The 72,089-nt window shown below is 41.1% G+C and overlaps 3 protein-coding genes and 1 non-coding gene across 5 annotated transcripts; 2 read left to right on the plus strand and 2 right to left on the minus strand.

Moving 5' to 3' along the window:
• Window positions 1-2,405: 2,405 nt before the first annotated feature.
• On the plus strand, window positions 2,406-6,825 carry prl2 (prolactin 2). Its single transcript, XM_022219275.2, has 4 exons — window positions 2,406-3,359; window positions 3,949-4,056; window positions 4,386-4,565; window positions 6,348-6,825. Exons 1-4 carry the CDS (start codon window positions 3,189-3,191, stop codon window positions 6,540-6,542), a joined length of 654 nt encoding a protein of 217 aa, XP_022074967.2. The 5' UTR covers window positions 2,406-3,188; the 3' UTR covers window positions 6,543-6,825.
• A 5,925-nt stretch (window positions 6,826-12,750) lies between these two features.
• On the minus strand, window positions 12,751-37,265 carry hspa14 (heat shock protein 14). Of its 2 annotated transcripts, none has more exons than XM_051954208.1 (14): window positions 37,131-37,265; window positions 33,735-33,815; window positions 32,843-32,925; window positions 31,962-32,010; window positions 30,778-30,883; window positions 30,553-30,643; window positions 30,341-30,442; window positions 28,276-28,437; window positions 25,806-25,961; window positions 21,161-21,263; window positions 20,740-20,955; window positions 16,559-16,723; window positions 13,013-13,080; window positions 12,751-12,908 (listed from the first exon to the last, which is right to left on the minus strand). In XM_051954208.1, exons 1-14 carry the CDS (start codon window positions 37,185-37,187, stop codon window positions 12,752-12,754), a joined length of 1,596 nt encoding a protein of 531 aa, XP_051810168.1. In that variant the 5' UTR covers window positions 37,188-37,265; the 3' UTR covers window position 12,751. The 2 variants fall into 2 exon arrangements, with proteins under 2 accessions (XP_051810168.1, XP_022074963.1); XM_022219271.2 differs by having other exon boundaries at window positions 12,751-12,937.
• An 11,286-nt stretch (window positions 37,266-48,551) lies between these two features.
• si:dkey-9i23.8 (galanin receptor type 1) lies at window positions 48,552-58,480 on the minus strand. The gene is made up of 7 exons (XM_051954219.1): window positions 58,254-58,480; window positions 56,625-56,688; window positions 56,307-56,474; window positions 55,346-55,484; window positions 55,111-55,275; window positions 52,533-52,617; window positions 48,552-51,815 (listed from the first exon to the last, which is right to left on the minus strand). The coding sequence occupies exons 1-7, from the start codon at window positions 58,368-58,370 to the stop codon at window positions 51,612-51,614; spliced, it is 942 nt and encodes a 313-aa protein (XP_051810179.1). The 5' UTR covers window positions 58,371-58,480; the 3' UTR covers window positions 48,552-51,611.
• Window positions 58,481-70,786: 12,306 nt separating this feature from the next.
• Window positions 70,787-70,868, plus strand: trnas-uga (transfer RNA serine (anticodon UGA)). Its single transcript has one exon. It is a non-coding gene; the product is annotated as a tRNA-Ser (tRNA).
• Window positions 70,869-72,089: the final 1,221 nt, after the last annotated feature.

A 72,089-nucleotide genomic window follows, 5' to 3' on the forward strand; every position in this document is an offset into this window, starting at 1 on the left:
TATAAATTCATTCTGGAGTGAAAAAGAGCAGCATAGTTATAAATAGTGGTATAGTGGTTAGCACTTTCGCCTTGCAGCAAGAAGATCCCTGGTTCGCGGCCCGGCTTTCCTGGGATCTTTCTGCATGGAGTTTGCATGTTCTCCCTGTGCATGCGTGGGTTTTCTCCGGGTACTCCGGCTTCCTCCCACAGTCCAAAAATATGCTGAGGTTAACTGATGACTCTAAATTGTCTGTAGGTGTGAATATGAGAGTGATTGTTTGTCTGTATATGTAGCCCTGTGACAGACTGGTGACCTGTCCAGGGTGTCCCCTGCCTTCGCCCAAGTCAGCTGGGATAGACTCCAGCACCCCCCGCGACCCTAGTGAGGATAAAGCGGTGTATAGAGGACGGATGGATGGAGATTAAAACTGAAGATGAACACGTTTTTGTTTACAACATAATTCCGTATATATTATGTTATGGTTTTGATCTCTTCTGTATTAATCAACAGTGTATAAAATAATTAAATAAAAACTGCTGAATAAGAAGGTGTGTCCAAACTTCTGACTGGTAGTGTACATTTTTAGGGTCACAAATAAATCATGCATACACCATGTCAAATGTATTTTGACAGTTAAATAAATCCCAACTTTGCCGATGCTTCAGGTGACCGTGCAGATTTTACCATGAAAGTTATCACTTGAATATATAGCTCTAAAAAGGTAAAACGAAACCCCGTAATACCACATAGAAGTTCAGTCTGGTAGCTTGTTGCTGCTCTGTTTTCGTGATGAAACTGATTGTGCTGTAAATATGGAGTAAAAGGCCAGAGTCTGTGAGGGTGCTGCCCTGTGACCATGCATGAATCTGATAGTCACCCTGTTACTCTGCAGGTCAGTCGTAATATGACAGCATGAGAGCATCTGCCCAACAACACTATCTCTCCATGTGTATGCAAGTGTGCTTGTAAACGTGCAGCTGTGTCACGTGGAGCTCCAGTGTCTGATCTGAAACCTGCATTGAGTGAAACGTACGCACATCCATTCCATCACAGATAACAGTGACACACCAAGGGAAATTAATTAGAGAGACAAGGCCTAAAAAAGATTTTTTGAGGCAAAGGAAAGCATAATAGACACAGAACACATGCTGTGGGAGCTGCTAAAGCTACAGATCAATCTGGAAGCAAGGCTAATGGACCAGAAGGGTGGATGTAGACGTTAGATTCACTGTATCTGTAAAGGTGCCAAAGATACTTATCTTTGATGATTTCCATTGTTTAGGCATCACTGAAAGACAGCCTGGTCCTCCTGTCCTCTTTAGCCCTGAAGATAGAATCGGAACGCTGGGTCCTGGGTGTCTCAGAAGAGGTCCCAAATGTGAATGCAAAAGCAGATTTGAAACAAAAAGTGAGCTTTATTAAAAGCCAATTCAAAAATAACTTAAGTACCAAAGACAGATTAAAAAAAAAAACAGGGTGCAGATAACAGCACCAGAAAGTTCCAAAACAGCATGGGAAAAAATTTAATTCAAGAAAAAACTAAATGCAAAATTCTGAGGAAGACTAATAGAACTCAAGCAGGGGCAAAGGTGTTAATTTAGGGCAGAGGAGGCAAACATCTTGCACTGGGTGTCAAGGTATTCAAATTATACTACTACAAAAATCCAACAGTTTCAATGGATATATTTAGTCACGGTACTATTATGCCGATGTCATTGTAATGACTGAATGTAGTGATAACTTCCTAAGACATTTTACAAAATTGCATGAAATTGCTCTGCTTCCATACATAGGAAAAATCAGCATTTTATGTCGGACAACCGTTTTTATTTATATAATGTGCTCTATATGATTACCACTGTTTCAAAAGCACACATATTAACACATGTTTTCCACTGTTGATGAACTTGCATTAGCACAGCTGAAGTTCTGCTTGTAATGGCATTGGTGATACATTCCTTGAGGTGATTTATGTCTCGTATCTTCACCTGATACACCATGGCAAGTGCCCCCAAAGATAGCGTGAAACGCATCTTCTAGGGTATCTGAAACATAATATATATATATATTATATATTTTCCTATGTATGGAAACTTATGGTCCACCCTGTAGTATTGTTAACAGTATGGCTGTTACTACTGCTGCTACCAGTGATAGGCTGCTGTTCCCAATAATAAAGCACCAACTTCTTCCATGAACAAACATTGTCATTGGAATTCATAACCTTTTACATTTTCTGCTGTACTTCTATTAGTCAACTGATTACAGCTGAGTAACAGGTGACACGTAAATTGCCTATAATGGAGAGAAACTGATTGCATCTATGAGTATCTGATGTTATTCTACTAACTTGTTGAATGTAATATAATTTATTAACTGCTGCTGTACGGTGTGACTCAGAGCTACTATTAAGCTCCTATCTTACTATGACCTTTTACTGTCTAAAATGTCTTGTCTGTATTATATACAGATAGTAATACAAGGTACTGGAGCAACTCACCTACTGTCAACTAGAGTAGCGTCATCTGCTGCCCAGACAGAAGCTCTGTGGGAATGACGTCGTAGTTTGATGATGTCATCACTCTTGCAGGACACTTAAGGTTACTTTATCATGATATTCTCTTTGACTCACCCGTGCGTGCGCGCACACACACACACACACACACACACACGGAGCAGCAGGGTAGCTAGAAGTGGCCACTTTTACTTTTTGCCCCACCCTCTCTCTCTCCCTCCTTCTCCTTGGTATCGAAGTGTAAAAGGAAAATTTTCGCTCAGCGACCCTCATTCGAAACTTCTGGGGTCTTTGAATAGAAACTCTTCTACGGTCTCTACTGTACGACAGGAAGCCCACTGCATCTTGAAGGATGCCAGGAAACATCCGATCAGGCAGGTATCTAAGAGCTTTGCATGAAGGAAGCAGCAGGAAGGACTGTCATTCTGGACATATCTTGCTGTTGTCTTCCTACTAACCCATCCATTTTCTCCAAACAGCGACTCCATGTTAACTTTTCGTCTTCACTTAATTTAATTCTTGGTTTTTCATGCTGTATATTTAAAAGTCCAGACTTACAATGGGATTTTTTCGAAGACTCAGATATAATTCAGGCTGCAGACGTTCATCCGTTCATCAGTGTTTTGTTTTCATGTTTGTTTCTTGATCTTCCGCTGGTCTTTGCTTCCTCCTAGTGTGTGCTGTGTGGGCGATGCTGGTCTGTCTGGTGCTCTGTGGGAAGCTGACCGCTGTGGATGCAGCACCCCTCTGCACCAACGCCCAGGCTGGGTGCCACGTTCTGTCCCTGGCCAACCTGTTTGACCGGGTCATCCAACACTCAGCCAGGATGCATGGCATTTCCAATGACCTGCACTCCGAGTTTGTAAGTCTCCTCGTGCAAACAGCCTGAGAATGCTTTTCTAATAAATGAATCATCAGTGAATAAGTCTAACTGTTTGTTCAACCTGAAAGTGTTATTCTGACATTTTGTAGATGCTCCTTTAACACGATGTAACATTTTCATACATAGTGCTCAACCAGGAAACTGCATAAATACATTTAATTACCAGTTAATAGGTACACAAAGCAAAAACTAGTCAGTCTGTTATAATAGTAAAATGCAATGCTCCTGCTGTCCTGCTTTACCTTAATGTTCAGTTAGTGATCACATTTATGAACTGCTAGGATTATTTGGGAGGATGTAGTCTGTTTTCCTGTTAAATTTTACTGGATATTTACATTATTTTACCTCCTATGTATGAACATGGTTTGGACAAAATAATAGAATGAATCAACACCTCACTAAATTCTCTTCTTCTTCTTAATGTTCTTAATAAACAGACAGAGAGGCACAACACACACACAGATAGCAGGCCATTCTACTATTTCATTCACCACTTCTGTACTCTTGCTACAGCTGACATTTAGATGACACCTGACCTCCGATATTTCATTCATGTTTCTCCTGTCAGGAGCTTTACTTCCTGCCCAGTAAGAATCAGATTGGCCGGGTCAGTCGGAACTGTCATACGTCATCCATCCTCACCCCAAATGGCAAAGAGAATGCTCAGAGAATGGCGGTGAATTAACCTTTCTAATAGTCATCTCCTTTTATTGGCATCAACAATTCTGTCATCCTTGACATTTTCCTTTCTTTGTTCTCATGTACAAGTCACCATATGGATGCTGAAAACATTTTTAATTTCCCAAAGTTTCTATGTATCATCTACATTACTCAAATCTTTTCCTATTGTGTCCTTTTACTTTTATTTTTGCATCTTTCCACTATTCCAACAAACTATCAGTGGTTTGAATGTATGAATGTAGACTCTCAACTGTCATGGCTGAAGGACAGTCTGAACTGTCTTTTAAGTGTGTCATTTGTTCACCTGTCCTGTTATCACTGCAGAGAGAAGAACTGACGGAGGTGATTTTAAAGCTCCTGGTGGCATGGAGAGACCCTTTGTGGCATTTCCACCAGAGCATGGCTCACCACCATGACTTCAATAACTTCAGCTCCAACAAATCTCTTGAAATGAGTGACATGGTGCATGAGCTACGCAAAGGTGTCCAGAAAGTGGTTGAGAAGGTACCGTATGTCTACATTTCTCAGGTGGTAGAGTGTGCTGTCCGCTGATGTTAAGTTTGGCGGTTTGAAGTGTCCTTGGCTAAGACACTGAACCTCAATGTGCTCACGGTGGCAGGCAGACATCTTGCACGGCAGCTCAACTTTTTTAAACACCACATTCCAGTTGAGATAGAAGTAAGCTTAGTACAAATTAAAACATTAATTTCAACAGGAAAACTAGACTAGTTTTTAAAAGAACATTTCATATTTTTTTAAAGTGAAGCCTAAATGTATATTTGAAGAGTTCATTTGCAAAAACAGGTAACTCTGTTTTCAGAAAACTCATTTTTTTATTGTTTACTTGAGATAGTAATAATAATAATAATAACACTAATAATTTTTTTTCTCTATTTTGTCATGTATTTTACTACTGAGTCAAATCCACTCAACTTCAGTTTCATTGATATTATCTCAAGGAAACAATAAAAAAGAATCTTTTCTGAAAATTTATCAAAATGGAGTTATCTGTTTTTGCAAATGAACTCTTCATTTATTTTATATATTTTGTAATCAAAAAGCTTTATGTTTAAAGTGGTCCTCATTTTCACATCTCTACCGATACGATATAAGTTCATGCTGTAGGGCCCCTGCCTCTGTTCAGCTGTGAATTTCTCTCTCTCAGGCGTGTTTGGATGTGTGAGTTTGTATTTGGTGTGTATGGATAAGTAAATGACAGATTACAGAAAAGCATTACTTTTAAACCGACAACTCAGTAAGGACCGCATGGTTTTACCTTGTTGACATGTTTCGACTGCATCTTCTTCAGAGCGTAATCTGAGGCATGACGACAGATTCTAACAGATCTGTCAGATCGGCCACGTGATAAAAAGACACATCATCACAGGTCGGACGACGCTCTGAGGAGGACGGCAGATGCAGTCGAAACACATCGGCAAGATAAAACCATACTTTCTTTATTGAGTTGTTGGTGTAAATGTAACTCAATTCTATAATAAGACAAAATGAACAAAATCCAACTAAAGGACAGATTGTAAAGTACTTAAGTGTAAAGGAATGTGTGATTGGATTCTACCTCAGTAAAATATAGTTTACTTTCAGGTCGCATAATCAAAGTAAATGAAAAGGAAAACGGTCTGTATGTCACACATCTGCACAAAGAAAATTGACCACACTTCCTGTCTAATTTCTTTGTTTTAGCAGAGAGCAACGGATAACATTGAAAACTGAGTGAAGAATTCTATAGTAATTAAACCAAATGTTAAAAGCCATTGTCAACATGTCTTGAAATGGTTTGACTAGCTATAAGCTGACAAACTGTAAAATAAACTTAGTAGCATGTATGTTTAGTTGACATCATTATTTCTATGCCTTTGTTGTGTTCTCACATTTTCTATTTTGTAGCAAGAGTTTTAAAGTGTTGGGCTGATATACTGTTATAACATTTGTTAGTACAGAGCAGCCATGGAGGCTTTCTTCTCCTTGTCCTCTGGGGTCATGGAATGTCTAGTATGAGTAGGGTTACGGTTTATATTCCTCGTGAAATGTGTGGATTCTGTTTTGTATTTGCACATTTAAATCGGTGAAATACATAATAATTAAGTAAAAAACAAGACGCACAAGATTTTTATGTAGAACATCTTGTATTTAGACCTCATTTGAGTGAAAGTAGCTGTTCTTTTCCAGAATCTGTATATATTTAAAAACCAGAACATGTCTTCTTTGAGAAAAATGAGTAGTAGTGGTAGGAAGATGCCATGCTTACGTGTGTCCTTTTTGCTTTAGATGCAGATGTTGGGAATAATAAGTAACTCTGTCAGCAACCTGGCTTCTCCTGAGGCTTTGTTGGCGTCTGACAGTGCTGAGTGGCGCCTCATGAAAGACTATGATCTTCTCTACTGCTTTCGCCGAGATTCTAACAAGGTCCAGAACTACCTGAAGATCCTTAAGTGTCGAATTGTTCCGGAGCACGGATGCTAAAGGCCCAACAGCAATGGAGATTGCGCTAAATCTTCTGAATTATCAGCATTAGAATGGAAATGTGAACTACACAGATAAAGCTGTAGTTTTTGTTGTGTTTTCTATATACAGAGCATCAGATGTTACCTTAAACACACATGTTCACTTCTATCATGACTGAAGTGCTACTGGAACCCAAAGACTGTGTCCATCCTGCCTGTAATTCCTGATATTATATAGTCCATCCTTAGGAACATTAAATGAAGGCAGACAGGATGGATTTACAATGACACATGTCATGATACACTCCTTAAAAATGCATATCATGTTGAAATATAGTAATAATGTATAAATATTTCAAGAAAAAACATGTTTTTTTCTGTCATTTCTACTGTGAAGACACTTATAGAAAAAGAGACGGCTCCATGCAGGTACTACGGCTGCAGAACACAGCATATTTCACCCTCAAGTCACAGGAGAATCCTGACAATCCACACATGATATCTTGTTCTCTGAGGCCTAAAGTTAACTAGGAAATAATGGTCTGTCCAAATAAAGCACTCATACACCTTACATGCACTAAAAGTTACTGGTGCCAGAGACTCCTATAATGTAGCTGTCAGGAGCAACAGTCTCCAACAACTCTGTTAATGTTCACAGTCCAGATCATGAGTATTTGGACAGTTTCCATTTTTTGTTCTTCAGATTTCTGTGCTTTAACATTTTAACATTTGAAAGGAAATACTGAATAATACATGAAAGTGCCAAATCACAGCTTCAATTTGAGTAGATTTAAATGAGTACAGAATGAACAGCATCCCAGACATAGCCTTTCAAACAATTCTAAATAAACTGGACTGTTGCATATGAGGTAAAACAAAATAGTCATATTTAACCCGTTTAATCCCAAATTTTTCCCTGCAAAATACGTGCATGTATTTTACTCCTTAGGCCTCCCTAACACATAATATGTTTTTTTTTAATTTCATGTTTGTTTTGTTGGTGAAAATGTAGGTTTTATACTCAGCAACCACTGTTGCCGGTGAGAAACTGCATAGTCTAAATTTACACAAATTCTTCAGTTCAGACCTATTAACACATTTTTTTTAAAAAGTAAGAATAAAACTAATAAGTGTAATATATTCTAACTAGGCATGGTTATAAATGTGTTCACAACTTTATAAGATACATAAAGATACCATGGTAATGCATTTTGAAGAGAACTAAAATTAACAACATTGTATTTACTGCATTTCACAGTCCCATAAAACAGTTAAATAACACTACAGCTAAGACTGTTTGATCTTACAAAATAAGAGCTGACCATAGTTTACAAAAATAAAATAAATTCACATTATGACAGTAGCTTAGATTGACTGTTTACTGAACACTAACATCATGGCCAGACAATGAGTGTACATAAAGCTCTCATGCAACTGATAGCTGTTTTGTGTATGGAATCATCTTGTGAACACCCCTAGAGTTAGAGGATATATGAGAGGGAACAAATCAACAGAGTCTGCTTTAGGTTGTTTCCTGCTGTCTGCTGAAGTTCCTCCATAGGTCACAAAATGTGGTTTATTGGATGGACTACCCTGTCCAGGGTGTCCCCTGCCTTCGCCTGAGTCAGCTGGGATAGACTCCAGCACCCCCCATGACCCTAGTGAGGATAAAGCGGTGTATAGAGAATGGATGGATGAATGGATGGACTATGTATTGACTATGTATGTTTGTATTGGACTACGGATTATGCTAGCGGCAGCAAATGTTGCCATGCTTACGTTTACTCTTCATATGATCAAAAGATGCATGCAGGCATAAAATTCTCATTATCTATCAGTAGTAGACCCTTTTAAAAATGAATGTACAAAGTATGAGCAGTAACAGCTCTACTGCAGCACACAGAGGGAACGTACAGACAGTTATTTGAGTGATGTTTGATTAATGTGACAATGCAAAGTGCAGTTCACAGACAGTGGGGTGTGGTGAGTGTCTCTGGATGGGGCAGATAGAAGAGGGGGGGTAACAGTTTAGTAGCCTCACTGCCTGAGGATACGGGCTGAAGGCTGGTCTGGTGGTTTGAGCTCCTATGTCATTCTGTATCTCATTTATCTCATTTCATGTCTCCTTGTCATTGTTCTGTCATATTTTTCATTTTGCGTCTCAGTTTATTGTCTCACTTTTCTGTTGTGTTTTGTTTGAGTTGTTCTGTCTCTTTTGTGTCTCATTTGTATTATTTTATGCCTCTTTTTTTATTTTATGTCTCTTTTGTCTCACTTGATTTTAGGAGAGTGGATAGCTCTGTAACTGCAACATAGTTTGGTTATCTTGCTCGCTGACTCCTGACCACAACACACAATATGGCAGACCCGATAGTGTGATGTCATGTGAAAACTATCTATAACCGTTTTCTTTATAGAAGTTACATCCTAGCAAAAATGTTCACCTCTTCATTCTGTGCTCTTGTTGCAATGTGCTGATCGCCAATGGTTATGAAGAATGACATACCAGATCACTAAAGTGCCGCTTCAAAGATGTTTTCAGTTTGGTTTCAAAAAGTTTGTCAGTGGTGGAGCATGCTAAATGTGGTTTGGTAGGTTGTTCCAGCAGCTTGGAGCAGAAAGCTTAAACACAGTTTTACCAGTAGGCCTGAGAAAGAACCACGTTTTGTTCCAGATGAGCAGTCTACCCAATGCAGAGTTTGCAAATATGTCAGAGATATCGGGGTGGCACACCATGCGGTCCTTAAAATGAGTATTAAAAATGTAAAATTAATTCTAATACTTACTGAAAGCCAGTGTAGCACAAAAGCCATATGGGGACATTTCCTTCTTTTAGTGAAACCCCTAAGAACTGTAATCTGTTAGTCAAAAGGAAAAACATTCACACAAAGGCTAAGTGCTGAATGAATGAATGAATGAATGAATGAATGAATGAATGAATGAATGAAAGCGTCCTAGAAGAACCATGCCAGTCCAAGCCATGACATTGCTTCCACTGTTTCCTAGATGAACTTGTATGTTTGGGATCAAACATTTCTCCAAACCTTATTCTTTCCATCACTTTGGTAAAGGTTCATCTTTGTCTCAGCAGTCCATAAAACTTTGTCCCAGAATTTCTGAGGCTCATCTCTGTACTTTTAGGCAATTTCCAGCCTGGCCTTCCTGCTCTTCTTGCTCATGATGGGTTTGATCTTCTGGTGTAGTTTCTGCACTTCATGAAGTCTTCTGTGAACAGTAGATTGGGATTCTTTCACTCCTGCCCTCTGGAAATCGGTGCTGATGTCACTAACAGTTGTTTTAGGTTCTTTCTTTACAGCTCTCACAATTATTCTGTCTTCAACTGCTGCTGTTTTCCTCCTTCTACCTGTTCAACATGTTACTTAATACACCAGTGGTTTCTTTTTTCTTGAGGGCATTCCAAATGGTGGGCTGCACAGTGGTATAATGGTTAGCACTTTTGTCTTGCAGCAAGAAGATCCCCGGTTCAAATCCCAGCCTGGGCCTGGGATCTTTCTGCATGGAGTTTGCATGTTCTCCCTGTGCATGTGTGGGTTTTCTCCGGGCACTCTGGCTTCCTCCCACAGTCCAAAAATATGCTGAGGTTAATTTATTACTCTAAATTGTCCGTAGGTGTGAATGTGAGTGTGATTGTTTGTCTGTATATGTAGCCCTGTGACAGACTGGTGACCTGTCCAGGGTGTCCCCTGCCTTCGCCTGAGTCAGCTGGGATAGACTCCAGCACCCCCTGTGACCCTAGTGAGGATAAAGAGGATGGATGGATTCCAAATGGTTCTATTGTTCAATGACTGATTAATTTTAAATCTTCACTCGGCTTCACAGTCTCTTGTTTTTCACCCATAGACAGCTCTCTGGTCTTCATGTTGGTTACACCTCTAACTATAGATGCAGTCTGTACAGCAAAACTCAAATCTGAAACTGAATGCAGACATTGAGCACTATTCTGTTCCAGTGCTTTTGGAGGGGAGTTTAGGTGTTGGAGTCTATCCTAGCTGACTTACAATACCAGGCAAAAGTTTGGACTCACCCTAATTCTTCTGTGATTGGTTCATATTACCTAAATTATGAGCATAATTTAGCCATGTTTCATTTCTAATCACAGTAGAACTATAGATAAGAACACTGAAAACAGAATTGAAGCATCTAGCATATAATACTGTTAACAAACTGTCTAAATCCGTGACTCATCAAAATAGCCTCCTTTAGCTTTGATAACTGCTTGACAAATTCGAGGCATTCTTGCAATCAGTGAGATAATCACTTGAAATTACCTCCCATGCTTCTGCCAACATCTCATAAAGGTTTGCAGCACTTGTGGGTTGCTTGTTCTTGACGTTTCTGTCCAGTTCATCCCATACAAGTTCGATGCGGTTAAGGTCAGGGGATTGAGCTGGCCAAGTCATAATCCTTAGCTTCCCCTCCTCTTCTTTCTTGGCCAAATACCTCTGACACAGTTTGGAGGTGTGCTTTGGATTGTTGTCTTCTTGTAGTGTGAATGTCTGTCCCACTGAACACAGCCCAGAGGGAATGTCATGCCTCTGTAAGATACTGTGGTATCCATGCTGATTTAGAATTCCTGTGACTTTGTGCAGATCACCAGTCTGACCCCCTGCAAAACAGCCCCAGACCATCATGCTACCTCCACCATGCTTTACTGTGGGAACAACACACACAGGAGTCAAGCGTTCTCCAGCCCGAACGTACTTGTACCATTTTGATCCAAACATTTCAAACTTTGACTCATCTGTAAACAGAACTGTTTTCCATTCTTCTACAGTACAGTTTCTATGTTGTTTAGCCCACTGAAGTCTCTTCTTGATGTATGTTCTGCTTTCTTAGCAGTGGTTTCCTAGCAGCTACCCTGCCTTTCAGACCAGATTCCCGCAGTCTACGCCGCACAGTATCCACTGACACATTATTGCTCCTGGTTGAGTTTAGCTGAGCTCTTATTTCTGGGGCTATCTTTTGTCTATTTTGAAGACTGGTGACCCTGATGAACTTATCTTCAGCTTTAGATGCGACTCTGCTTCTACCAGAGCGAAATCTGTCTTCATGTGAACCTGTTTCTTCATATCTCTGTTTTTGCAACTACACTTTGTGAGACTAACTTTTTTCAAAACCTGAATTTTAATCATTTTCACTTTGCTTAACCGAGGTTTTCTGGCCATTTTTTGTGCTACTTCAGATTTAGATAATTTTCAAATTAGCTAAAGACATTCTTCTTTCCAGAATTTGTCAGTCTTTTATATCAACTCAAAACAGTAACACAAAATATTTGTGAACAGAGTAAAGAACTGTGAATCAAGGCGTGAAAAACATTCTATTGGGACAGCATAGTTATTACAGGGGACATGCAACCCTTCGTAAAGATATTTTAAGTGTTTTAACCAAACAAAAGATGGGGTAATGTTGCTACCTAAACCTTCTTATAATGATTTCATCAATAAATCCTTAGAAATATCCCCACTTGAGTGCCATACTTGATTAAATTTTGTTCATAGCATACTCATGAATGTTCTTCCAATAATTAGAAATAAATTGCTGAAGTTAGCTCTTAATTGGGTTGTTTTGACAAAAAAACGGGAAAATTAAGGGCAAGTCCAAACTTTTGCCTGGTAGTGTAGGGTGAAGGCAGAGTTCACTCTGGACAGGTCTGTGGTCTAAGACAAGGCCGTCACAGAGAGAAAAACCACCATGGATGCTCACACTTACACCTATGTCCTCTTTAGAATCAACAGTTAACCTCAGCATGTCTTTGGACAGAGGGAGAATCCACACATGTACATGGAGAACATGCAGACTCCACACAGAAAGATCCCAACAGAGGCCCAGGAGCCTTCTAGCTGTGGGGCGACAGTACGAATCCCTGCATCACCCTGCTGCCTCTGGCTAAACATGCACCATCTGTGAGTGACTTTTATTAAGATAAAATGTCGACAGCCGCATTGATCCAGCCATGGCAAACTAAATATTGTTGCCTCTATGGAAATATTACTGTCACTGCTAGGGGCGCCTCTTTAAACACTTGTGAAAGCTGAATACATTTTGGACCTATCAGATGCTTTCCTGATAGTAGTGTTTAATGGATAAGTCTACAATGCCAAACCCTTTCGTACAGAATTTTGAAATACCGATTGGAAGCTCGTAAGTACCTGTATTCACCATTATTCTAAGAATTTACAGAAATCCACAAGGTAATAATTTATCCATTTAGTTTGAGTTTGCCATGTTTATTGAGTGAAAAACAGAAACATAAAAAACAAAACTACACCAACAACACTGTGCTGAAATATGGCTTTGACGGTGGATCTGTGGCTTCATGATGCTGCTGTTATGGTGATGACCTCTGACTTTCCAGTCGTCTGTTCTACACAGGAAACGTGAATGGATCCATCCCTGCAACATACAGAAACAGTGATATCACAGCTGTCTCATGAAGCGGCCCATGCACTGATCTGGTGAGGAGCACACCTTTTCATGGTCACCACCACGTCGACGTTGTGGTTCTCTTCTGTGGGCTGCAGGTCTCTGAAGACAATCTGTACATTGTACACACAAACACACACAGCAGCAGAAAATGGTCAAATTAAATGATCAATAATAGTAATTCATCATTCTTTTTCTAGCAATTTCTCTTTTCATACATTTCTGTAAACCTGCTACAGTATGTTGCTATTTACAGTTTACGGTATTTCCTGCTTTTGCAGAGAATTACATATTGTCAATTCTTTAGGCATGAACTGCAGCTATTCACATTCAAATCATCAGTCCCTTAAGTATGCTGCAGCCTTTACTTTTTAAAGTCTGTATATCACTTTAGACTTTCAATTCATAAGGTTTACATATTTGGTCAGAATGGTCAAGAGTCAACCATAGCTCTGCTGTGAATCAGAAGCTGCTGGAAACAGGTGTTAATGTCCACAGCTGAGTGTGTGTATTGTCCTGGTCTGAGAGGCTGCCAACTCAGAAATGACACCTTAAAGCTGCTGAACGTTGCTGCTGATCACTTGGACAAAGAAAAGGCTTTCTGGAGGAACATTCTGTCGTCAGATGAAAAAATAATTGAGCTATTTGGCCAGAATGACCAGCAATATGTTTGGAGAAGACAAGGTAAACAGAATAATGAAAAAGAAAGATTACTTCCACATTTTTCAGGAAAAATCCTCAGCCTGAATGCAGCAGGGCGTTCCAACAAGAACTGACCTCAGACACAATTCTACAGTTTCATTTATCAGACGCTTTTGTCCCAAGCGACGTACAACACAAGCAAGAATTCAGACATAAGGAAAAACCTGTAGTAAGTGCAAAAGTGCTTCAAGTGTGATTGGTCAAAGGTGTTGCCATCAAGTTGCAGAAGAATTGCCAACCCCCAACCCCCCCCCCCCTTTTTTTTCAACTTTCTCAGTGCTAAATAAGTGCTGGGTTTTGGACCACCTGACTTATTCTACCCCTAAGGTGGAGTCAGATTAAGTGCCTAGGTGTTCTCTGACCGACTGAGTCTTCAATTGTCTCTTAAAAGTACAAGACACACATTAAAAGTGGTAAAGAAATAGTTAAATCAGGCTAAAGTTAAGGTTTTAGACTGGCCTTCCCTAAATCCTGACTTGAGTGTCCCTGGCTTTCACCAGAATAAGTCTGATCCACAGAGACTTCTTCCTGTAACTCACAGGACCCAAATGATTGGCTGCCAGGGTCTGTGACTTCCCATGATGCACTGAGCACCTCTCTGAACTTACTGTGCCGCTGTAGTTTGTGTCTATTTCTCTCTGTAGGCACCTTTGGCTCTGGAGCTGCATGTTTCTGTGGTTTATGTATGTTTACATGTTATCTACATGTTTTATGGCCTTAAAATGTTTACCCTGAGATGGCATGTGTTATGATGGGGTGCTGTATAAATGAACAGAATTCAATAGAGATTTACTTGTTTCATACATCCGAGTGGCTGCTGTGTGGTGGAGAGAACACACAGCTGTACCAACGCTAACACCAGCTGAATACGGCACAAAGAGCCAAAGAGGTTTTGCTCATACAGCAGAGTTTGGAAATGATACCATGAACTGATTTTATTGATGAGAGTTTATCTGCTGCATTACTGTAGAGCAGAGGGACATACACACGTGGACAAAATTGTTGGTACCCCTCAGTTAAAGAAGGAAAAACCCACAATTCTCACTGAAATCACTTGAAACTCACAAAAGTAACAATAAATAAAAATTTATTGAAAATTAAATAATCAAAAACAGCCATTACTTTTGAATTGTTGATTAACATAATTATTTTAAAAAACAAACTAATGAAACAGGCCTGGACAAAAATGATGGTACCTCTATAAAAGATTGAAAACTATTTGACCAGAGTGACATGATTAACTCAGGTGTGTCATTTAATTGACATCACAGGTGTTTCCAAACTCATAATCAGTCAGTCTGCCTATTTAAAGGGAGACAAGTAGTCACCCTGCTGTTTGGTGAAAAGGTGTGTACCACACTGAACATGGACAACAGAAAGCGAAGGAGAGAATTGTCCCAGGACATCCGAAAAAAAATTATAGACAAACATCTTAAAGGTAAAGGCTATAAGACCATCTCTAAAAAGCTTGAAGTTCCTGTGACAACAGTGGCTCATATTATTCAGAAGTTCAAGACCCACGGGACAGTAGCCAACCTCCCTGGACGTGGCCGCAAGAGGAAAATTGATGACAAATTGAAGAGACGGATCGTTGGAATTGTATCCAAAGAGCCCAGAGCAACCTCCAAAGAAATTAAAGGTGAACTCCAAGGCCAAGGTACATCAGTGTCAGATCGCACCATTCGTCGTTGTTTGAGCCAAAGTGGACTTCATGGGAGACGACCAAGGAGGACACCACTGCTGAAAAAAACTCATAAAAAGACAGACTGGAATTTGCAAAAATGCATGTAGACAAGCCACAAAGCTTCTGGGAGAATGTCCTTTGGACAGATGAGACCAAACTGGAGCTTTTTGGTAAGGCACATCAACTCTATGTTCATAGACTCAAAAACCAAGCATACGAAGAAAAGAACACTGTCCCTACGGTGAAACATGGAGGAGGCTCAGTAATGTTTTGGGGCTGCTTTGCTGCATCTGGCACAGGGTGTCTTGAAAGTGTGCAAGGTACGATGAAATCTGAAGACTATCAAGGCATTCTGGAGAGAAATGTGCTGCCTAGTGTCAGAAAGCTTGGTCTCAGTCGCAGGTCATGGGTCTTCCAACAGGACAACGATCCAAAACACACAGCCAAAAACACCCAAGAATGGCTGAGAGAAAAGCGTTGGACTATTCTAAGGTGGCCTTCTATGAGCCCAGATCTGAATCCCATTGAACATATGTGGAAGGAGCTGAAACATGCCATTTGGAGAAGACACCCATCAAACCTGAGACAACTGGAGCTGTTTGCTCATGAGGAGTGGGCCAAAATACCTGTTGACAGCTGCAGAACGCTCATTGACAAATACAGAAATCGTTTAATTGCAGTGATTGCCTCAAAAGGTTGTGCAACAAAACATTAAGTTATGGGTACCATCATTTTTGTCCAGCCCTATTTCATTAGTTTGTTTTTTTAAATAATTATGTTAATCAACAATTCAAAAGTAATGGCTGATTTTGATTATTTAATTTTCAATAAATTTTTATTTATTGTTACTTTTGTGAGTTTCAAGTCATTTCAGTGAGAATTGTGGGTTTTTCCTTCTTTAACTGAGGGGTACCAACAATTTTGTCCACGTGTGTACATTTTGGTAATGTGCAGTCTAGTCTTGCAGATAGCAGAAGGACAGGAAAAGGACACCTGAAATAAGAAGTGCAAGGAAGGCTTACACCCGCAGTCTACAAGTGGTTAGTCTGACTAGTGGATGTGAATACAGCTCCTGTTCCAGTAGCCTCAGAATAAACAAGAAACACATCTGTAACCACACTGGCTGTCAGGGCTCCAGATGAACTGTGCACCCAAGAGTAGGAGTAATGGTGTGACGTTCCATCTCGGTTAGTTATTTTCTATACCTTAGACAGCTTTTCTGGCTGCTCCTCGACAAATCTCTGATAAATCTCCAAACCGAGGGAGGACTGCTTCCCATTTCCACTCAGGACGTGATGTCTGCGGGCAGGAAGAGGCGTGCCAGACGGAAGGAGAGGAGTGAAAATCTCAGACCCAGATTCATCCACCTCCTGCAACACACACCAGAACAAGACTTATATATTATATATACCAAGATTAAAACCAATTGTCCTTCTCAGGGCGGCCACTGGTGTCGGGGTGTGCTGTTCCCATGGAGGAGGGTGTACTGGGCCAATGTTTAAGCTGATGGTTTGTGGTGAGGAAACATCCCAAAGAAGGCCGGGACCTCAGCAGAGCCACGCATTGTAACAACGTTAAAAATGCCAGTTACGTGGATGACCTACTGGGATTTTAACAATGTGGTTGATCGATACACATGTATAATGAATCAGACCTACTTAGTGAATAACAACATTTACACTTACTACATATAAAAATCTAAATGATTTGTCTTCTGTTAAAATGACATACAAAAAATAACTTCGGTATTAGGAGTTAAACCCACTTAGAATAGAAACATTTACATCTTAGCATCTGAGAGGTGCGGCCATCTCTCAATTGTACAGAGTCCTTCAAAAAAATCCTGGATCCAGACGGTGATCCGGATCACCTCCAAAATCTAATCGATTGTTACTTTTGCTTATCCGGACATTCTGTAAAAATGTGGTAAAAATCCGTCCATAACTTTTTGAGTTATGCTGTTAACAGACAAACAGACAAACAAACTCCGATGATTACATAACCTCCCGGCGGAGGTAATGAGGAGGTCATGGGCAGGTTTGGTATCCAGGAGAGGAACGCAGAAGGACAGATGGTGGTTGACTTTGCAAAAAGGATGGAAATGGCTTTAGTGAATACTTTCTTCCAGAAGAGGCAGGAACATAGGGTGACCTATAAAAGTGGAGGTAGGAGCACACAGGTAGACTACATCTTGTGTAGACAGTGTAATCTGAAGGAGATCAGTGACTGCAAAGTAGTGGTAGGTGAGAGTGTAGCCAGACAGCATAGGATGGTGGTGTGTAGGATGACCCTGGTGGTGAAGAAGATGAAGAGGGCAAAGGCAGAGCAGAGGACCAAATGGTGGAAGCTGAAAAAGGAAGAGTGTTGTATGACTTTCAGGAAAGAGTTGAGACAGGCTTTGAATGGTCAGGAGGTGCTTCCAGATGACTGGACAGCTACAGCAAATGTGATCAGGGAGACAGGTCGGAGAGTACTTGGTGTGTCATCTGTTAGGAAAGGAGATAAGGAGACTTGGTGGTGGAATGAGGAGGTACAGGAGTGGATCCAGAGAAAGAGGTTAGCTAAGAAGAAGTGGGACACTGAGAGGACTGAAGAGAGTAGACAGGAGTACAAGGAGATGCAGCGTAAGGTGAAAGTAGAGGTGGCAAAGGCCAAACAAGGGGCTTACTATGACTTGTATTCTGGGTTGGACAGTAAGGAGGGAGAGACTGATCTGTACAGGTTGGCAAGGCAGAGAGACAGAGATGGGAAGGACGTGCAGCAGGTTAGGGTGATAAAGGATAAGGATGGAAGTGTGTTGACAGGTGCCAATAGTGTGATGGGAAGATGGAAAGAGTACTTTGAAGAGTTGATGAATGACGAAAATGAGAGAGAACGAAGAGTAGAAGAGGTGAGTGTTGTGGACCAGGAAGTAGCAAAGATTAGTAAGGATGAAGTGAGGAGGGCATTGAAGAGGATGAAGAGTGGAAAGGCATTTGGTTCTGATGATATACCTGTGGAGGTATGGAAGTGTCTCGGAGAGGTAGCAGTAGAGTTTCTGACTTGGTTGTTCAACAGGATCTTAGATAGTGAGAAGATGCCCGAGGAATGGAGGAGAAGTGTGCTGGTGCCCATCTTTAAGAACAAGGGAGATGTGCAGAGTTGTGGCAACTACAGAGGAATAAAGCTGATGAGCCACACGATGAAGCTATGGGAAAGAATAGTCGAAGCTAGACTAAGGGCAGAGGTGAACATCTGTGAGCAGCAGTATGGTTTCATGCCAAGAAAGAGTACAACAGATGCAATATTTGCTTTGAGGATGTTGATAGAGAAGTACAGAGAAGGTCAGAAGGAGCTGCATTGTGTCTTTGTAGATCTGGAGAAAGCTTATGACAGGGTGCCCAGAGAGGAACTGTGGTTTTGTATGAGGAAGTCTGGAGTGGCAGAGAAGTATGTTAGAGTGGTGCAGGACATGTATGAGGACTGTAAGACAGTGGTGAGCTGTGCTGTAGGTGTGACAGAGGAGTTCAAGGTGGAGGTGGGACTACATCAGGGATCAGCTCTGAACCCCTTCTTGTTTGCCATGGTGATGGACAGGATGACAGATGAGGTTAGACAGGAGTCTCCATGGACTATGATGTTTGCAGATGACATTGTGATCTGTAGTGAGAGCAGGGAACAGGTGGAGGAGAAGCTAGAGGTGTGGAGGTTTGTCCTGGAAAGGAGAGGAATGAAGGTTAGCCGCAGTAAGACGGAGTATCTGTGTGTGAATGAGAAGGACCCAAGTGGAAGAGTGAGGTTACAGGGAGAAGAGATCAAGAAGGTGGAGGATTTTAAGTACTTTGGGTCAACAGTCCAGAGCAATGGAGTGTGGAAAAGAGGTGAAGAAGCGTGTACAGGCAGGCTGGAACAGCTGGAGAAAAGTGTCAGGTGTGATGTGTGATAGAAGAGTTTCAGCTAAAATGAAAGGAAAGGTTTACAAAACTGTGGTGAGACCAGCCATGTTGTTTGGTCTGGAGACAGTGTCCCTGAGGAAAAGACAGGAGGCAGAGCTGGAGGTAGCAGAACTGAAGATGCTGAGGTTCTCTTTGGGAGTGACCAGGATGGATAGGATCAGGAATGAGTACATCAGAAGGACAGCACATGTTAGAGGCTTTGGAGATAAAGTCAGAGAGGCCAGACTGAGATGGTTCGGACATGTCCAGAGGAGAGAGAGTGAATATATTGGTAGAAGGATACTGAGTTTCCCACTGCCAGGCAGGAGGCCTAGAGGAAGACCAAAGAGGAGGTTTATGGATGTGGTTAAAGAGGACATGAAGGTAGTTGGTGTGAGAGAAGAGGATGCAGAAGACAGGGTTAGATGGAGGCAATTGATTCGCTGTGGCGACCCCTGAAGGGAAAAGCCAAAAGGAAAAGAAGAAGAAGAAGAAGAAGAAGAAGAAGACATCTTAGCACTTCCAAACATAAAGATAATTACTCTGCTAAGAAACGCGGCAGAGTAATGTGGCGATCGGCATATGTTTGTCTGTGAATCTGTCTGTCTGTCTGTTAGCAACAATACTCAAAAATGGACAAACGGATTTGGATGAAACTTTCAAGGAAGGTCAGAACTGACACAAGAACCAAGTGATTAGATTCTGGCAGGGATGCAGCTTATAGTCTGGATCCACAGATTTGTTAAAGATTTTACATTGCGAGATAGCAGCACAGCATCACTGTAACCATGACAACAAGTTAACACTGTGTCGGTTGCCTGCTGACGATCATGATTGATCCTACTATTGACTTATCAGGACTTATCCATCGGAAATGATACAACTGATTAAATTGTGGGCGTGTTTCTGAGTTTTCCTTCCAGCTTTACATAAATGTTCTGACTATTAAGCAGCTTGTTCCTCATGTCAAGAAACTGCTTTTTAGGTAAACACTTCCTGTGTCTCTGGAATGGTGACAAAATAAAAGCCTGTAACATTAAAAAAATGCACCTTCAAAATAAAAGCATGGAGGGAACGGGTATTTTAAGACTCGCGAAACAAAGGCTTGCCAAAGTGATGAACTGATCAACACACCTTTATAAAAGTAATTTACACATATTTAGGTCATGCGATTCGGTATCCATACGTAATGTACACACGCATAACACACGCCTGTGCTCAACACAAGGTCATTTTATGTGTGGGTTCATCTATATTAAATGGACACATTCTATGTTGCCCTGATTTCTGATCATCAATAATAATAATAATAATAATAATAAAATGCTGCATTTCTACAAAAATGTGCTGCATTTCTGACAACGCCAAGGAGCAGGCTTGGTGGAGTATTGCGCTCTCTGAGTGCTTTTCTAGTTGATAATGCCACTGTTTATAATTCTATAGAACATACTGTGAGGTTCTGACAAGTGTACCTTGATTAGTATGTCAGCGGCAGAAACATCCACCGTCACAGATTCTTCTTCAAGGACAAAGCCATCGCTGCCAACCAGTAAGCCTGCTTCCAGGGCTGCTCCCACAGCAATCACCTCATCAGGAGGTGCTGAGCTGAGAAGCTCTACATCAGGAAACATCTCACGCATCATCTGCTGGAGACGAGGGATCCTGGCTGAACCACCGCAAAGCACCACCTGAAACACACACACATTCTACATCTGAAAAGCTTCTTGCATTTTGACGGATTAAAGGTTATTATCATTGGCTTGTTCTTTAATTCACAGAATTCACTATCATAAAAAAAGGCAACTGTTGTCTAAACAGTAGCAACAGCTGTAACTACAACTGGCTCACTTCAGTGATATTCAATGGAAGCACACGTCTGTAAAAACAGCGTACCTTGTTAATGTTTCTGGCAGAAAGTCCTGCCTTCTCCAGCAGGAGCTGAATTGGCTGGATGCTTTTGTTGAGGAGTGAGGAGCAGAGTAGCTCAAATCTGGCTCTGAAGGAAAAAACACAATACACTGAAGCTTTAATAATTTATTCACCCTTTGTCCATTAAATCATGCAGATGAAAATGGTTCTGAATGTCATAACAGTGACAATTACTGATTGTTATAAAGACAAAACAGCATTATTATACAGAGTGTCCCAAAAAACTGACAGCATTTGAGATGTCCATGTTGGAGTGGAGGAGAAATGATGGATTTATTTTGGACATAAAATGTTTCATTCTACAAATCTCAAATGAAAAATTCTGGGGGCAGTAATTTTCCAATGTTCCAAAGTTATTGCAGATATTCAATGTGTGCACTGCTTCAGTAGTGGAGTTCCTGAAACACTCGCTGCAGCATGTCGTGTAACGTTCTCCAGAGCCTCAGTGATTCTCTTCATGAGTTCCTCTGCATGTGGGAAGTGTTGGGATATAGACCAGTCCTTTCACCTCACAGAAAGATCACACGCTATAAATAATAATAATAATAATAATAATAATAATAATAAATAAATCAAAATGATTATACTTTTTTCACAAATTTTAAAGAAATTATGTGATGAAATTATGGCAATTTTTTGGGACACCCTGTTCATTACGCTCTGAACCAACCACTTGTGTGTTTACCACACATGTATCAGTTGTGATTTCATTTTCAGCAGTGCATAGTTTTTAATATCTGCAGCAGCTTTTGTTTGCGAGTTATCCTTTTTGTTAAAATTAATGCAGTCTAATCAGTTATCCATCAGTTATGCAGTAAGTCTTGGCTTTATGAAGGTTTTATTTTTGTCTAAACACTTTAAAGAGCAGTTATTTCAACATTTCCATATATTGGAGGCTATATCCACCAAAATTCTTATACAGCTGACTCACCACCCCTCTAAAGTTTTTCAGTTCCTACATAGTTTGACTCGTCAGATGTAGTCTGCAGTTCACAACTGTTGCACTAATGTCAAAATCATAAACAGTCACTGTTCTCATGATCTGGAGTAGCTGACAGTTCAACACAGGCCCATTTACCTTCCACGAGACTCTGCTATTGCTATAGTAACAAATGTTTGCATTCCACTGAATGCTAATGCTAGCATAGCATTAGATTACTTGCACAGCACCAGAATCGTTCAACAGAGCAGATATCCAAAGGCAGCTCATGTCATAGTTGGAGATCTGAACCATGCACATTTAAAGAGAGTTCTCTCTTTGAGCAAACAACAATCAAGATGAGAAAACATGCTGAATAAATCTGATTCTAACATTAGGAAAGGCTTTAAATCAGCACCACCTCCACACATACAGCCATGGCCATAAGTTTGGACACAGCATGACTTCCTGTGTCTGTTTTGATGTCTATTACAGAACATAACTAATATTTTTTGACAGCACCAGTTTAATTAGTCAACAAATCAACAAGGGATATAATATTATCAATAAATTCCAACAATTGGATAGTCTGGGAATACCCAGACTGCCTGTGCACTCATTGTCATTTCGTTTACTAGGCAGTCTGGCGACCTGGGGTTGAATTTGTCCCTGAGTCAGGGATCCAATCACAGGACGGGGAGGGACAGTTAGACGATGACGCACACTAAGCGACTACGCGCAATGCATGATGGGTTGTTTGAGAAGAAGCGTTACCTTTGTTGTCGTGTTTCCGAAGGAACAAGCTAGTGGACTCGGTGGGTTTGGGCAGGTCTTTTTCAAAGTCCTCGGTGTCTTGGACGGGGTGGGTTCACGTTGTCTTTTCGATACGCTGCTTAACCGGACGTTCTCTTCCCATTGCCTGAATAAAGGAAAGTCTTTTTCAAGCCGACCGAGTGTGGAGGTGCAGCGCTGGCAGCATCTGTTTGACTGCTCCGGCTCCGGGGTGACTATCAGGTCCATCATCGCTAACCTATCTGATATGGTCGGCGTTGTTTTTGACACAAACATATCTGTGGAGTGTGCATAAACACGGGGTCCACTTTCCCTCATGTTTACTTTACATAAACGGCAAGAATCGTCCGGCGACATGGCGAAAGAAGCAAACACATGAGCAAACACAGCAATGATTCTTTTTCGTGGTGCTGCCGTCGCTCTGCATTTACGTCAGCGGCTAGCAGTGACACGATTGGCTGTGAGCTTCAACTGCCCCAGACTGACTGACATATGCAGCGCCCAATCAACGGCTGTGGAAAATTTTAAACTGCTCCACCCCTACAAGAAAATGAATAGCAGGTACCCAGCCTGTATCTCACTTGAGATTCAGGCTGGTGGTAGCCAGCCTAACAATTGGAACAACTTTGTTCCCAAAACATAGTATAGAAGAAAATAACAAAATGCAGTACTTTCACAACCGAATTTGGTAAGAATAACAAAATGACACCAAACTTTTTTGATGTTTTTTTAAATATGAAACTTAATATAGTTCTCAGGAGTTGTGTACTGTATTGTAAGTGACAATTTTGTGGTATTTTCTAAGATTCACAAGCGTCATGGTACTTGTGTCCAAACTTATGGCCATGGCTGTAGGCCAGTCAGATCACTTGTACATAGCCTACTTTTTCCCCAGTATGCAAGCCCCTTAAAAGAAAAGCTCGGTACACCATAAAAACTGTAAAAACATGGCCTGTAGGAGCCCCTCACAGCTGCAGGACTGTTTAGAAAGAACTAAGTGGGACATCTTTGAGAATCTTTAAGAATCAGGAGGAGAACTCGACTGCACTCTGCTACAAACAGAATTGTGTTTGACAATGTCTCTGTCAACAAAACACATCCAGGTGTACCTTAATCAGAAGTCCTGGATGACAAAGAAAGTCTAATCTCTTCCCAAGCACTGTAACACCGCCTTCAGGTCTGATAACAAGGTTCTGTGCACGGTTGATAGAGCCAACATGAAGAGGGGCATCAGAAAGGCTAAAGGGGCCAACAGGAGGAAGACTGAGGATCACATCAACAACAATGACCCTGATGGGTGAGGCAGGGCATCCAGCACATCACTAACTACAGGACCAGAACCTCACAACAGCTGACGGTTCACCTCACTGGCAGAGGAACCTATGAGGTGAACACACAAGACACCACACCTTCACCAGGTGTGACGCTCAGTCTGATGCTGCAGGTTTGTAATAAACTATGAAGGAATAGTCCTAAACAGCTGGAAACTGCACCGTCCTTCTGGGTGACAGCTCATCCGTCTGATGTGAAGCCATGTAGACCGACACAGTGTGACCTGCCGTCTGATTGTGGTCAAGACTGATCCGCTCAAGGCAATAACTTCTAATTATAAAAATGCAGTTATTTACTGGTGCTGCTGTTCAGTGTGCAAATGTGTGCAGCTCTCTTTCTTTGGAGATGTGCAAATGAATCCTGCTGCTGTCTGTTGATGCAAAGATTAAATACATGTAGAGTAACATAATTCCAAACAGCTGTAGGAGACAAACGTCAGATCCTCTGAACATCTTGTGGGGAAAAGCATTGGGATTGCATTCATTATTGGGGAGTATTAGGTTTCTTTTATATGATATCAAGATGCCATAATTTCCAGACAATGGAGTGGACCTGAGTATAAGTCACCCACTAAATTAAACAAGAAAAAAAATTCGTACATGTATAAGCTGCAGGTGTCCACGTTGTAACACGAGATATTTACACAGAAAGATTATTTTTAACTTTTACTTAAATAAATGCTTTTTTCACAGCAGTAAAACGCATTGAGTCAGTTCATGCTGCCGACTCCAGCGTCCTACCAGCAGCTCTACTTCCTTTTTCAACAACCTTTAGCTTAAAAGCTGCATCATATGCATTTCTTCATGCGTTTTCCATGATGAGGGTGTGTGCATGAAGCACAAAATGACTGATCTGAAGAATTTAGTGTATGTTTGATTTAATTCGAGCAGTTTCATTGGTCCACTGTGAGCAGTTCGGTAATTTCATTCTGATGTGAGGAGGCTAAACGTATTGACGGCGTGAAGCTCGCCTGCAAAAGCTATACATTAGCCGCATCGTTGCATAAGCTGCAGGGTTCAAAGCGTGAGAAAAAAGCAGCGGCTTATAGTCCGGAAAGTATGGTAAGTGTCTTTTTCATCAAAGCAAGATATCATTCTATAAGACATTTCATTTTGTTGCCTAATAGGTTTGAAATTGTCAAGCAAAGTGCATGAAAAAGGTGTGTTGTTATTTTTGCACACGTCTCCATGATGTTTTTGGACAAATAACGTTGCTGCTGAAATGAGGAAAAATCCTTCCTTGAATCTAGTGTGTGTTTCTATCCATTAATGTGACGGCTTGGCTCACATTTATGATGTGATTAAAGCTATACAAAAATGTTACTAAGTCCAGCCAGGTAAGTTTTCTGGCACATATTTTATGGATTAGCGACCAGGAAGCGTATCACACATGCAGCTGACTCGTTTAGTTGCCATCAGATTAACAGAACAGAGTATATGTAGCTCAGACATCTCCCTCAGTTCATACAGCATCCACATCTATACTAGTTCAGTGATTTTTAGTCTCCCATCTTTATCATAGTCTCATTTCCTGTGCTGTGATCAGGGTGTCAGCGTAGCGGCTCACCTCGAGACGTTGCATTCAAAGTCAATGCCGTCATGCAGAGAGTCAACGAAACAGTTGGCCGATCCCAAAGAGGACAAGGAGTGCTTGGCCATGTCTGCCCCGTTCATCAGCTTCAGCATCGCCCGAGCGTTACCGCTCACATCATGTTTAAAGGTGCTGCACAACACACAGACAAATGACACCAGGAAGATTAGCAGGACTCATATGGAAGAAGTCTGAACACACTTTCACTGGTTCTGGTGCGTGTGTGTCTACACAGCACTCTGTCTGCTCTATTGATCAATCCATGCACACATAAAGCACAACATTAAAACCACCATCCTGTCACACACGCACCAAATGAGCTTTGAGCTAAAATCCCAGACATCTGCTCTAAATGTTCAAATGAAAAAGTTACTTTATTTCATTGTTTATGGAAATGTAAACAATGGAAAGATGTCTTAAAATGTCTATCAGAAACATTTCAAATGAATATACCCTAAGTGCTAAACTGTGCATACGTGGAATATGCCCAAAGGACTTTCCATTTACACCAAACCAGACACAAATGCTGGACTTTGGACGTCTACAGGCCAGGAGAGCTCTGTTGGAAAAGTATGGACGCTCCTACATTGGGAATGTGGACAAAGGAACGACTGACATCCATCACTAAAGGCAAAGGCCCTGTTGACAGAAGAGAACATGAGACCTGCTTAAAATAATCTATTTCTCTATCTGACCCTGTATTTAGTTACATTTACTTTATTGACTTGTATTTTATATGTTCTATTTTGATATCATGATTCAAATTATATATTTACCTAATTTAAATTCATTTCTACATTTATTTATTTACTGATTTTATTTATTTATTTTGCTCATTTTAGTATGCAGTGTGTGGGTGTTTGCATGTGTGTTCTGTTGATAATTTATAAAAACTTGCTAATAAAGATATTGTAGAAAAAAGAGCTTTGAGTCGGTGGGGAATGGACACAGGTGTTAGCAGTGGATCCTGAGGGTTTGTTCCGAAACGTTCAGAACAAGGTGAAGTGAACTGGAAAGTCAGCTCAAACCTCTGGACTCCTAGGAAGGTTCTTTGAGCGGTTCCTCAGCAGTTTTTGCAGCGTGTCTGCGTACAGAGTAGAGCAGTCACTAACGACCTTTTTACCACTGATTAACCTGTTAACTATTTTACAGATGAATCAATTCCACTAAACAATTATTTCCCCCCTAAAATACAAAATGACCGTTACATTGAAGTTTATTCTGAAAAACTGCATGATGCAGTGCAGTATGAACAGTAAACAAATGTTTAAATGATGAAGCACAAAACTGTCGAGCTGAGCCGGAAACATGAGCAAAATAAATAAAAAATGCTGCTTAAGGCGGCAGTGCAACTCAAAAATCAATCCAAGGCTCTGTCAGTCTCCTTAAAGTGAAAAACCACAGAGCAGCAACTTCTTTTTTCTTTGTTGCTCTCTGACTTTGGTTATAGTTTAGTTAAATTTGTGCAGCACAGTTGTCTTCAGCTCTTGTTTATGTTAAATTCAATAGACGACATCACGATTGTAAAATAAGGATTTTAGTATTACATAGCAACAGCTTGATCAACATGTAGTCCCAATGAGCCCCGTTTCCCCTAACACTTCATAGTCTCTAAAAGTTATTTGGTTGTACAAAAACAGAGTATGTAAGAGCACCAAGAGGAGTGTGTGTTTTTCTCTTCAGGTGTTACAGTGCATTGATGCTGCTGTAGTGTGCCATCTAAACTGTGGATGTTTCATTTACGACCCTACTCTCAAAGCTTTTGTCCCCTCCACTGTCGTCTAAAACTGCAGTGCTAAGTGCAGAAGACTATTGACTGGAGCCAAACACACTGATGCCTTGACACAATTGTGTGGTAATACTAAAAAAAAAACATCAGTTACAACGAAGTACAACAGAAAAATAGACACATTTTGAGCATTGACAGTTGATTATGGAAACTTATCAGGACAGCCTAAGTGCATTGTTCTGCTGGGAGAGGCTGCTTGTGTTGGGAAGTGTCATTACCAGCATCTTCTAGGAACACCTCTAAATGTCAGGACCAAAGATACAACAGAACCCTGAACTGTAACGATAAGATCAATGGGATTCACTTCACCCATCAGCGGTTGTAACCCTTTGATGCACGGCGTCGGTCAGGAGTTCAACATTTTCCATTGATTTGGGTCACTTTTGACCCCTGTTGTACATCAAAGGCTTAATACTGGGGCTGCTCAGTTTAAATATTGAACACATATCTTGGATTATTGTAGCATCAAAGCTACTGGGTGTAAACATCTGTCCGTTGGGTGTCTCGGTGTATATCTGTCATATAAAAAGCTTGTATGGAAGTGAAAAGTAACACTAAATAAAACTGTTTTCACAATTTTCCACAATCACATTCGTTAGGAAATATTCACAAACTGTGAATACAGCTATAAAAACCAGCAGCAGACAGTGTACCTACCGTTTAAACTCTGAGGCAAGATGCTGGGCTAAGGCCTGGGTGAAACTCTCCCCTCCGATGCTGTGGTCGGTGTGAGTGCTGAGAACCCGGAACATTCCTCCATTGACCTGCAGCACTGTTACACTCAGGGACGTCCCTCCCAACTTGTACACCAGGACATGGCTGTCAACACAATACATAGACGTAAAGGACAAACCACCTGGAATTAGTTCTAATGCCATAATGAGTCTATTGACTCAAAGAGGAAACAATATAAACAATAAGTAAATAACGAATGCTCCACATTGGAAGCATGGAAACATGCACTGATGACTTTATGCTGAAAGAGACAAAAGTGGGAACTATTCTGTTCAGTTCAAATCAGTTTGATTTATATTCACAACATAAGTCGGCTCAAACACTGAACATAGTCAGGTGAAGTCCCCAACAAATCCAAAGCTACTCTTGGATGAAAGGAGATGAAAAACAGACAAACAATGCAGAGGAAAACAAACAATTTGAAGGTCAGTGAGGACAGAGCAGAAACAGGCAGCTCTGCAGCCAGAGTTACCTCCAGAAAGGACAAAACACAAACTATGGCAGAGAGGAAACAAAGTAAGTGACATGCAATGGTGACTATCAACAACTGAAGAGACGACTGCAGATGGTGATGGGCCAAAATCTATTTGTGACAGAAAAAATACTGCAGTTATTTAACTACCTGCCCCGCAAGTTCAACAAAAGAGCAAAACATAGGAGTGAAAAGAAGTCTTCAAGAGGCCAAAAATGTTATCACAGGACCCGCAGGTGACCATGTTGTTGATCTGAACAGAAGTGCATGCATTAACAATCAGAAAGAGGCTCGATTTAATGCCGCTAAAATTTTGTGGGAGGACGTGAAATCAACAGAAACTAAAAACATCTTGCAACTGAAGGAATTCTGCATTGAAGAGTGATCTTTTCAGTAGTGGACAATTATGCAAAATGCCTACAAGATTTATTTTAAAATGGGCAAAACTAGCTTCAGGAGGATATTTGTGTCTTACTTTTTTCACAAAGTCGTGCTACAGTCATGAATATTTTTGTTGAAAAAAAATGACTGAAAAGTTCTATTTCCTTGTGGTGTGGATCAAGCATGACACATCTCTGACACAACTTTCCTCTTCACCATTTATACGACAGACATCACACACAACTACGTCAACTTGTCACTTGGAGAAGTTCTCTGACGTCTCTGCAGTCGTCGGCCTTATCACAGACGGGGATGATACGGAGTACAGAGAACCGACTCAGGGTGGAATCACCTCCAGATCAATGCTGGGAAAACCAAACAACAGGTGATCTTCCTCAGGAGCAAACACACACAGCCTGCACTAGTGGACATCTGGGGAATGGACTGAGATGGTGGCATCTTCTCAATACCTGGCTGTTCACCTGAGCAAGAAATTGGACTGGTCGGACAACACTGATACCAGTACAAACTAGAAAAGCATCAGAGAGTGCAGTACTTCACCAAGGCTGCTCAGTCATTGGATCATTTCTGCTGAACAGTTTGAAAAATCCATGGATCCAGACTATAAGCTGCATCACTGCCAAAATCTAATCAACTGGTCCTTCTGTCATTTCTGACCTTCACTGAAAATTTCATCCAAACCTCTTAATCCGCATTTCAGTAATGTTGCAAACAGACAGACAGACAGACAGACAGACAGACAGACAGACAGACAGACAGACAGACAGACAGACAGACAGACAGACAGACAGACAGACAGACAGACGTCAAAGCTCCGCCTCACTAGCAGAATAAAAAGGAGTAGACTCTTCTCTGTTGGGGAGACCCAGTTCTTTGACATGCACCGATCTGCCTGATCAGCGTATGTACCTCTTTTTTTTTACCATTATGAAATTGAAATGGAAAACGATGAGAACTGAGGAGTATAAACACAGGAAATCTCTCTCCCACTTATCAATCAACTGAGAAAAGTCTTTCTTGATTTCTGAATAAAAGACCAACATCAGCAAAACATTTAAAAAATCCCCAACTGCACCAGGAACACATGACTGTTCCTTTTCCTCAGTGCTGTACCTCTTTCCAGAGAAGTCCTGTCCGATGTTATAGGCCAACAGAGCAGCAGCAGGCTCATGGATCAGCCTCAGAACATGGAACCCAGCAGCTTCAGCCGCCTCTCTGCACAAAACAAACACAAAGGAGTGGACTTCATGAAAAATTCAAATGGAAAGACTTTCCCAGTCACAGAACAAAGTGGAACAGTTGTAACAGGTAGTACTGCAGCCTACCTCAGAGCACGCTTCTGATTAGGTTCAAACTCAAAAGGGACAGTAATGACCACATCGCTGACATCAGAACCCAAAGCAGACTGAGCCGTTTCTGTAAAAGCAGAGAACATCAATCAACCTCCTGTGTATTTACAAAGAGTGAGTGAGTGAGTGAGTGAGTGAGTGAGTGAGTGAGTGAGTGAGTGAGTGAGTGAGTGAGTGAGTGAGTGAGTGAGTTGAGGCTACCTTTCATTTTGTGTAAGATGAGTTTAGCAACGTCCTCTGGAGCGACATACTGCGGGTGTTCTCCTGCTGTAATCTCATAATAAGGCTTCTCTCCTCTGCTCACAACCTGAACACAGCAGTCACTGCTCAGATTGTTTTCTCAGTAGAGCCACTTGTGCTTGAAAATTTTAAAAATTAAAACTAAAGCCCCATTCAAACGGGATTTTTCTTTTAGGGGAAGAAGTGATGAATTTAATAACACCTGTCCTAGTCAGTGATTTTAGTCCAGTATGTTTTCCTCAGTAAAAATTACAGCACAAATTACTTCCTGTTTTACAGTAAACTTGTTGGCAGCTTTGTCATTTTTAATTCTATGTAGAGAAATGTCCTTGTAGTGTACGACACCTACAGGCTGCAGGTAAAACAATACTTGTGCAGGATGTCCAATTCTATCACAGACCACATGCTACAATACTGCAAACGTTTAAACTCCTTTATTGTATTTAGGTGGATTAATGCTCACCGTTGCCACATTTACAGCACAGCGGTGCCATGACAAGAGTGATGCCATTACTAGTGGCATGCAGTGAGCCTTAATGTTGTTCTGACAGACTGAGTACCTCACAATTCTTGTAACAGGAAAGGGAAGCAAGCTGGAGACACAAGTCTGTCAATGAGTCTATCTCTACAATCATCTCAACAATCCATCAACGCAGAAGCACAGGGATTCCCAGCTTCCAACACTCCTTCAGAGTGACCGCTACCACAGTTGGAAAACATGACTTACTCCAGAAAAAAAGAGGAAAAACTGCATATTTGTCAAACTAGACAAGACAAGGATAATACAAGAAAATGCAACATCCATCCATCCATCCATCCATCCATCCTTAATCCTCATTAGGGTCGTGGAAGACTACAGTAAGTCCAGTACATCTAATGCGTCAGTCTAACAGGTTAGGGCAGTGTGTTGATGTCCCAGTTTGCATGCACAATAACCAGTGTGTCGAGCATAATGGTGTTTTCAATCCTGTCTGAATGGGGCTGATAAGACAAAACTATAAAAACATAAGGCCTGACTGAAGCAGCAGAATGAGAAAAAAGACTAAATCTATTGCTGTAAAGCAAGCATTTTGAAACATTTTGGTGAAAAACATTCTTATAAAGTACACAGACAACACACAGACCTTATCTGTCTACAAACTCACCTGACACTTGGTCTCTCCTTTGTGAGTTTGTGTCTCTGGATCACTGAACCTACCCATTGACAGAAACAGGAAAACTTGTTCAGGAATATGACACATATCTGCTGTATGAGGGTGTTCAGGGAGTGACAGGGGGGATTAGACCAAATATTCAGCTGCTTTCAAGTTCTATATATCATCAATGACTGCATCCTCAAGAATCTGAATAAGAGTCAGACTGCTTATTATTAAGTACTACAGGTGCAAATGTTCTCAGAAATGACATTTTATAGCTAATTTTTGGTAACTGCTGTTCAGCTAATAAGCAAATGGACCAAGTTCTACTTGTTACTGGCGTTTCAAGAAAATTTGCTCGTCAGAAGATGGTAAGAAACAACACTCAGGTAGGGTGTGGCATCTAAACAATGAACATTTGGTACTAAGGGGTCCAAAGTGTGCCAAGAAAATACCCCCACACCATTATACCACCAGCAGCAGCCTGAACGGTGGACAGAAGGCAGGATGGATCCATGCTTTCATGTTTTTTACGCAAACTTTTGTCCTACTACCTGAATGCCACAGGCAACTTTTCCCAATCTCCTACTGTCTAATTTTGGTGAGCTCATGGAAATTGTAGCCTTAGTTTCCTGTCCTTAGCCGACAAGAGAGGCACTCAGTGTTGTCTTCTGCTGCCCCAGCCCATTTTACTTCAAGGTTTGGTGTGTTTGGCGTTCAGGGATGATCTTCTGCATACCATGTTCATTTGACTTACTGTTATCTTTCTGTCATTTGAACTGGCCTGGCCTTTCTCCTCTGACCTCTTGCATCAACAAGGCATATCAAATAAAATATAGCAGAAAGAACATATATTTTACAGTAAATTATATGTACAGTAAGTGTGTCACCTTCGTCCCAGTATTTGCTTCACTCTAACGACGGTGTTGGCAGCGTTCCGGACCCGTCCCTGCTTTGCTGCTATGCCTACGATCTGCAGAAGAGAAAAAGCTGTTGATAAGCAGGCAAAAGCAACAAACAGAGACATTACAGTTACATCACACATCTGTCCATAACGTAATAATAATCTGGCTCTCAGGCTACATAGAAATACGTTTTTATGTCTCAGTAAAAAAAGCTAAAGAATACAACACACAATTCGACAAACAGTGTATAATGGTGCAGCACAGGGTGGTACAGTCCAACTATGACAGGTAAAACGTTCTACATCATATTAGAAAAGAAGTGCTTACAGTACTACAGAGTCATCAAGCTCCTTAATCAAAAAGAGGCATTTGATAACGGCTGCTGTCTCACAGTTAGAATCAGGTTATTAAAAACACATCAAGGGCAGGTGGCCAACCTGAAGTTGTTTAAATTTCCTCTTGTCATTGATAAAACCCCTAAAGTCCTTCTTGCAGACAGTAGCTTAGATGTATTTCTCTGGCATTGCTTTTGCTCGACTGTGTGAGTGTCCATCGTCCCTGCTGTCTGTCCAGACACTGTTAAAACTACTTGACAGTAAACAACAGCTGAATAATTCAGCTGAGAGTGTGAACCGGATGCTGATTATGAAAAAGAAGAATGACATGTATAGCATGTTCCCCCAAGTTAGCAAAATCACATTTCTGAATACTGCAGGGAGCTTGTGCTCTGTGCTTCACAGACGGTTTTGTGCAATCTCAACAACAGAAGTGAGAAGTGCAAAGTCAGCTAGCTAAAAGAGTGATAGCAGCCACATTACTCAGGATAACAACAGGCACACATAGACCAGAATTATCCCTAAAGAGAAGTTAAGCATACCTGCTCAGTATCTCTGTAGCCCACCACAGCTGGAGTGACTCTGTCTCCTGCATCGTTAGCCACCACATCAGCCCGACCATCCTGAAACACAAACACACCTTAATAATGGAAGACTGATCATTTTAGTTTGTGCCAGGGTTCTCACAGCGTCCCTTGGAGCATCTTGTGATGGTCTACAGGACCATGACTACTAGCCATATGATCCCCGTTTGACTGAAGGGAGAACAAGTCAAGCACTCCACATCTGACCTAAACTGTCGTTCATCAACTGTTTTAACTTTGAGACTTTGTTACTTTTCTGGAAATTAGTGACTTGATCCATTCAAGTTGTAAAACATTTGCTACACCACTGGATGAAGTTCAAGAATCTCAGGATCGTATGAGGTGTGGAAAAAAAAAACGCAAGACATTGGTTACACCAGTGTTGCCTCAACATTATGTAAGAAAAGGAAAAGAGCATTAAATAAGGTTTGATCCTTGTATGCGAGTGTCTGTTGCTACTATACGAACATGGGAGTCTATGGCATCTTTTTTGCTTTAACTTACAATGGTATCCTTGGGACAGAGGATAGCATTGGATACTAATTGCTAAGACTACAAAGGAGACTTTTCCAGTTTTGCTATCTTTCTTCAGACTGCTTAAGCCTCCACTTTTCTTTATCATGGAGGGGAATACACTGAAGAAGTGTGTGAGTGTGCTGTAGCTTATGGCAGGTTTGTCCATCCCTGTAGAGGACCTCTGAAGCTCTGTCTGAGTGACCGCTGGGTTCCTTCCTGCTGTGTTCTTTCATTTCACAGATATCAAAGCCACTGTGATCATGACAACAGTCAAAGAAATGGGCTACTTAAAGCAGACGAGATAAACTTGACCACAATTTGGAGAGCCAAATGAGAGGATCTGAATGCTTCTGTCTATGAAAGACTTCAGTTTTAGATTTCTGAAAACATTCTTTCACTTTGTCATTATACCTCATTCCGTGTACACAGAGGAAGCAATACAAAGTTTAAAAAATGAAACCGTGCCTTCATACATACATATCTAACGGGCAGCGAAGATTCCTTTCATCCAATAACAGCTTTTAAATATTGAATGCCCAAAACAACTTCAGAGGGCCGAGGACGATTTTGGATCACAGCAACATCAAAGTTAAAATAAATTCTGAGTGATTTCCTGCGAATAACAGATAATGCAGAAAAAATCGAGATAATTCAACTGTTAAAATGAATACTATTACAACAAGCATCACGAAGAAACGTTTTTAAAATATAACCCCATCCATGGCAACAGCAGGCTTCACACCCACGGTGAGCTGTTATAAAACAAAACGACAGAGTGCATGAAATGTTACCAAGAACCATGTGGAGTGCTGTAGGTTCTACCTTTTCATCCATTTATATTTAGACAGGTCTGGTTTGCAACTGCGGTCAAGTGAGCCGCCCGCACTCTGGGCGTTGCGCAACTATTCCGTGTAATACGGTAATGCGATCACAGGCGCTGAGGAGCCAGGCTGAGACGTCCGCTGCAAATACATGCTGTTATACAGATTTTGACTGTCCATATCTGGAAATCTTTAGGCGGTGACAAAGATTTCTCACTGTGGCTTTGTCAGGGGTCATCCCAGCTACCACCATGCACAATATCACCTGATTTTACTGTAGAATTTTGGAGAAAATTAATGTCAAAGTGTGCTGCAATTTCAATCGTCTATGTTCATAATTGCTGATTTTGACTGTCCATATCTCCAAATCCTTAGGCGGTGACAAAGATCTATCACTGTGGCTTTGTCAGGGGCCATCCCAGCTACCACCACGTACAATATCACCTGATTTTACTGTAAAATTTTAGAGAAAATTAATGTCAAAGTATGTTGCAATTTCTATCGCCTATGGCTGATTTTGACTGTCCATATCTGGAAATCCTTAAGCGGTGACAAAGATCTCTCACTGTGGCTTTGTCAGAGGCCATCCCAGCTACCACCATGCACAATATCACCTGATTTTACTGTAGAATTTTAGAGAAAATTAATGTCAAAGTATGCTGCAATTTCTATCGCCTATGGCTGATTTTGACTGTCCATATCTGGAAATCTTTAGGCGGTGACAAAGATTTCTCACTGTGGCTTTGTCAGGGGTCATCCCAGCTACCACCATGCACAATATCACCTGATTTTACTGTAGAATTTTGGAGAAAATTAATGTCAAAGTATGCTGCAATTTCAATCGTCTACGTCCATAATGGCTGCTGCAGTTTCTGCTCCACCCTGCTACTTCCAGCTGTTGACTCACACCAAACGGCTTTACCGATTCTGGACTTTTGCCTCTGGACACTCTAGGGATAACTAAGCTCTGGAATTATTGACATATTATGTCAATAAATCACGTGAAAAAGTTATGTTTTTATAATGGCTAAATTGAACTGAACTGAATTGAGTATCAGCCATGATGGATCAACACAACTGAAATTGCAACATACTTTGACATTAATTTTATCTACAGTTTACAGTAAAATCAGGTGATATTGTACGTGGTGGTAGCTGGGATGACCCCTGACAAGGCCACAGTGAGAGATCTTTGTCACCGACTAAGGATTTCCAGATATGGACAGTCAAAATCAGCCATTATGAACATAGGCGATAGAAATTGCAGCATACTTTGACATTCATTTTCTCTAAAATTTTACAGTAAAATCAGGTGATATTGTACGTGGTGGTAGCTGGGATGACCCCTGACAAAGCCACAGTGAGAGATCTTTGTCACCGACTAAGGATTTCCAGATATGGACAGTCAAAATCAGCCATTATGAACATAGGCGATAGAAATTGCAGCATACTTTGACATTAATTTTCTCTAAAATTTTACAGTAAAATCAGGTGATATTGTGCATGGTGGTAGCTGGGATGACCCCTGACAAGGCCACAATGAGAGATCTTTGTCACCGCCTAAAGATTTCCAGATATGGACAGTCAAATCTGTATAACAGCATGTATTTACAGCGGACGTCTCGCAGCCTGGCTCCTCAGCGCCTGTGATCGCATTACCGTATTACACGGAATAGTTGCGCAACGCCCAGAGTGCGGGTGGCTCACTTGACCGCAGTGTTTTGCACTCTGCCTTTGTGTCTATCATGGTAAAATACAACGCACTTTCTACCTTTTACCTAGGACTTTCACTGGCAAATGTGGATATCGCGTTGTTTCTTACAGTAGTATCTGAATTGATTATGCAATTCTATCGTTCATGAAATTATCCATCGTGTTGTTATGGACAGTTTACCGGCATCTTAACAACAACCGCCAATTTCGTTGAACTGTGGAGTTAAAATTAAATCCCAGACTTACTGGTGGATCTGAGCAGGACACGTGAGCAGCAGCTAGAGTTAAAATCACAGCAGCTTACCTTATATATCGCCACACAAGCACATGTATAGCCGAAATGAACTCCGATCGCTGCCATGCTGCTAATGTGAACTGGAAGGAAAGCTGGATCACGTGGCCCGGATGTTGGTGCACTCTGACGGACGACTTCCGGTAGAACTTTTCCAGAACAAAAGCTTGCACTTTCTGTGAACGTACAACAATAAAATAATGATAATTAATGATTGTAATTTACTTAAGCAGGATTTGCTCACGTTGAGTATGAACAATATAGGGCAGAAAACTTGTCCACATGAGTATTGCAGGACTTACCATTTTGTTATTCCATTAGTACTAACGCCTCTGTCACATAAAATGTTGCGTGGTGGAAGTAAAGTTCATTTTACCAAATGTGTTAGGAGTATTTTTCATAAATACATTCAGACCATTAACCTTCATCAGTACACCTGGGGTACATATATATAAGCAATGATACTTACTGTTGACATATTCATATCAGATGACTGATGTTAGATTAGAGCTGTAACAATTAGTTGAATAATAAGTTTAACCATTTTTATGAATGATTTAGTTTGCGAACTACATTGCTGACCATTTTCAGTATATGTTTTTTGTTTTTACAAAAAAAAAACATTCAAAATTCTATGGTTGCAAATTATCAAATGTAATTATTTTCTGCTCTCTTTAGTCCTCTGTGGCAGAAAACTAAATATCTTTGGGTTGTGAACTGTAGCATTTTTATTGGGTTGTTTTGGGGTTTATTTTTTAAGAGGCAGGCTAATCTGAAGGATGCCGTTATCATCCCTCTTTGGACACCTGGGCATTTCCAGTTGTGTGTGAGTACCCATTTATCTTCAGTGACAATTGATAACACATTGTCTTTTATTTTGTGTCAATACAGTTATTTGGTGACATTAACAATGGAAAACTATTAATATTGCTCTTGTCTTATAGAATTTCTTATTTTTTTTGTGTTGCCACTTCTCAATTACTCCAAAGTGCTCCCAATGCTCTTGCATAAGTACGCCAATGGGGGCACATGTGCCCCCGCTTAGGAAACACTGATATTCTGCACTATAAACAGACAGGTATACTTATGATACAAGTTTTTGTTGAAAGAAAAACTGTCTTCCTTAGGTTATCAAGCCATGTCAGAAAGCGATCCTCTTTCTAGACTCTCTCTGTTCAAAAACAGAGTCAGGATTTGGAGGCCAGCAATACTTGCCTATCCTGAGGTCACACAAAGAACAAGTTTTATATTTGGTCACGTTCCTTTGACCTCTACATTTGCTTGGTCACGTTCCTTTGAGCCCTACATTTGCTTTGTTCTTAAAGTAAATGGCCTTGTTTGTTTTGAAGAACTGGTTTGTTCTGTTCTCCCTCTTCTCTTGTAACTTTGTTATATTACATGAATAGGAATATTGCTCAGAAGATATGCCCAGGCCACTGGACAGAGAAGACAGGCAATGATTTAGAGGTATTTATGTCCAACTAAGTGAGCATTATGCTAACAATATTTCAGTAGTGAAAGTATTGATTTGCCCCTTTTTTTTATTTAGGGATTCCCGAAGCAGGACTTTGGCATTGACTGTGGCGTGTTCATGTTAATGATAACAGGCTCCAGTGCAAATAGATATCTTTTTTAAACAGTTGTACATGATTGTTTTGGTGTACACATTGTAATTTCTTTATTTCCTTTTTCATATAAACATCACTTAAGCCTGAAGCCGCATAAAATTTGTTTGGGTTTTTGTTTGTTTGTTTCTTCCTTTTTTGCAGTCTGCACTGTACATTGCCCTGGATGCCAAGTTTGATTACACAGTGGTAAGTAGATTTATGCACTGAACTGAACATATTCACATTAAATCTTCCCTAAACCTTCCTTTAGCTTTAACCAGTAACAACTTCATGAGCTTCTTTACACATAAAATAGTTATGATTAGAGAAAAAATTAATCTGGCCCTTCCTACAAATGTCACAGATGCTTTTGAATTGGCTGTTAGACCTGATGAATATTTAAAATTCTTCACTCCTATATGTCTCTCTGAACTAATTTCAACAGTTTCTACATCCAAACCATCAACATGTCTTTTAGATCCTATCCCAACTAGACTCTTCAAGGAGATTTTACCTTTAATTAATTCTTCAATGTTAGATCTGATTAATCTCTCTCTAGTAACAGGCTATGTACCACAGGCTTTTAAGGTTGCTGTCATCAAGCCTTTGCTTAAAAAGCCCACTTTAGATCCAGATGTGCTAGCTAACTATAGACCGATATCCAACCTACCATTTCTCTCTAAAATTCTGGAAAGATCAGTTGCAAATCAATTATGTGAACACTTACAAAGGAATAAGTTGTTTGAAGTGTTTCAGTCAGGCTTCAGAGTGCATCATAGCACAGAAACAGCTCTAGTGAAAGTTACTAATGACCTTCTCATAGCATCAGATAATGGACTAGTCTCTATACTTGTTTTGTTAGATCTTAGTGCAGCGTTTGACACAATCGACCACATAATTTTATTACAGCGTCGAGAACATTCAATTGGCATTAAAGGGACAGCACTGGACTGGTTTAAATCCTACTTATCAGATAGGTTCCAGTTTGTGCATGTCAACAATAACTCTTCTGAGCATACAAAAGTTAATCATGGAGTTCCTCAGGGTTCTGTCTTAGGACCGATACTTTTCACATTATACATGCTTCCTTTAGGCAATATTATTAGGAAGCATTGTATTAACTTCCATTGTTATGCAGACGACACACAATTGTATTTATCTATGAAGCCAGATGAAACTGATCAGTTAGCTAGACTGCAAGATTGTCTTAAGGACATTAAAACCTGGATGACTTTTAACTTCCTGCTGCTAAATTCCGACAAAACTGAAGTCATTGTATTTGTCCCCAAACATCTTAGAAACTCGCTTTCAAAGCAACTCTGGATGGCATCACGTTGGCCTCCAGTACTACTGTGAGGAACCTTGGAGTTATTTTTGACCAGGACATGTCCTTTAACTCACACATAAAGCAAGTCTGAAGGACTTCCTTTTTTCACCTGCGAAATATTGTAAAAATCAGGAAACTCCTGTCTCAAAGTGATGCAGAAAAATTAGTTCATGCTTTTGTTACTTCCAGGCTTGACTATTGCAATTCCTTATTATCGGGTTGTCCAAATAGCTCTCTCAAACATCTACAATTGATCCAAAACGCTGCTGCGAGAGTACTGACAGGAGTTAGGAAAAGAGATCATATTTCCCCTATACTTGCTTCTCTTCACTGGCTTCCTGTTAAATCCAGAATAGAATTTAAAATCCTTCTTCTAACATATAAAGCTCTTAATAACCAATCTCCATCATATCTTAAAGATCTGATAGTACCATATTATCCTAGTAGAACTCTTCGTTCTCAAACTGCAGGCTTACTTGTTGTTCCTAGAATTTCTAAAAGTAGAATGGGAGGCAGAGCCTTCAGTTATCAGGCGCCTCTCCTGTGGAACCTGCTCCCAGTTTGGGTTCGGGAGGCAGACACCCTCTCTATTTTTAAGACCAGGCTTAAAACGTTCCTTTTTGACAAATCTTATAGTTAGGCATTAGTCAAAGCAATTGCTATTTAACTTCAATTTCAGCATGATATGCCTTTTTTGCGGAGGTGGTGGTGCCTGCTGCTTCTTGAGAACTATACCTTGAACAGGTAAAAGTACATTTTGTTTAGTAGATGCATTTCAGCAACTGAGGGTGTTTTGGATGCAGCTATTTTGTTTACCCCTTGTTAGACTTTGTTGCTGGTCAGTTGTGACATTTTTAACCCAGTGCTGATTCTGCTCCTGCGTTACACTTCCCAAACCTTGTGTGTCTTGTGTGCAACCAACCTTGGTGAATGTGTGTTGCATGGGTGCAGTGGAGTGCTTCACCTCGTTTGTCCAAATCTTTAGTGCTTTAGTGCTCAGCTTTTTGTCATTGCCGTGTGCCTCCTAGCTTTTCATCCTCCCTGTTTTCTCCTGTCAGTGTTTCTCATGATTCACATTTTACCATTTGTCCATTTGCACACTGACACGTTTTGCGTAGTTAGATGTGGTTGAGCCCTTTCTCTGTGTCGTCCTCTGATGCATAATTGTGATACAGAGCTATATAAATAAAAAGACATAATTGCTGAATTGTGAACATAATTGCTCCATAGTTGTATGTATTTTTTTTTTTACAATTCCATTTTACAGTTATGAGAAAGTCTTTGCCCACTGGACCAAGGAGTGTGAGGCACTCCTCAATGGGAAACATTCTCCAGTCTTCAGGGTGAAGAAGAGGAAGCTTGAGCAGCACACTGTGGTTAGTTGTCAAGAGGGGGAGTTAATACAGACAACTCAAGTTCTGGGTATTGAAGTATTTTGTGAGTCCTCAGTTCTGTATTACAAATTGTAGTATTCACTACAGTTAGTTTATGTAAAAAAAAAAAAAAAGTGTAGAATAACCGCATGGAGGACTCAGCTGGTTGCAATGTCATTCTGTCTCTCTTCCTAGCTTTCATGTCTTATCTACAGTCTCACTGTAATAATCAAAATAATCACTTGTTCAGGGAGTAATACCAGAGAGGTCTTCTGATACCAAACCACGACAGTGTATAGTGGACCTCAGCTCGGTGTGTGTTTTCCAGACTTCAGAGAGCACTGGGATGAGGTAATTTTTTAAAATAAATGCTGGAGGCACTGTGCCGAGAACATCATGGCCAGTGGAAGAACATTTGATTTTTTATTTTTTATTTTTTTGCAGGAACCTGCAGCCTCTGAGGACGTGAGAGAGGACAGTCTCTGTCCATGGTGCTGATTCTGCTCTTCTGACATCAGCAGGGTTGATCTCATTTATTGGTTGTTGAAATATGTTCTATACTGTTCCCGTGTACATTCACAAGCTGTAAGCCGGCTCCTTTAAGATGGTTTTGCAGTAGTACTATCTGTAATAGTAATGATACTCTCACACAGTGGCGGCTGGTGAATTTTTCTCTTGGGGGGGCGCACTTAATTTACCAAACCAAATAGCAGAGTCGGCAACACTGGAATACAAGAATTGATGTAAATTCTGTTCACAGCCATTTGATGTGCTATTACTATGCACCACTACGAGGGTACACCTAAGCACTGCTGCTGAGTCAAATAGACAATTAAATGCACGTAAATGTTACCAGCTAGTGAATTTGAATTTATCTCCCCAGTGTTTGATATGATTTGCTCCAGATAAGGTGTAATTGGTACACACAAACCCTTTGAGCCCAAAGTGCTTCTGTCAACTAACATTAAATATTTACAATGAAAATAAAGAAAAACAGAAATTCCTCAGATTTCAGAACATATGAAAATCAACAGGCTTTCAGTCTAAAGTGCCACTTGTGTCAACTAACATTTCTATTTACATTATTAAAAGAAAAAAAAGTAAATCCTCACATTTTAGAGATTAAAGCCAGCACCTCTACATCTGTGTTATTTTTTTGTATGCAAATTTTGCTCTTCTGTCTTTGAGACATGCAAATTTCTCAATGACTCTATGGTTAAAATCTGGGGTCTGCCTGACAAGTTTTTTTTCCACAGAGAGCATAGCCAGTGCATTAATACAATCCTGTGACATCGTGTTCCTGAGGAAGGTCTTGATTCTTTTTAGTGTTGAGAAGCACCTCCAGGGATTCCCGGCCATCACATTTCCCTTTCTGTGTGCTGCTTACACAGTGTAATGTGTTTAGTACTGCTCTCACAAGTGTTTGTGATGTTTAAATTAACACAATGATGATTCATCACAAAATCTGAACATTAACTGACATTTTGCAGTAACCTTAAATGAAATTGTGTGTCACATATGGACACATTTACAAGCAGCAGTACCTTTAAAGACACTGTATTTTGTTGTCTCACATGCAGCACAGTAACTCTCAAAGTTGAGCTTCAAACAGCTGAGCTGGGGGAGATTCCCAGACTTGTTCAGTGAGGTATCACACTTCCTCCTTAACAACATCCTTCATTTCACAGGACTATGATGTATGTAGTTTAGTATGTAGTGACAGAGCTCAGGGTTTCTGGCTGATGTTCATCTCCGCTCCTACTTCTTCTTCTTTTTTTTCTTTTCTTTTTGTGTCCTGTCCGGCAACAGAGCAGGCAGAATGGGGATCTGGCTGCTGCATTGTGCCATACAAGTTTGCTTTTCCAAGGGGAGTTTGTAAGTATAAGACTCCCCTTGATACTGTACAGTAATTTATTTAGTTTGAATACTTGTTGATTAGTTAAATATACATAAATTTGCCGGACCTGACAGGGGAAAGGCAGGAAGAAAGAAACGAGAAAAGGAGAAAAAAACAACAACAAGAGGGGATAGTGAAGAGAAAAGGAAAAGTGCAAGAATACAATTATCTTTCAATTGAAACCGACACAACAGATAACAAGCTAGTACACCTTAACAAAGACACACCGGAACGCATCCTTCGGGTTTTGTTACGAAACACAGGTAGTAATTATTCAAATCATCTATGTGAAACACACAAACTGAGGAAACATGTCTTTTGGTATTTTGGCACCAGGATAAACTTAACACCCCACAAGACAACATGGTTGCTATGTTCACATGCAGAGTACGGTGCAATTGTGACTGTGATCATGCAACTATGACCTCTGACCTCCGTGAAGGCCAGAAGCGGGCCCGAGAGCCCACAAGACCCAGGCGAGCCGGCAGCAATCCCAGAGCAGAGATCCGAGCCACCAAACCACGAGGACGACCACGGACCGGCCCGGAAGGGGGCAGAGGGAGAACCCGGCCAGGACCTCCAGCGCCCAGCAGGGCCGGGCCCCAGGCGACCAAGATCGGCGGCCGCCGACCCCGCCAGGGGCCGGAGGCCCAGGGCAGACCCAGCACAGGACCCCGGGCCCCAGGCGCCAAAGAGGCAACCCCCGCCCCCCCAGGCAGAGGGTCAACATCGCCAGGGGAACCAGCCACCCCAGACGGCCACCCGGCACGGGCCGGCGCCCCCGCCGCAGCCCAAGATCCAGGGCTGGGGCCTCATACATGCACTGTAGGAGGAAACGTATGACAATTGAGAACATCACTCACTGGTCTGTCAAAGGTGAATGACTTTGCAGAAATGACATGACATTCAAATCAGGATTTTCTGACGCGCTTATAATAGAATCACCAGTTAAATATCATCATCTGTTCTTATTTCATAGATTGTCAGGACTAACTGTTTGGAGAGGTGGTATAGTGGTGGTTGAAAATCCCCTCCAAACAGTTAACCCTGGCAAATCTATGAAATTAGAAGAGATGATGATGTTTAACTGATGATCTTATTATAAGTAAGTCTGAATTTGAATGTCATGTCAGTTCTGCAAAGTCATTCACCTTCTATGTACGGGATGTGAGTGATGGTTTCAATTGTCATGCATTTCCTCCTACAGTGCATGTTTGAGGCCCCAGCTTCAGACTATGACATCTCCATCAGTTTGTTTCTTCAAGACACGAAACTCAACCTTCAGACTGAGAAATCAAAATTCTGTTTAGTTCAGATACTGTCGTTCATGAATGTGTACATCTGTCATAATTTATTACTGAAAGCACTGAATCTGATTCCTGCCATTGTAGAATATCATACACAACATTGATACTGTTCACGTTTTGTAACAAGACTTTCAGTTGTATCAGTTAAACCATCACAAACACTGAGCCCCCAGCACCTCATGACCATCACACATGCGATGGCCAGGAATTGAACCCAGATCAACTGCTTGGAAGGCAGCTATGCTCACCACTATACCACCATCACTATGAAATGGGCTGTTTTTGTGTGCTCTCAGGAGTTCAAATGGATAAGAGATAGGTTAGATAGCCAGATCGGTTGGTCGGTACCACTCAGGGGGGCAAATTGCCACCTATACCATTTTATTGTGCTACCCATGCATATGTCAATTTGGTATGATAGACCTCTCAAAGTGGGAGCTTAATGTATTTTTTGCAAGTCGCAAGTTTTCGCAGACTGTGTCCCATTAGAACTAAAGGGCTCGCCATTTATCAGCCTATTCCTTGCTTTAGTTTGGGAAGAATGTCTTGAACATCTCGAGAAATGCTCCAGAGTACATTTTGGAATGGCCCTTTGTGTTCAAAACAGAACTTGATGCTATCTAAATTTTAAAAATCTACATAATTCTAATATTTTTATTGTTTTCATATGCCTGTAATAAGCTGTAATGCATGAACTGGCTGAGTAGATACTGTTGCTATAACCGTGTGCTTTCCTAGGTGTTAACGTTACAAATAGACCGGACAGATATTAGTCATCTCAGGTGACCAAACCTAAGTGGTACTAAAATGTACATTGGGTTAATATAAGTAAATTAAGATGAGACATCTTTTCCACACTGGCAGCTTTATCACTTATTTATGATTTTTTGTCATAGCCATGGTTTTGCACATATCCTTTAACCCTCTGAGGCCCACAGCTGGAAAACGGCAACATTTTTTTAAGGCTGTGCAGCTGTACCTCTTTCTTCCTGAATGTAGACAAACACTACATTTCCCAGCACCCCACACTCTGAACTGCAAAACCGCAACATTTTAGGCAGTAAAACATTACTACTGTCAGACATACCACATTCCAAGTTCAAACTACATGTCTTCCACTGACCCCCCAGCTCTCTCTTTGGGAACAATTTCAACAATTTTGCAAGTAAGTATTTGGACCTGTGGTATTTTTTTCTTCATCCTAAAGATGTTTAGTGATAGACAACTCAAATATTTAAAAAAAAAAAAAAAGTATAATACATATGATTTTTAGGGATTTCTTTCTTTCAAAAATGCAACACTGGGTCTTAATGGGTGCTACTTGTTTACACAGAAAGCCCCATCACAGGTCATGAGTTAATTCATCAATTTGTGCCTCTATACAGTGTCTATATAGTGCAGTGTTTCCCCTGGGTTGAAATGGCTGTGAGGTGGTGGGGTCACTTTCAGCTGAAAGTTGTTGAGGGGGGGATTATATATACTATCGGCCGGTCTCCACCGTCTCCGCCGCAGCCGCGCACCCCCCCGCAGACGGTCCCGTCGGTCCGGTGGGTTTTGCGCTGCACTTTTTTTTTTTTTTTTTTTTTTGCCGTGGACCAGTGAGGCGGCAATGTCGGCAGAATTTTAATGAGGCGGTGGCCTATACCGGCGAGGCGGCCCACCTCGTCGGTTATATGGGAGGGGAGACACTGCAGTGTCTATTCTGTACATATACAGTCACAGAACAAATGATCAGACCACCCTTGTTTTCTTCAATTTCTTGTTCGTTTTAATGCCTGGTACCAATAAAGGTATATTACTCGAAGAATACAATGAACATGACAAAAAAAGGCAGCTGACATTCAGCCCAGCTCAGAAGTTGTCAGCTCTCATATAACGCCTGAAACAGAAGAATTCTGTGAAGCCACAACAGCCATCTTAGTCCTTCTGGAAATTGTCATAAGTGAGAGACAGGTGGGTCAATATCAGTATGAAGTGCCTTTTGGACTTTGCCATTTTCCCCCCAGAAAATTGCAATTTTCCACCAAATTTCATATTTATTGTATTAAGTAGATGTTATGCTTTCAGAAACACTATATGCCGATGGAAAGCTTAGATTCTCACGAATCCGCCAGTATAAACCACTTTCAGATGTGATTACCACAGCGGGTAATATAAACACATTTGTCCAACAAACAACCAATATCCATCCGTTCTCTGTACACGGCTTCAACGTACACAGCACGACTCACATTTGCGGGTTCATTATTACACACAGATGAAAAGAGAAAGAGAGCAGAAAAAGCATAAAGAAAGCAAAGATTTTAGTGTTCTAGAGAACTTGGTTTTTTATGTATGTTATAAAATCAAAATATTTTGAATTGTCCTTTTGGAAAAGATCTTCCATGTATAATAATATAAACATGTCATGTGCCTTTTCAAATATGAAAATATGTTTTTCTGGCATGCCAATCTGTACTCTGTTTTACAATCATTTGTAATAAAAAGTAAGCTAAGCAACCTTACAGGTAATTTCTGTTAAAAGATAAAGGAAACTTAAAAAAACATCTAAATGAACTTCCAACATCAACATAGTCAGTAATGATCAAAGAACTTGATTACATTACTTGAGTAAAAGTAAATTGGGTCAAAATTTACCCCAATAAATGTAAAAGTAATTTAGTGAAGTGAAAGTAAAGAAGCATTTGCTGTAAAGTAAAAGCATAAAAACTGCTGAAATACATGCTATGAATTATAATTTTGGGGCTTAAAAATTACTACCAGTATGATTTCCTGCATGGTAACACAACTGGGTTTATTGAGAAAATTATAAACAACACTTGACATTGACTGTGGTCACAACAGGCACAAAGCACTTAAGCCTACATTTTAATGATAATATAACATTCAATTTATCACATGTAGGCCTACTTTCTCTGTCAAACAAAAACACTTTCAAGTCTATTTGTATTTATTTTTAGACATACAGTTTTAAAAAATAGTTGCATTACCTTCAGTCAAGCTCATTCATCACAAATTGTTTCAAACTTTATTGTTCATTGGCTGCAGTACATTTCTTAATCCACTCGTGGCACCAATTAGTCAAACCGACACTGCGTGATACATGAACGATACAATGAGGGAAAAGTGTGACACACACGATGGGGTCTCATCTACCCATCACTACTTGACATATATTCAGATTTTGCACTGAAGTCGTTCGTGGGGGGGCCCCCAAGGTAAATTTTGCTTAGGGCCCACTGAAGGCTTGGGCCGGCCCTGGCTGCCATTGAATACACAGAAATATTGCATTTCGCAATAAAATCTCAGAGACTTGTCCGATTTGAATGATCTTGGTGTCAAATCATACATTTTTGACTATGTAGAATCTGAATTTGGAATCATTTACCTACTCACTGGCTACCTTCTACCATAAAATCAGTACCAGAATCCTAATCTAGCTGGCAGAAATATCTGTGATGTTGTTCTCTGCAGCCCTGCCTCAGTCCAAAGCTCAGCTCACTGTTTGCTCTGTAATATTCACATTTTCAACAAATTCTCCTCATTAGCTGCTGTTATGCTGACATCTGCTGCACAAACACAACAACTGCACTGTCCATAAAGAGAAGCAGTTGGTTTCAGAAACAGGATTTTAAATACAAGTGTCAATCTGGACATTAACACACAAAAGTGTCAATAATGTGGAGATTAACAACTAAAAGTGTCAATAATTTGGATATTAACAACTGAAAGTGTCAATAATCTGGATATTCACACACAAAAGTGCCAATAATCTGGATATGAAAGGCTCTATTAGTTTCCATCGGGTCAACAATGATTTTCCATTTGCAGCTTCGAGCAACTAAAGAGTCATTATGCAGCACAGTAAATCATGATGGAAACTGTACACAAGGAGAACATGGACCAAAGGACACAAACAAACTTGTTCAGGAGAGATTTAATTAATGACTTCATCACAGCTGTAGAGACTAAGTGCATAGTAACAAGACAAAAGATATACAAAATGTATGCTTGTACATCCATCCATTATCTATATGCTGCCTCATCTTCATTAGGATTACGGAGGGGCTGGAGTCTATCTCAGCTGATTTAGGGCGAAGACAGGGAACACCTGGACAGGTAACAGTCTGTTACAGGACTACACATAGAGACAAACAATCACACTCACAGTCACACCTACAAACAATTTAGAATCGCCAGTTAACCTCAGACTCAGACTGGGATGCAAACTGGGGATCTTGTAGCTGCAAGGCGACAGTGCTAACCACCGAGCCATTGTGCAGCTACGTATATACATTTACATATCACTGTATGTTCTATGTGTCCTGTCTAGTTGATGAGGTTTAATGCACAAATTTTCAGAGCAGATTTCTGCACAAGCAAGAGAGATTTCCTCCTGTTTCATACAAAAAATAGGCAATAAAATTGTGATGAATTTGAATATTTTTTTGTGTTAGTGTTTATACTGATGAATGCATATGTGCTAAAGAATTGTAAATGTCAAAATAAATTTAATTTAATTGAATTGCTGCTGCTGGTCCACTGATTCATTCTTCTCAGTCTTCTTCTTTCCAGTCTGAAAGTCCTTAAGATTACATTCGTCTTCAAATTACTTTGATGACTTTGGCCTTAATTAACTGAGGGATTATTGAAACACAACAAATTTTGTATAGAAAATTGATTTAATCTGAACTGCTTAACATTTCTTCCCTTCCCCTTCCTCTGAATACATCGGTAAACATTAGGATGTATTTTCTCTTGATACAAGCAATGATCAGCAGCTCTTAAACCATGTGAAAATTAACCTAAAATATGTCAGCAAGACAAGTAAAACTAGCTGTTTACACGATTACACTTTTACACTGATGTCATTTGCTACGTGCAAATGTCGGTGTGTTATAGAAATATTGTAAATCAATTAAATAATTGACTAATTACTGAATTTACAGATTCAAAATGGTTTCTAGGAACACAGGCATGCAGTGTAGTGTGTGGTGAAAAATGTCATAAAAAACATCAGAGTAATTTTTTTTATTATCCATATGAAAGCCTGGAAAGCACTTTTCTAAAATAGTAGCACTTTTTTAGGGTCCATTTAACCAGTCAGTATTACTGTAATTGTCGTCTTTCTTTTACTATGTTGCTTTTTATACGTCTGTAATGCTGTTTTTTTTCTTTAATGTGGGACAACGGATGGAAATTAGCCTTGTGCTAAATCCAGCATATTTACTGCAACTTTTGTAAACTATTATGAGATTGTATGTTAATTAATATGCACTGCCTCGTCCAAATAAATGAATAATTAAATAAATTTTCGTATTTTGTCAAAAATGTCAAAAATAAAAAAAAGTCTTAATATCATATGTTGTCTCAAATGTCAGTGTGTCATGATAAATATGAAAGAAAAACAGCTGTGAAAAAACTAAGGATTTTAGAAACAAGTATTTGCTTCAAACATGATCAATATGAAGGCAGCAGCTGTTTCAATCCATTCAGAGGACACACTGTATGACAAAAGTGTCCTCTTTTTAAGGCAGAGAAATGCCATTTAAGAGCATTAAAAGCAGCAAAACTGTGTCGAGTTTGAAACTAAGGATTTAAAAATAAGTTTTTACTTCAGAATATGTTGAAATATAATAAATATGAAGAAAAACGCAGTTTTAATTCACTTCAGGGAACTCAGAGGACCCACTACATGACAAAAATGACAAATTCTGTCCAAGAGGGGGAAAAAAACATCAACACCGTATTTATTGATACTGTTTGGGGTTTTCTGTCATATTATGTTCACATGTGATGCATATGAAGGCTAAAGCTTTTTAAGTTATTTTGTGTGAAGGAACTGGATTACAAGACTGGCCTTTTCAGTTAGAGACACTTCACTGTTCACAGACAAGTTTTTGATTCAGAATATGTTGAAATATAACTATGAACTCAAAAGCTGTTTCAAGTCACTTTGTATCAGGGATTTCACAGGACACACTCTTTGACAGAACCGGTCTACTTTCAGGAACTGCTTGAAAAATCTGACAATCTTTTAGGTGAAATTTATGCAGAAACATAAAAAGAATCGAGTCAGAAACACTCAAGCCCAAATGTTGATAGATTAGAGATAATAAGCCATGTTATAATACGTATACGACATGTGCAAATGACCTGACTCCCAAGCTGGAGTTGAATCACTTCATGGGGAATTTAGAGCAGTGCACCAAAACAATGTGATACATAAAGTTTGTATTTTTAAAACATCCTAAATGAGCAAAAAAAAAATGTTTACAATGAAGTTTCACTTTTTTTCTGCACAAAAAGTTTCAGCTCCTGTATCGTGTCATTCACCATGTTTCAGTAACAAACATCTGTGTGCATTTTGAGGTATCACATTAGACAAAATTAACGCAAATTTCAAAGCTGCCTCATTTTCATAGAAACTCTTAGACATGCTACATGTGTTTTATTTTTACTTTTTCAAAAAAAGTGTAAATGTGGATAGTTATTTTTTCTGACTATGCACTGACATAGTGAACATTTAATTCACATGAATGATCAGCTGTGTTCACTTCTTTCATTATCTTCACATCCAGACAGCAATAAACATGCAAACATGGAAGAATAATTTCCATTTACCTGATTGATGACAGTTCCTGAAGACCCCACTCCATTTTTCTCACACAGATAGACTCAATTTTATTGGTTTCTTCCTCTTTACAGCTTTTGAACACATCTGGTTTTGTTTCTGTTATTTTATGCTCTACTTATTACAGTAATGTGTAATGAAGCCTTCAGCATCACTCCCTGATGACATGACATTGATTTTTCACTTCATGCAAACAAGCCTAATTCACATTTTCTTTTTTTTTTAATTATTTACTACAGGATACAACAAGCATGCTTCAAATTCACTTGGCAGTTTTATTTAAAAAATCTGCGTATTTTTGGGCTCACCTTTTGAATTTTCTATATCAACCCTCTCACATGTTTACATTTAATGCTGAATGATAGCAGTGAGCACAGGCTCTGACACTGGTTTCATTTTGGTCCATAACAGTGCCAGACCCGCCTCCCTGAAGTTCTGATGAGTGCAGTAGATAAGAGGGTTTAAACCACAGTCCAGATACGACATAACTGAGGATAACGTCCTCAACCAATCCGGTGCTGGAGACAGGTCCATCCTACCCAGCAGGATCAGCTGAATGTAGAGGAACAGAGAGGAAGAAACTGTCTGTGAGGGAAGCAATATTCACTTCACTAACACAAGCAATCATGAAAAATATATGTGCTGATGGTCTGTTTTGTCATGATGGAAACAAAATTTGAAGTCAATAACAAGAAAATTATGGTAAGGTAAAATGAAGTCAAGATGTTTAAATAAAGTAATTGCTCCTTCGGTGACCTGCAGCATTTGTGTAATCACACGTTGCAGTTCCTAATTTGTTAAAGTTTCATCTGCTGCACAAAACGTGTCTCACTAAATAATTTTATTCATTTGACTTGTTGTTCTGCTGTCGGGAAGAAGCACCTTTATGTTACTTTATGCTGTTTCTGTCAGGGATGCATCTGTAGGTAAGTAGGACCGACAGTGAGAGTGGAAATGACATCATTAACTGGTAATGGATCTGTTGTTTTACTGCAGAGCAGAGGGATTTGGGCACAGAGCCTTTTCCACTAACTTTGCAACAGATAAGAATCACGCCTGTAACCATGGTTTCAAAAAAGAAGAATAAAAAGATGGCAACAACTACATAACCTGAAACTGTTGAGAAGATAAAAACTAAAATCGAAAAACTGACACGTTTTTGTAAAATAAATAAAGATTCAATATCAGTGAATACTGGAGAAGCTCCTCTTGGCTTTAACAAGAATTTTCTTGCAAATCAATACCTTGTGTGTTGGTTTATGTATGTACCTCAGACACAACAAAGGGAGTGTAGCAGATTGTGTAGGAGGCCACCAAAAGAGGAGCCACTTCAGAAAGATCTGCCTCCTCTTCACTGAGACAAGAAGAAACACAGTGAAAACAAAAAGAGCAACACATGGCTATGGTTACATGCACAGAGAATTAGTGTAGAATTAGTGCTTGCTCGTTACAGATTAGCATAGCACTGTAGTAATTACAACCATAGTGGTTTTTGCATTACAGGAAACATCTGATTGCTCCATCGAGGAGGGAAGAGGATTTGTGTCCAGTGCTCATGTACCAGAAAGCAGAGACTTTTTTTGTAAACACCTGTGACTGAAATGGTTTATTTTTTTATGGAACAGTAATATCAAATATGGCATGTAGAAAAACTGTGCTTATTTTCCTGTAGTACATCTATGGTGCAAGTACTGGACACTGAACAAAACCATCTAGATGTGAAACAGCAGTGACAAGTGCATGTACAGCAACAGATCAACTGGAGCTGTGGGGGGAAAACAGATATTTTGTGTTTAAGTTGGATGATCTGGGATAAGTTACAGAAAAATAAAATCTGGAATGAAAACAGTGACACCAAACATTTTGAACTAAAGAAGAAAGCCCCTCAAACTTTCCTCAACAGCACAACGACGGGTATCTGTGTTTGTAAACTTTCATTCACCTTTATATTAATGACATGACATTAAAATGTCATCTCCTATAACACAAAAGCCGCTGTAGCAATGCTCTACACACAATAGCTAAATGATCTTTATTTAGGCTAACATAGCTGTACCTCACAGTTCATGTGAAAGCAAAGTACAGTTCTGAATTGGACAGAAAAGCTTGTATTGGCCCCGGCTGAGAAGCAGGTCTGAACCGAGAAGCTTGTTGCTGAGAGGCAGCAGTGCCAATGTTAACAATAATGGATTAGATTTATATAGCACTTTTCAGGGCACTCAAAGCACTTCACAATGGATCCAGTATTCATTATACCTTTGTAGCCACAGCTGCCCTGGGGCAGACTGACGGAAGCATGGCTGCCAATCCACGCCTACGGCCCCTCCGACCACCACCAAGGACACAACAGGACACGACTAGGCGAGAGCGGCCGACCCTTTGATCATTGGACGACCCGCTCTACCACCGGAGCCACAGCCACCCCAACATTACACCACTGTCTCCTCATAATAACAATATGGTCATTAGTATTATTGCTACTCAAAAACAAAATAAAACCACACAGTGAATACATTTGAGAAACTGAACTAATGTACACCTTGATGGATCACACAGTACCTCCCTGCTCTGGACGGAAAAACATCGCTAACTGACTAAAATGTCTAGCCTAGCCATGCTACACCCATGTTTCTGACGGCACAAGGGTCTAGGAACGCTCGACAGGGAGGGAGGCGGGCTAAAAGGTTGTCTATCAAATCCCTCTGCAGCAATTGGGTAGGTATACAACCAATCAACGCAATGAATAGGCTGACGTAGTTCCGAGAGCACCGGCGGATTGTGGCTAAGTTCCATTAGCTTCCCAACCAGCGGAGCCGCGGAGCCAACTGGTATATTAAGGATTTGCCATATCCCGTCGGCATAAGTCCAAATACGTCTTTCTTCTCAATGAAACACTTCAGTGCCGTCCTTTGTTTATCTTTCAAGTTGAATTTTAGCTTCAAATCTTTAAGGGCTGTGGCCAAAGCCGAGTGGAAAGATAACTGTTTATTGTGCGCCGGTTGTTTCTGTCAGAATCGTCACGCCTCTGTCGTCACTTAGTTACGCCCGCCTTCTGACTCTACACTTCATGGTGATTGGTCCGGCCAGTTTTAGGAGAATCCAGCCTCGAGCCTTATGGAGGGTAACTAGACCCACCCTGGCAGAGAATTAAATTCGTTGCCGTGGGTTGTCTAGCGCGGCTTGGCTATAAAATGTCTGCAACACAGCCCAAATTACCGTAACGTCTTATGAAGTGACACCTACTCACCCTACATTATTCAGTTGAATATTGCCTAAATAGTCATTTGCATGCCACTGTTGTAATGCGACTGTTGCTCAAAGCTGGCAAGGAGTTTTTCAGCTGACGTGGTTCTGATTCTGAAGATTTCCATCAGCTTTTGGTAGATATATCATCTCTTTCCTTTTCTACGGCTGTGCCCACAGAAGCTGGAGCATACCATTCTTCAAGTTTTTATTTCACTTGTAGTGTTGTCACATCTCGCTGTGAAACTCTGTTGTACTACCTCATACAAGTAGTACAAAAATGAAATATGATACAAAGTCATGTATACAAAACAGCATAAAACAAGAAAGAGAAAAAGCTGTTGTGGACTTGTAAGAACTTCTTGGTTTGTTTCCCTTTTTGTCTATTTTTTTTACCTCATGCACATAGATGAGGCTCGCTGACACACTGCTGAAGTGAGGCTTGAGCCATGCCTACATCTCCAGCATGTGAAAGTGAGAAACAACAGGTTCCACAGCTATCAGGCATGGGTGAGCTAAGCACTGTGTCACGAGCTTAACATATTTCCTCACAAGTTTCTAGCTTGTGCTCTGTTGCTTGAAATGATGTCTTGTCATCGTTTACCTGTTGCCACTGGACCCACAGCCAGCAGCGCTGAGCACCAGGCAGCCAAAAACAAGAAGGAAGGGGAGAAAGATGCAGACGGAGAAAGCACAAAGAATGTAGACCGACATATCAGAGTAGCTGCCCTCCCAGAAGACAGCACACAGCATCTCTGCAGGGTCATACCTTGAAGTGAAAGCAGACATGACAGAGATTAACAGAGCAGATGATGGAGGACTAACTGAAGGCTACATACCTGATCCAGGCATAAACAACAGGGACGCTCCCGAACACAGCTCCTGTCACCCACGAAGCCAAGCACGCTGTCGCCATGACAACAAAGAGAGCACTTCCTCTGAAGACCATGCCAATCAGCCGCTGCACACAGAGGACAGCTGTAAAGAGAAAAAAGATGACTTTAGCAGTAATATTATTGTTGTTTGCTACAACGGCTACAACGATGACACTAATATTTCAGGGCTGTAACTGCAGTACTGATGTAAGGATGGCTACAAGATGATTTCCATGTTTCACTGTCCGAGACTTGATGTTAAATGCTGAAAAGGTGAGGATGGCATGAAGAAAAGCAGACGATAAAAGCAGACTGAAACAATAACAGTAAGAGCACACACATGAATTAGAATTGTGAAAACTGAATGTATAATGGTGAATTTTCAGTCAGGATCAAATAAAAATTCTGTTCAAGTTCTGATACACTGAGCCATACACTCGGGTCACTGAGCAAGAGTAACCGTGAGCAGTTCCAGAGGACCCGTTCAGCTGATCAGCACCTGCAGTAGCACACAAAGTGAAGCTAAAGTATCCTGGAAACTGCCACTGCTGCACTCTCTGCACCCTGGAATTTCAACAACGGAATTTGAATTGTGAAAACTGAATGTACAACGGAGAATTTTCAGTGAGGATCAAATAAAAATTCAGGGCAACAGAAATCAATTTCGACTCGCCGGTATTCAGACAAGTGTTTGACCTATTTTTCCAATATTTCAAATTCTGAATCAATGCCATGATGAGAACAGCAAAAAAGAAAATTCAAGCTTTTATCTTCAATAATCTTTGAGATATTGCCACCAAAACATAGCCTTCAATTTGAAAAAAATCAAATCAAGCAAATCTGGCCACCGTCACTGTCAGTATTGGTTCCAGTGAATGTAGAATACGACATAGTGCATTAGTGTGTTTATAGAGCTGTGCGTTACCTATGCTTCCTATAGAGGAGGTGATGAAGGCAAACTTCAGCAGGCTGACAACTTCACACCACGGTGACCTCTGACCTCCTGTCAGGATGGCCAGCATGGAGCCAGAGATGATAAGGAGGGAGCAGCCTTGAGAACACAGTGGCTCATTTTCAGAAAGGAATTCCTGCACTCAGATTACATGTCAGACACTGTGGTGAACGTGTTAGATTACCAGAATCAAATGAACTGATGATGTGGATCAACAGACTGTCAAATAATCCATGAAAGAAAACTAAATATATGATCTTATAATGCCATTGGTGTTAGTGAACACTGTACCTAGATCTGATAGGGTGAGACTGATGAAAGGAAGCCAGTAACGACAGCAGAATTGGCCCCTGCACTGAAAAGGAAAGACAAAAGAGAAACAAACATATAACTGTGAAAAAACAAGTTGCATTCCATGGAAAGTGTTGACACACAGATATTTGGACAAGCAAGCATGATCCGCTTTGAACAGCTAAAGGTGGTACAACTGAACAACAGTGCGAAAAAAAATGAGCTTTTTAACAAGTGAATTAACTGAAATATCAACAGATGAGGTAAGATTCTTTGTAAGAAAAGCAGGTTCATCCTTGGCATCAGAAGGAAGAGGTCCTTGCAGGAAAAGGATAGCTTATGCAGGCATTTTGGATAGTTTTCCATATGTGTTGCTATTGGCTTGCTTAAAGTTTTGACCACATGCTTCTCTTGCATGTACAGAATGGAATTCAACTCTGGGCTTGGACTAACACATTACCTAACCCTTTGTTTTTTCTTTCTGAGTCAGTTTGGAGGATGTGCTAGTCTGCTTAGGATCATTATATTGCTGAAATGTTCACTTCTGGTCAGGGGTGGGCTGGGTCAAAAAATCATGGATGAAGTTTGAATATTTGCTACGACCACCAAGATCTGCACCTGTGGCGGCTCCACTGGGCTCGTGCCCTAGGCTTCTGTGCTCACCACGGTGGTCCCCCTACTCATCGTGGCCTAGCCTTCGGGTATGAGTCCGGGGCTTCAACACCATCCATTTTCATGGCTAGTTGATTCGACCAGTCCCCACTACACACTGGCCCACTGGGACAAATGGCCAGTCCACCCCTGCTCCTGGCTCAGCTTCACCTTTGGGGCAGATGGATTTACATTATCTTCAAGCATTCTTTGATATGACGTAGAATTGCTAGTCGGAGTAACTGCAAGCTTCCCAGTCCCTGAGGAAGTGAAACAATGACAATTCCATTTCATTGTTGGATTTTCATTACAGTGGAATGATTTATTTAACATAATTTAGAGATCTTGTCTTTGCTGGACTCCCATGAGTCAAGAGAAGTTGCTTGACCTGCAGTGCTTAGGTGGGTGGTACATGTAAACATCCACAGGAATATCAGGACTCGAGGTTTCCCAGCAGAACATTGTATTATAACAAGATGATCGATGTTATTCACTTAACTTGTCAGTGGTCATGCTGTTGTGGCTGATTGGTGTATATACATAGATAGCCCATATATAGCTCACATGTGGTTCAACTGAAAAAAGGAGCCAATAGTCCAGGTAAGGAAGATATCTCCTTTAGGTCTCAAGTATGACTCCTGTTGCTAATTGTCTTCCTCTTGTCTCACCTTTTTTTTCTTAGTAAAAAAAATCTAAACTAAAATGAGTCTGAAATGTAAATCACACATTTGTTTCCCAAACTATATGAGATCAAGCTTAGATCTGTAAAATTCCTCTGGGTAAACATGTGACAATTTCAAAAATACTTTTTCCATATCTTCAATCTGAAAGCATTGTTTGAAAATGGATCGAGCATTACTCGCAATCTCCTAGCCCTGTATATTTTTCACAAATAAGTAAGGGAAAACAAGTGATAATTAGTCATAACTAACACTGACAATATTTCATACTAATTTAAGGAAAAAATAAGCACCTTACCATGACTTTGAAAAGCAGAACGAGACTGTTTCCCACAACTCCCATGAATGCTTCTAGTCCCAGTACAGCCACCAGAAGCCACTTCTCCATACCAGGCCACTGATCCTGGGTAGACATTGTCCTGTTAAACGCCTCATTCACTGGCAGAAGGGGAACACAAAGCCCAGAACAGTTTGACGTTAAGTTACCACTTGTGTAGTTGAGGAAAATCAAATTAGTGCTTTTGGCTGAAGTTAAACAATCACGTTTCTTTAGGATGTGTGATGCAAGAACTAGATTAAAGTAGTAAACAGCCACGACAATTTAAATACAAGGTCAAATGTTGGTCACATCTTCCATCCATCGGATTATTTGCCTCCCTCTTCTCCTATAACCATGTACTTTTTCCAGGCATGATGTCCACCACCACTCCTTTAGATCTTTCTACTCATATAGTGCTTTTGTAGACACTCTAGAGGATTTAAAAAGTAGGTAGGAACACAAAACAGCAGAAGGGGAAGATGGAGTCAGTAGAGAGTCTTTTGTGAGGAGGATTTTGTGAGGTTTCAGGGTTGCATTTTCATAGCAGATGCGTTATTTTTTCAAAAGCCTTGGCTAACAGGGATGGTATTGTAACACATAATTAGTGTCCTTGCTCAGTGGACTCGTACAAGTCGATTCACAGGTCTTTGGTCAATTCAGTCTTTGCACAATAAGGGCTGACACAAGAGGCTGACGCTTTCATTGATGCCACAGCGTAGCATATGTGTCTAAATACCAGTAAATATTACAGCTGAACCTGCCGTTTTCAGATTTTCAGCCAGGTAACAATAGAGGGAAACATCCACTTATTGAAACTCAGAGAGTGAAACCAGGAAGTGCTAAAAAAAAAAACAAAGTCTACTACCTGACAGCAAGTCCTAATCAAACTCAAAAACCAAAGTTCCTTAAACACTTCCAAGTTCCAAAACACTTCTGAAAACTAACTACTACCTCCTGTGTTGGAGATCTTAGCTTGGGAGAGAGTTCATTCATGTACTGCCCACCAGACCATAGACTGCACTAGCCCTCATGGAGTCAGTTTCCTGTCCTCTTGATCCCTGTCAATCTGCACACCTGTCTCCAGAATCCTCCGTCTGCCCGGTCGGTCATCTAGGACTTTTCTAGAAACACATGCTTCACTCTCTCCAGCCACAGCACCTCTGCCCGCCTCGTCTCCTCTCCCCACCACCACGATTTCCCCCAACAGTTAAGTTCTCTGCCCAATTGTCAAACCCAGTATAGTGTTTTGTGTTTAGGTTTCCTGTCCTGTTAATGACATTTGTGTGACCTCCTGCTTAGCTTCCCTGCACTGGATGTGATTTGCAATAAAACCCTTTTCCTACTCCACACCAGTCTGCCACATCATGTGCCTGCTCCTCCGTCCTCCGATTCCCTCCACCTCAACCCCCACCCTATAGCACATTTTCACCCCAACATATTTTGTTCAAACTTATCAAGTCCAACTCCAGAAAAGACCAGTAACAAACACTTGCTGGATCCACATATCACAGCTTGCAGATGAAGTAGCCTAACAATCTCCTTTTCTTACTTCCAATATTTGCTTTTCTGTTTGTGTTGGATTCCTGATTGTATTTTTTGTTTTTTAATACATGTTTCTGAAAAGAAAATGGACTGAGCGAAAGATAGGGACACATTGATTTTTCTTATTTATCCTAGTAAACAAGTTGACCACCACTTTGGACCATCCTTACTTTCTTGAATCTTTTTAAAATACATTTTGTAGCTGTATGTGCATTTATTGTATTTCATTCAGACAATATCAAATTATGTAAAGGAAAAATTCTATTATTATTCATGGCTGCATAAGTTAAATGAAACGATATAGCAAAGAAAAGCAATGCACTGGCTAACAGACATACAGTAATAAACCAATAATACAAATGGAGGAATGGCAAGTGTGAGAAAACCTGAATTCCTGCAAACTAGCACTGTGCGTGCAGCAGTGGAGCACAAACAATTCTAAACGGTTTAAAAACTTTACCCCTAGAGCCCCAGGCCATATTTTTGAAATTTCCACCTGAAAAACCAACCTCTGTAAGATGTAAAAAAAAACCAAACAACTGCAGCAAAAGGGGTACATTTTTACTTCTGCCCTAATCAAAACAGCAAATTAGAGCGTAAATACGCTGAGCCTGTTTTCCCCTATTGTCATAGTCTTAGGAGGCTGCCTCAGTACGTACGCCATGCTTCAGATTGTTGCGGGCTTCCTCAGAAAAGGCCTTCAGGATAACTCTTAATGAAATACACAACATTACATTGCCCATTTCCCAAATATGTATTAAAACAGACTAGGTTAAAAATATTACCACTGTCAACTAATTTAATACAGAAAAAGATGCACTTACTTTTATGTTGAGTCCTCAGTCCACACCCTCAACAATGGTTACTAAGAGGTCTGTAGCAGAGATCTCAGACGACCGTGTCATCAGAACCATTTTCAATTAAAATTCACATGCTCAATTTAACATAACTCACCTGTGCATCTGCCTGTAACTCAGCACCTACCATTTTAATTATTGGTGCTCTCATTATCATGCAGGTGATAACATGAAGAAAAAACAGGAATCAAATGATCATAATAAAGCATACTATAACATTAAAAAATAAAAAAAAGCAAACGTATTGCTTTTGAGGTAATCTTTCTGCTGTGATTTCCCTCAGAGGTCAGCTTTTGCCTTTGTATTCATCATGTTTAAATTTAATTCTGAAGAAAACACTGACTTGTAAAATCCAAGTAAGTAACTGTTTTGTTTGCAGTGCAGGGTTATCTGGTTTGAATTTGGAAAGCAGAGGTAAACAGTAGCAGGGCTGTAGCCAGAACCTTGGAATAGGTGAGGTCCATGATGCGCGCGCAAAGCGCGCGCCGAAAATTTTTCAATGTTTTTTAAAAAATATTTATTTTTATATATTTTTTTTAGGCTACAAGTCACACAAGATGTTTGTTGTTTAAATATCTTTTAATGATGTGAAATCAGCATTTTTCAAACAAAAATGTATATTTTTTCAAAAAAACAAATCAACTTTTTACATCAAAGGCTAGCTGAATCCTCCTGTGACCAGAGGCATCCCACCGTCGAAGGATATTCTCCCGGTTCACCTCCACTTTCTGATGCACATGCATCATCGCCAGGCCTGTCAGTCTGTCGTTGGACATGGTAGATCTAAGCCATGTCTTAAGTCTTCGCATGGCTGAGAATGACCTCTCACCAATGGCGATTTTAGGGGGTGGCCTGGGGTGGCCGGGGCCACCCCTGAAATCTCATTGGCCACCCCTGCGGCCACCCCAGATCTGATAGGTAGTTGGTCACATGGGCGTAACGGACGCGGGGTACGCATGGGACATGTCCCCCGCACTTTCCACATCTGTCCCCTCTGTCCCCCCGCACTTTTTTCAGCCGTTACAACAGCTAAACCCGTTATTAGCATCCAGTAACGTGTTTTCCCGAGCCGTCTTTGAATGCACCATGAGCGCATGCTAACGCAGGTGTTCCACAGGAGACGTGCTGCTGTGCTGAGCAGTGCTGAACGTGCGTCTGGAGTAACGTTTAGCAAACCAGCCAGAGCTAGCAAGAAGCAAAAAAAACTTTACACAGTTCTTTCCAAACAAACCGTGTAAGTTGTGTGACCTTGTTGGATGCAAACAATGTTAGACTTGTTAGCTAAATGATGACAAGGTAAAACGTGGCAATATATCAATATGTTAGTTAATAATTTCAATGTGGTTGCCTCTGTTACATTACTGCTAATTAGTTTATTCTTGGAAAAAACCCAGTCCTCTTTCATTTCTGGGCAGAAGATGTGCTCACAATTGCTCTCCATGTATTTAAGTCTTTTGGTCCCAAAGAGGAGAGTCAGGGAGGAGAAAAAAGAATAGGCTATCTATGGCATAAATTTACAACTATTTTTACTGCTTCTCTTTCAAATTCTATCTCAGTATTTTGATTTTCAGATTTTTTAATGATTATTTCCATAACAAAGAGCAGAGTCAGGCAGGAGATGGACCAGAGGCGGCGGCCAGCAGTAATGTTGACCATGCAGGGTCTGCAGAGGTGAAAAATATATATAAGTGGCTGAGAAAAAAATATGTATCTATGGGTTAAAGTGATTTTGAGGTTAAATTCCACTGCAAGTTTTACTCTTACTAATGCTATTTCAGAATTTTTCTTACCACATTTTTTATGTTTATTGCCATAACAGAAAGAGCAGAGTCAGGGAGGAGATGGATCAGAGGCCAGCAGCAGGGACAAGGATGTAGGGTCTTTACAGGTAAGGAGAGATTATAACTTCCTGAAAATAAGATATCTATTGCAGGGAGAAACCAGGCAGTACTGATCATTTCATGTTCAGTGTTTGGCACCTTTGGCTACTCGTCCAGTAGATGTTCAAGGGACATTGTTGTCAACTCAACTAGAGTTTGGCCACTAAAACTTTAGATTTTATAGTTTAAAGTTTTATACTTTATAGTTTAAAGAACTAGCCTAGTTGGTCCCCTGGTATTGTACTGTGGCTGTTAGGGATTATGTGGTTCTTTAGCCACTAAGGACGGTGCAATTAAATGTAAGAGAATGATAAATCGCTCTGAAAAATTGTCCCCCTCACTTCTGAGATGGTGGTTACGCCCATGGTTTGGTCAAGTTCGTCAACACGAGAAACAAGAGAAATTCTGTCAATCAATGATAGAAACGTCACACGTGTAGCTACTATACAAGGTGCTCGGATATTTTTTTAAAATGCTGGTTTTGCCACTCAACACTTAGATGCTGGACTTCTGTTCAGCCTATGGATGCTCTAATGAGCGCTGTAAGGAAACAAGAGCTCGTGGGATTACTTTTCACATGTAAGATGTATGTAAGGAATAATATATTGTTAGCAGGTTGTCATAGCGAGAGTGAAATAAACGCCGAGAAGACGGATAGAACCCCTCAGCTCTATGTCTGGCTTCTACCCATGATCTAACAGCTCTCTACATCATCCTGTGTATTACACAGCTGCTTACCGGTGAATTAACTAATCTGAGACAATTTTTTGTTTAAAATTCGATGTTATGAATCTAGCATTCCTAGCAACTTACTGCAGTAATTGGTGCAAGATGGCGCTTCAGTTAGTAAAGCAACAATACAGGTGGCACAGTTGATGAGCTGATGACTGATAATGTTATTCTACAGGATGAGTTGAGAGCAGTTGAATTTTGCTAATCTAATCTAATTTGTGAAGAGATGAGGACTTTAATCCAAGGAAATGGCTCTTAGAAAATTTGTACCCTATCCTGAACATATTTTACTGATTTAGAGTAGTTAAAATAACCAGATATAATTGAGGACTGTAATAATGGGAAATGGAATTTGGATGAGTAGCCAAAGGTGCCAAACACTGAACATGAAATGATCAGTACTGCCTGGTTTCTCCCTGCAATAGATATCTTATTTTCAGGAAGTTATAATCTCTCCTTACCTGTAAAGACCCTACATCCTTGTCCCTGCTGCTGGCCTCTGATCCATCTCCTCCCTGACTCTGCTCTTCTGTTATGGCAATAAACATAAAAATGTGGTAAGAAAAATTCTGAAATAGCATTAGGAAGAGTAAAACTTGCAGTATAATTTAACCTCAAAATCACTTTAACCCATAGATACATATTTTTTTCTCAGCCACTTATATATTTTTTTCACCTCTGCAGACCCTGCATGGTCAACATTACTGCTGGCCACCGCCTCTGGTCCATCTCCTGCCTGACTCTGCTCTTTGTTATTGGAAATAATCATTAAAAAATCTGAAAATCAAAATTCTGAGATAGAATTTGAAAGAGAAGCAGTAAAAATAGTCGTAAATTTAACCACTTTTATACCATAGATAGCCTATTCTTTTTTCTCCTCCCTGACTCTCCTCTTTTGGGACCAAAAGACTAAATACATGGAGAGCAATTGTGAGCACATCTTCTGCCCAGAAATGAAAGAGGACTGGGTTTTTTCCAAGAATAAACTAATTAGCAGTAATGTAACAGAGGCAACCACATTTAAATTATAACTAACATATTGATATATTGCCACGTTTTACCTTGTCATCATTTAGCTAACAAGTCTAACATTGTTTGCATCCAACAAGGTCACACAACTTACACGGTTTGTTTGGAAAAAACTGTGTTAAGTTTTTTGCTTCTTGCTGGCTCTGGCTGGTTTGCTAAACGTTACTCCAGACACACGTTCAGCACTGCTCAGCACAGCAGCACGTCTCCTGTGGAACACCTGCGTTAGCATGCGCTCATGGTGCATTCAAAGACGGCTCGGGGAAAACACGTTACTGGATGCTATAACGGGTTTAGCTGTGTGTAACGGCTGAAAAAAGTGCGGGGGGACAGAGGGGACAGATGTGGAAAGTGCGGGGACATGTCCCATGTACCCCGCGTCCGTTACGCCCATGTGACCAACTACCTATTCAGATCTGGGGTGGCCGCAGGGTGGCCAATGAGATTTCAGGGGTGGCCCCGGCCACCCCAGGCCACCCGCTAAAATCGCCATTGTTGTGGTCACCTTGGTGTAGATGGGCGGGGATGTGGTCTACAAAGTGCTAATAATAAAACACTAGTTTTGAACAGGGTTGGCCCGCTGCCAAGCGCGTCACAGGGCGCATTTGCGGGTACGTGCATCAGCTGATCAAACAGCTTTTCACCGCAACACGCACACAGGCACAAACAGAACACAAAGCCCATGGATGTTTACCACAATTTACAATTTACAAGCACGTTTCACAGAGAGGTTTCAAGTTTTATGAGTTTATGTTTTATTCAGTTGGGCATATTTGGCGGAAAAAAAAAAAAAACTCAGAAAAAATAGGTGAGGTCCGGACTTCGCTGAACCTTATACCTGGCTACGGCCATGAACAGTAGCACAGCTAATGTATAGCATTCCCATATGCTGTGGGAGAATCACCAAAACCACATTCCCACCTGTGGGGTCCAGAACGACCCCCAACCAAAGAGCCCGGCTGACCCTCTCCTACTCCTCCTACTTCCTCCTCCTACTTCCTCCTCCTCCTCATCATCATCATCCAGTGCAGTCAGAGGAGGAAGAGAATAATGAGGAGGAGAAGGAAGGGACAGCAATGCTCCAGGTTTTCCTTATGTCTGAATTCTTGCTTGTGTTGTACGTCGCTTTGGACAAAAGTGTCTGCTAAATGAAATTGTTAGAATTGTAGAATTGTAGAAGGAAGGGGTCAGCCGGGTCTTTGTTTTCTAGGGGGTGGGGTCATTCTGGACCCCGCAGGAGGGAGAGGAGAGTCAGCTTCTTCGCTTCCGCTGTGACAACAACATAACTGAAAAAAAAAGAGACCGTGATAGCCAGAAACAGGACTAACCCTTATGTACCCTCGGGGGGGGCTCATTTTGTTTTGTGGGGGTCGATCTGGACCCCCAACCCCACTTGGTACACAGGAGGAGGAGGAGGAGGAGGAAAGGGGCGTCAGCCAGGGGTCTTTGTTTCTTACAGGGTGGTGGTGGTGGTAGGGGGTTGTTCTGGACCCCTCCCTCTCCTCCTCTCCCCTGGTGGTGGTGGTGGTGGCGGCAGCAGGAGGACGGTTGTGGTCAGAGGAGGAAGATGATGATGATGATGATGATGATGATGATGATGATGATGAGGAGGAGGAGGAGGAGGAGGAGGAGGAGGAGGAGGAGGAGGAAGGCAAGAAGGGGGGGGGGGGGCGGGGGTCAGCCAGGGTCTTTGTTTCTTAGGGGTTGTGGGGGTCGTTCTTGACCCTGCAGGTGGGAGAGGAGAGTCAGCTTCTTTGCTTCTGCCGCCGCCGCGGCCGCCGCAGCCGCCGCAGCCGCCGCAGCCGCTTCCTTTTCTTCTTCTTCTTCTCCTCCTCCTCCTCCTCCTCGTCCTCCTCGTCCTCGCGGCATAGCAGTGGCAGCGGCACAAGCGGGACAGTAGCAAATCACGCAGCCAGAACACACGTGAATCAGACACCTGTGGTAAACTGTGTTGGTCTTGACGTCTTTGCTCCTCGGGCAGACCAGGCACCGTTTCCTTTTTTTCCTAAGGTCGGCCAGAAGACGTAAGCGGTCTTCGTCTTCGTGGTTTACTGCGTGCCGCGGGGCAGGCGGAGGTGGCGGAGGCAGAGGCGGCAGAGGTAGCCTGGTGTTGGCGGCGGCCGGCGCCGGCAAACGCGCGTCGCGGACATTGGCACCCTGGGGATGGTAGAGGGTTGTCTCGTCGCACCTGACACGGGCTGGATCAGGGCTCTTCCCCAGCTGTTCCAGGAACAACCTTCACTTGTTGAGTTTTCCGCTCATATACTCAAGGTGAAGTTCACGCCAAATGACAAATGCATTGTAGGCCGAGATGTCCACCATGTTGTGAAATAACCCCATGGGCCAGCGACATGTTTTCCTTCTACAGCTGTAGGTGGCTGTGACCTTGTCCAGGTTGTCCACCCTCCCTTGGTACGACTGTACTTGAGAACGGCAGCAGGTTTCCCTCATCTTCCTCCTTCTCCTCCTCCTCCTCCTCCTCCTCCTGTGAGCCCAGGTGGATCGGCGGTGGTGGCAGTGGCAGGAGGGATGACGACGACACTCTGATCCGTGGTGAGAATGAGGACGTTTTTGTTCTTCTTGGCCACGTACGATATCAGTCCAAGCCGAGGGCCTCCTCCTCCTCCCCCCGGCTCCATGGCGGTCGCGAGGATCGAGGGAGGACACCTCCCTGCCTTTGCAATCGCGATTTCCGGCGGTATTTCGGGTGTGTTGTGCCGAAGGGTGCGAGAATGGCGAGTCCTCGTTCTCTGAAAGGGCGGACTGCGAGATGGAGCGAGGTGAAAAAGTTGTCGCACGTAACGGTCTGACCCGGACCCAGCCCCCGCGTCAGGTCCATGACGATGCGACAAGCCAGGTTCTTCTCAGGCAGACCCCGTTTGTCGGGCTTTTCCCAGGTACGCTTGCATCTGCCACGCGTAGCTGGACCTGGCGTCGCAGGCGACCCATATCTTGAGCCCGTACCTGGCCGGTTTGCTCGGCATGTACTGCCTGAATGGACATCGGCCTGCAGCGGCGGGGTGGTGGAGAGTGAGAGGAGAGTAGAGTACAGGAGAGGAGAGCAACAGGAGAGGAGAGAAAAGAGAAGAAAGGAAAAGAAAAATAAACAGCAATTATAGCAATGCTTATTATTATTATTATTATTATTATTATTATTGTCATTATTGTTATTATTATTTATTAATGTCATTTCTGAGCTACCAAAAGACACAGCTGTAATACACCACACACACACATCACGTCTGGTTCTTATATCGCTGTGGGGACTACCATTGACTCCCATTTCATACTAACCCCTAAGTCTTAACCTTAACCCAGACCAAACAATGCCTACCCTTAAGAAACTTTTTTGCACTTTTACTTTTTCAGTAACAACAACATGGCCAAGAAACACTGTTTCCCCCTGTGGGGACCTCATTTTTGGTCCCACCACCGTGACGCGAGTCCCCACCGAGATAGCGTGGAGTCAGGTCAAAGTCCCCACCCAAGTCCCCACCGGTATAGATAAACATGTACACACACACACACACACACACACACACACACACACACACACACACACCACACACACACACACACACAAATTAAAAAAACAAAAACACAACAAAACAAAAACAAACAACAAACAACAACAATACAATTACCTCTGAATGGGACCAGCGTCACGTTGGGGCTGGGACGCACATGTCCGGCAACCTGGTTCACCACAGGTCCCACACTTGTCTCGATTCGACCAACTTTGTCTGAAGAGAGGCGTCGCCTCGACTCTCTGGTCCTTCTGTCATCGAACCGCAGCTCGCTGGAGTATGCCCTGAACGTTTTTAGCGGCATGCCGGAGTGCAGCAGCGGTCGTCCAGTGTCCGGATCCCAGAGACTCTTGCAGGCCTCGCGTCTGGACCTGTACACGACCGGACAGAATGAGCAAGCCCAGGTAAGCTGGAACCACGTCCTGTCCATTGTTCTCCAGCCTCCACCTCGAGATTGGTCATCTCTGATGACCGTGTCCTGGATTCTGGGCGGATTGAATGCCAGGAACGTGGAGACTTGTCTTTGGCTGTGGGTCCCGGAGCCGGGTGGAGGCGAAGAGAGAGAATACAGCCCCTCCACGTCTTGGCCACACACTGGAGTCGATCAGCAATCACACACACACTGCAGGGCTCCAGCTGATCATCTCCCCCAGGCCAGCAATCAGCCACACTAAAAGGAGCGGTGATTTTAAGCACTGCATGTAAACGCACGCAACAAAAAAAGGACCAGAGCACTTAGATTTCTGCAGACGGCGCGCCTTCACAGCAATTACAGCAACTGGACACACAGAATGTGGCTACATCCAGAACACCGCCATGCCAAACAACAGCCACCGCGACAGCAACCAGAGTGGAAGACAGCGAACTCCACTGCTGCGCACCCTGAATATAAACAGTGCATGGTTACTGCCCAGCAATTAAGGTACCCACACTGCTGGCACAGTGCCTCACAGTGGCCAGGAGGAAACATCCTCCTGTCACACTCACATTCACGCCTATGGGCAATTTAGAGTTATCAATTAACCTCAGCATGTTTTTGGACTGTGGGAGGAAGCCGGAGTGCCCGGAGAAAACCCACGCATGCACAGGGAGAACATGCAAATTCCATGCAGAAAGATCCAGGAAAGCTGGGAAAGGCAAGTGAAAGTGCTAACCACTACCCCACTGTGCCAGTCCTGTTAGGAAAATCTTAATATTTTAATCAAAATCTTAATAAATCTTAATATTTATTTTAGAACCCCTTTATTCTATGTGTCTTATTCAGAAAATTAGCACCAGATTGTATAATTTCTTTAAAATTCTACATTCCTCAACGCAACCAAGAAGCCCAACTCAGCTGTGACCAACAGTCCCATGACAAAGAGTCTGTGACTTTTCAGCTGAACTGCAGGCAGTGTTTCCAGAGAGGCCACAACAAGAGAACTGAAGACAAATAAACATACTTGATGACTATAATAATTGCAAAATGATTTGGAGGATAAAATATTCAATATTTCTGTCGTCTTTAAAGTGGCAAGACTAGCTTTAAGTTTAATTTTCAATATTGTGTGTAATGATGACTGTGGCCTCTTCGTACCTGCAGGACTGGAGTTGAATGAGGAATGATGGGAGTTTCTACCCATCAGAAACAACATTAACACCACTGACAGGTGAAGTGAACTGACCATCACATCTCATTCTATTGGGAAACCTGGTTCTGGTATTCATGTGGAAGTTCCTTTGACACACATCTCCCATCTGAATGTTGTTGCTGATGAAGAACATTAGCACACCTTTTGCTACAGATACCTTCTAGTGTCACTCCTTGATTCCATTTCCCATGGATATTAATTCTTTCATCTTTTATTTGTTACTGTCAGACCACCTCTTACCGTTTGTTGTTGTACCTTTGCTATTTGCAGCCAGACTTCTCATTTCTTATCTTTTGATGTCTGCCAGACCTCTTGATTCAACCACCTTCTGTCATTGATAAGCAACCATAAGCAAATTAACCACTATTCGCCTTTATATTTACATACGGCCCCCTCCCTAACTTCTGACTCTGATCATCCCTATAAAACGTGGGTCCGCTTACCTTCAGACTCATGTTCTGTGCTGGAAAGCTCACCGTATGCTGGAATACCAATAAACACCCCACTACAGCTCACTTTAAAGGACTAAGAGTTGAACTTCTTCAACGTTGCAGATATGCACGGCAGAACCCAATGACAGAGACCTCTGATCCACGGAGATCCCACTCAGCGACCCACTGAACCCACAGGATCCAACACAACAATCATGACCCTGATGATTCAGAGAAACTCAAGACTGGAGCAAGTTCTGTCTGGATCTTTTTCACATCTGTGTTTTAGTATTTTTGTCTGTTTTAACCATAGACTGTATAATAAAGACGGATGCAGCGCCTGGCTTAAAAAAAGAAGTCTACCCGGAAGTGTCAAAAACTTGCAAGATCACACCTTCTGCTAGGGCTGGCTCCAAAAAGCTCTGGCTCCATAGACCCCAAATCATCACAGGAAAAACTACATTTGATAGACTGCTTTTCTAAAGCTCAGGATTTTTTCGAATAAATCTGTGGATTTCTACTTTCTGAAGGTCCTAGAACTACTTATGCTTTTGTTATGTGCCATACAATGGGGGAAAAAAAACAACTAAATCCAGGCCTTAAATCATCTAAATCACCTCTTTTCTATATGTCCCATTTTATAATTGTATTAATTTTTTTATCAATTTTAAATGATAAACACTTATATGTCTATTCATTGTATTTGAATTCTTGTGTGTTTTATTTCGTTATTCTTATTGTTTCAGTTTTGGAACAGGTTCACAATGTATTTCAGTATATAATTACAACATGCATTATTGTGTTTGTGACAAATAAACATCTTGAATCATCTTGAATCAGTCCATCACAGCACCACACAGAGAGACACACTACCAGACATCAAGCTGTGATGGCCGAGTGGTTAAGGTGTTGGACTTGAAATCCAATGGGGTTTCCCCGCGCAGGTTCAAACCCTGCTCACAGCGCATGAGTTTATCCTTTAAGGTGAGGATGTTGACATTAAAATGCAGAAGTAACAAGACATTTACATGTGAGAGCAGAAACACTCACAATCTGTTGAATCATTCAACAAAAGTTGATCTCATTCAGACAGAGAAAGGAGCAGTTTGACTGCTGAACTTGTAGCTCATTTCTTTGCTAAACAGCAGAAATCTGCAAATCTGTCCTCTTTAGAGAGCACAGAAGATTTAGTGATTTGGAGGCTGCAGACAAACTCAGTTTTACTTTATTTTCACCCTTTCACTGACTGAATGTTGGTATCAGTGGTAGAACAACTACTTCAAACATGAGCTGATCATCAGGAGATCTCTGATTGGAGTCCCATCCACACTCCAGAGGAGCAGAGTGGAGCAGTGGAAGTGTGCTGGGCCTGTAACCCAGAGGTTGATGGATCAAAAACCATCCTCTGGTGCACCAACATCTTCACTACAAACTTCACCAGGAGTTTGACTGGAATTGTCTTATAAAACAAGACAAAAATATATATACTAAAGCCTCTACAATTACCATGACCTGGATGACTAAGAATCTACAAAGATAATCAATAGCAGTAACTTTACTCTGATTTGGCCAAAAATGAGTCCTAAGCGAAGTCAACTTTTTCACTACAAAATGAGCATTAGCTTGACTTTGCTGTTCACAGAAAACACCAACTGCCTCATCAGAGTAGCGTGCTACAAAATGAAATGAAACAGACAAGGGTGGACTGGGGGAAAAACTCAGCTCTGGCATTTTTGGCCCAGACCGGCCCACAACATTATCGGCTGACTGAATCAAGCACTACTTTTTGAAAGACAAAAAACTGAAAGAGAGGTCGGATTTTCAGAACAAAAATTCAAAAACATCCCTAGAGACCTATGCAAACTTGTTGACAAGTTGGAAAAAAAACTATTTCAATCCAGTAGAGCAGGAGTATTCAACTAAAATTCAAAGTGGTCCAGTCTGAGAAAATGTATTAAAGAACATCATAATGTCAAACCTGAATTAGTGCGATAGCTTTATGTTGATGAAACCTACTGGTTTTATTAGCGTCTGCATGTAACCAATAACTGACTATCAAAACCAAATAAATTCAGTACGGTTCAAAAAAACATTTTGGCAACAGTTGTTTTATGAATAACTTATTATATAACTGTAAATCTTAAAGAAAAGTGCAGAACTTAAAAAAATGACTGAACAACCTGAAC

This window comes from Acanthochromis polyacanthus, chromosome 10 (genome assembly GCF_021347895.1).
Source record: "Acanthochromis polyacanthus isolate Apoly-LR-REF ecotype Palm Island chromosome 10, KAUST_Apoly_ChrSc, whole genome shotgun sequence".
NCBI lineage: Eukaryota > Metazoa > Chordata > Actinopteri > Pomacentridae > Acanthochromis > Acanthochromis polyacanthus.

Coding starts and splice junctions, on each gene's coding strand:
- prl2 (XM_022219275.2), top strand. CDS start 3,189: ATGCTGGTCTGTCTGGTGCTCTGTGGGAAGCTGACCGCTGTGGATGCA. Junction 4,057..4,385: donor AGAATGCTCAGAGAATGGCG/GTGAATTAACCT, acceptor TTATCACTGCAG/AGAGAAGAACTGACGGAGGT. Junction 4,566..6,347: donor TCCAGAAAGTGGTTGAGAAG/GTACCGTATGTC, acceptor TTTTTGCTTTAG/ATGCAGATGTTGGGAATAAT.
- hspa14 (XM_051954208.1), bottom strand. CDS start 37,187: ATGGCAGCGATCGGAGTTCATTTCGGCTATACATGTGCTTGTGTGGCG. Junction 25,962..28,275: donor CTTGCCTCAGAGTTTAAACG/GTAGGTACACTG, acceptor TGTGTTGTGCAG/CACCTTTAAACATGATGTGA. Junction 16,724..20,739: donor CCGCTGACATACTAATCAAG/GTACACTTGTCA, acceptor TGTGTGTTGCAG/GAGGTGGATGAATCTGGGTC.
- si:dkey-9i23.8 (XM_051954219.1), bottom strand. CDS start 58,370: ATGTCTACCCAGGATCAGTGGCCTGGTATGGAGAAGTGGCTTCTGGTG. Junction 55,485..56,306: donor CTCCTCTATAGGAAGCATAG/GTAACGCACAGC, acceptor TTCTCTTTACAG/CTGTCCTCTGTGTGCAGCGG. Junction 51,816..52,532: donor CTCCCTTTGTTGTGTCTGAG/GTACATACATAA, acceptor CTCTACATTCAG/CTGATCCTGCTGGGTAGGAT.